Source organism: Eriocheir sinensis, chromosome 4 (assembly GCF_024679095.1).
Source record: "Eriocheir sinensis breed Jianghai 21 chromosome 4, ASM2467909v1, whole genome shotgun sequence".
Lineage (NCBI taxonomy): Eukaryota > Metazoa > Arthropoda > Malacostraca > Decapoda > Varunidae > Eriocheir > Eriocheir sinensis.
In genome coordinates, this window is record NC_066512.1 from 15,509,008 (window position 1) to 15,561,216 (window position 52,209).

At 41.3% G+C, this 52,209-nt stretch overlaps 7 non-coding genes and 5 pseudogenes across 7 annotated transcripts; all 12 read right to left on the reverse strand.

Annotated features, from left to right (window-relative positions):
* Positions 1-13,717: 13,717 nt before the first annotated feature.
* Positions 13,718-13,834, reverse strand: LOC126982399 (5S ribosomal RNA; annotated as a pseudogene).
* Positions 13,835-15,155: 1,321 nt separating this feature from the next.
* On the reverse strand, positions 15,156-15,257 carry LOC126982405 (5S ribosomal RNA; annotated as a pseudogene).
* Positions 15,258-17,059: 1,802 nt separating this feature from the next.
* Positions 17,060-17,178, reverse strand: LOC126982394 (5S ribosomal RNA; annotated as a pseudogene).
* Positions 17,179-18,232: 1,054 nt separating this feature from the next.
* Positions 18,233-18,351, reverse strand: LOC126982384 (5S ribosomal RNA). Its single transcript, XR_007735157.1, has one exon. It is a non-coding gene; the product is annotated as a 5S ribosomal RNA (ribosomal RNA).
* Positions 18,352-18,793: 442 nt separating this feature from the next.
* Positions 18,794-18,901, reverse strand: LOC126982414 (5S ribosomal RNA; annotated as a pseudogene).
* Positions 18,902-19,711: 810 nt separating this feature from the next.
* Positions 19,712-19,830, reverse strand: LOC126982450 (5S ribosomal RNA). The gene has a single exon (XR_007735184.1). It is a non-coding gene; the product is annotated as a 5S ribosomal RNA (ribosomal RNA).
* Positions 19,831-20,862: 1,032 nt separating this feature from the next.
* Positions 20,863-20,981, reverse strand: LOC126982393 (5S ribosomal RNA). Its single transcript, XR_007735162.1, has one exon. It is a non-coding gene; the product is annotated as a 5S ribosomal RNA (ribosomal RNA).
* Positions 20,982-21,893: 912 nt separating this feature from the next.
* LOC126982421 (5S ribosomal RNA) lies at positions 21,894-22,012 on the reverse strand. The gene has a single exon (XR_007735174.1). It is a non-coding gene; the product is annotated as a 5S ribosomal RNA (ribosomal RNA).
* Positions 22,013-23,964: 1,952 nt separating this feature from the next.
* LOC126982436 (5S ribosomal RNA) lies at positions 23,965-24,083 on the reverse strand. The gene has a single exon (XR_007735176.1). It is a non-coding gene; the product is annotated as a 5S ribosomal RNA (ribosomal RNA).
* A 915-nt stretch (positions 24,084-24,998) lies between these two features.
* On the reverse strand, positions 24,999-25,117 carry LOC126982442 (5S ribosomal RNA). Its single transcript, XR_007735180.1, has one exon. It is a non-coding gene; the product is annotated as a 5S ribosomal RNA (ribosomal RNA).
* Positions 25,118-25,927: 810 nt separating this feature from the next.
* Positions 25,928-26,046, reverse strand: LOC126982392 (5S ribosomal RNA). The gene has a single exon (XR_007735161.1). It is a non-coding gene; the product is annotated as a 5S ribosomal RNA (ribosomal RNA).
* A 2,047-nt stretch (positions 26,047-28,093) lies between these two features.
* Positions 28,094-28,217, reverse strand: LOC126982400 (5S ribosomal RNA; annotated as a pseudogene).
* Positions 28,218-52,209: the final 23,992 nt, after the last annotated feature.

Genomic DNA, 52,209 nt, shown 5'->3' on the forward strand with positions numbered 1-52,209 from the left:
AAGTTGATGACGCAAGATCTCCCTATCCTGAATCCAAACTGGCAATCCGAGATCATTTTCTCACTCTCTAAGAAATCTGACCACCTGGTTTTAACCAGTCTATCACATATCTTCGCAACCACACTAGTGAGTGATGCCGGTCTGTATTTCAATGGGTCCTCTCTCTTGCCTCCCTTAAAAATCGGTGCTATGCTTGCTCTCTTCCAATCTTGTGGTACCTTTCTTTCACTCAGGGAGGCACTCATTATGGAGTGCAGTTTCTCCGCAAGTTGTTCACTACATTATTTCAAAATCCACCCTGATACTCCATCCGGCCCCGTCATCTTTCTCACATCCAGCTTGTTCAAACTTTCCTTGACCTCCAGCACCGTTAACTGTATCTCTTGCATAACCCTTCCTCTTTACTGGCCCGGGGGTTGTAAAAATTCTCCTTCTCTTGTGAAAACTCTGTGGAAGCTGTTGTTCATCACCTCTGCCATCTCTGCTGGTCTTCGTATGTGGTTCCATCCATTTTCAGTTTATCGATTTTTACTCTAATCTTCAATTTGCCGTTCAAATGTCTAAAGAATAGTTTGGGTTGGTCTTTGCACTTATCGATTATATCTTTTTCATACTTCCTTTTTTCCTTTCTTCTAACCTTGGTATATTCATTCCGTGCTTGTTTGAGATCGTTCCACGAGCTGATTTTTCTTCGTGTCCTCCATCCCTTCCAAGCTTCCTTTTTTCTCTTTCTAGCTGTCTCGCATTTCTTGTTAAACCACTCCTTTTTATCAACATCCTTTCTCGTTACCTTGGAGACATATCTATTTTCGGCTTCCTTGTATAGCTTTAAAAACTCCTCCCACATCCTGTCAACTCTTGGCCTTGTACAGCTCACTTCAATTTGCATTTTAAAAAGAAGTTCTCATGCTAACAAAGTCTGCCTTTCCAATTTTGTGATCCTCCTTTCGGTCGATCGTTCTCTTTTCTGATATTCCAAATTCCACAACCGCATGGTCACTCTTCGCTATTGGACAATCTATTTTTATATTTTCTATTACTTCCGGCTCCTTACTAAATACCAGTCTAGTCTTGATGCCTTGCCTTCGTTCCCGAATCTGGTATGTTCCTTGATCCACTGAGCCAGCACATGTTCCATTGCCAGTTGAAGGAGTCTTCCCTCCCCACGACTCGTCTGCTCCCTGCGTCTGCCAATCCTCCCATTCCACCTCCTTGCAGTTGAAATCACCCATTATAATCAATCTCTCACACTCCCTCAACATTCCATCCAGGCAACTCACCGTGTCTTGTAACATTTGTTCGTATTCTCGCAACTCCCAGGTATTTATTCTTGAAAGCACATACCCTACTACATAATGCCTCCTTCCTTCAGCACCCACAATTTTCACTTTCAACAACTCTGCAAAGCCTTCACCCCCATCACTTCCTCCACCCTAATGCTTTTTTACCATCAACATCACTCCTCCTCCCTTTTTTATCTTTGTCTCTCCTCCATATGTTGTATGCACTTTCTCCATTCCCCACCACCTCAATTGGTTCACACAACTGAGTTTCAGTTAGCTCCACAATATCAGGTTATTTGTCTCTCAAATAGTCATTAAACTCTATCCACGATGAAACTATTCCATTAATATTCGTATATGTCACTCTCCACCCTTCCTCCTTTTCTGGTAGATTCTTTCTCTCCTTCCTCGTGTGTGTGTGTGTGTGTGTGTGTGTGTGTGTGTGTGTGTGTGTGTTTACAACAAAGGAGGCAGCTCAAGGGCACAAAAAAAAAGAAAACTAATAAAAAAAGCCCGCTACTCGCTGCTCCTAAAAAAGAATTAAAAGAGGTGGCCGAAAGAAAGATCAATTTCGGGAGGAGAGGTGTCCTGATACCCTCCTCTTGAAAGAGTTCAAGTCGTAGGCAGGAGGAAATACAGATGAAGGAAGATTGTTCCAGAGTTTACCAGCGTGAGGGATGAGAGAGTGAAGATGCTGGTTGACTCTTGCATAAGGGATTTGGACAGTATAGGGATGAGCATGAGTAGAAAGACGTGTGCAGCGGGGCCGCGGGAGGAGGGGAGGCATGCAGTTAGCAAGTTCAGAAGAGCAGTCAGCATGGAAATATCGATAGAAGATAGAAAGAGAGGCAACATGGCGGCGGAATTTGAGAAGTAGAAGACTATCAGTATGAGGAGGAGAGCTGATGAGACGAAGAGCTTTAGACTCCACTCTGTCAAGGAGAGCTGTGTGAGTGGACCCCCACCCCCCCCACCCACACATGAGATGCATACTCCATACGAGGGCGGACAAGGCCCCTGTAAATGGACAGCAACTGTGAGGGGGAGAAGAACTGGCGGAGACGGTACAGAACGCCCAGCCTCGAGGAAGCTGATTTAGTAAGAGATGAGATATGAAGTTTCCAGTAAGATTTTGAGTTAAGGATAGACCGAGGATGTTTAGTGTTGAGGAAGGTGATAGATGAGTGTTGTCAAAGAATAGGGGATAGTTGTTTGGAAGATTGTGTCGAGTGGATAGGTGGAGTAACTGTGTTTTTGAGGCGTTGAAGGACACCAGGTTCCTCTTGCCCCAATCGGAAATAATAGTAAGGTCTGAGGCTAAGCGTTCTGTTGCCTCCAGCCTTGAGTCGTTAAGTTCCTGTAGGGTGGGTCTTTTATTGAAATAAGTTGAGTAATGCAGAGTGGAATCATCGGCGTAGGAATGGATAGGACAGTTCGTTTTGGAAAGAAGATCCTCAATGAACAACAGAAAGAGAGTGGGAGATAGGACGGAACCCTGTGGGACACCACTGTTAATAGGTTTAGGGGAAGAACAGTGACCGTCTACCACAACGGTCAGAAGGGAAACTGGAGATAAAGGTACAGAGAGAAGGATAGAAACCGTAGGAGGGTAGTTTGGAAAGCAAAGATTTGTGCCAGACCCTATCAAAAGCTTTTGATATGTCCAGCGCGATAGCAAAGGTTTCACCGAAACGGCTAAGAGAGGATGACCAAGAGTCAGTTAGGAAGGCAAGAAGATCGCCAGTAGAACGCCCCTTGCGGAACCCATACTGGCGATCAGATAAAAGGTTAGGAGTGGAAAGGTGCTTTTGAATCTTCCGGTTAAGGATTGATTCAAAAGCTTTAGATAGACATGAAAGTAAAGATATAGGGTGGTAGTTTGAGGGATTGGAACGGTCACCCTTCTTAGGCACAGGCTGTACAAAGGCATACTTCCAGCTGGAAGGAAAGATAGATGTTGATAGGCAGAGACGAAAGAGTTTGACCAGGCAGGGTGTCAGCACAGAAGCACAGTTTTTAAGGACAATAGGAGGCACTCCATCAGGTCCATAAGCCTTCTGAGAGTTGAGGCCAGAGAGGGCATAGAAAACATCATTTGGAAGAATCTTAATAACAGGCATAAAGGAGTCAGAGGGGGGATGAGTAGGAGGAATATGCCTAGAATCGTCCAGGGTGGAGTTCTTACAGAAAGTTTGAGCGAAGGGTTCAGCCTTAGAGACAGATGAGACGGCAGTGCTGCCGTCAGGGTTAAGGAGAGGAGGGAGAGAGGAATAAGTGAAATTGGAAGAGATATTTTTGGCTAGATGCCAGAAGTCACGGGAAGAATTAGAAGAAGCAAGGTGTTGACATTTTCTATTAATAAAAGAAGTTTTCGTAAGTCGGAGAATAGATTTGGCACGATTCCGGGCAGAGATGTAAAGGTCAAAGTTAGTGGGAGTTCGAAGGCTCTGGAACCTTTTGTGAGCTGCCTCTCTATCTTTAATAGCACGAGAACAAGCGTGATTAAACCAAGGCTTTTTAGCATGAGGAGTAGAGAAAGTACGTGGAATATATGCCTCCATTCCAGAGACAATCACCTCTGTGATGCGCTGAGCACACACAGAGGGGTCTCTCTCCTGGAAGCAGGAATCATTCCACGGGAAATCGGAAAAGTACATCCTCAGGTCGTCCCACCGAGCTGAAGCAAAATGCCAGAAGCATCGCCTCTTCGGCGGGTCCAGAGGATGTACAGGAGCGATAGGACAGGATACAGAAATAAGGTTATGATCGGAGGAGCCCAACGGAGAGAACAGTTTGACAGAGTAAGCAGAAGGATTAGAGGTAAGGAAGAGGTCTAGAATGTTGGGCCTGTCTCCAAGACGGTCGGGAATACGAGAAGGGTGCTGAACCAACTGCTCTAGGTCGTTGAGGAGAGCAAAGTTGTAGGTTTGTTCACCATGCTGGTCAGTGAAGGAGGATGAAAGCCAAAGCTGGTGGTGAACAATGAAATCTCCCAAGATGGAGATTTCAGCGAAGGGAGAGTGACTCAAGATGTCCTCCACTTTAGAGTTCAAATAGTCAAAGAATTTTACATAGTTAGTAGAGTTAGGTGAGAGATACACAGCACATATGTATTTAGTAATAGAATGACAATGAAGTCTTAGCCAGATGGTGGAAAATTCAGAAGAGTCAAGGTCGTGGGCACGAGAGCAAGTGATGTCGTTGCGCACGTAGACGCAACATCCAGCTTTGGATTGAAATTTAGGATAGAGATAGTAGGAGGGAACAGAGTAGAGGTTGCTGTCAGTAGCTTCAGAAACCTGTGTTTCGGTGAGGAAGAGAAGATGGGGTTTAGAGGAGAAGAGATGGTGTTCCACAGAATGAAAATTAGAACGAAGACCGCGAATGTTGCAGAAATTGATAAGGAGGAGGTTCGAGGAGTTATCAGGACACCTCCCAAGTCGGCAGCCAGAAGGGGAGTCCTCCCTGGGGGAATTTATGGTCCCCCCCCCAGGTGGGGACTCCGAGGCGGTGTTATCGTTAGCCATTTTAAATTTTGAATTTTGGGAAAAGGCGTGTGTGTTGTGTGAATGTAGTGTGGTGAAGATAGAGAGAGGAACTGTCTTTAGAGAGCATGCTGAGCTGCTCTCTGGTGTTGATGAGACAAAAGGGAAACGGTTAGTGAGGACATGGGAGGGGTCTTTGAAGGGCTTCAGCACCCTCCTCGCTTCCCATATATCCTCACCGGGAGTAGCTCACGCCCGTTCGGTAGGTGTCTTCCTACCTGTGTGTGTGTGTGTGTGTGTGTGTGTGTGTGTGTGTGTGTGTGTGTGTGTGAGAGAGAGAGAGAGAGAGAGAGAGAGAGAGAGAGAGAGAGAGAGGGCAAAGTGGAAAAAAAGGAGAAGAGGAAAAATAAGAGAGGAAGGACGCCGGTAGGGAGGTAACGGAAGCGTGAGGAGAGAGAAGCAGAGAGGAAAATGATAGACCATGGCAGGACTCAGGAGACGGAAGGCGACGAGGGAAGAAAAGGTGAGGAGGGGAACATGGAATAAGGAGACTGGGGAGGAGGAGACGAAGAGAAGGGAGGAAAGGAAGAGAGAGGAAGAGGGACGGCAGTCAGAGGAAGAGGGATGGGAAAAGAAGTATAGAAGCAAGATAAGAACACGGAAGAAAGAATATGAGAAAGAAGGGGAAAAGAGGGAAAAGAAGAATAAAGGAGAATGGGGAGAGGGGAAAAGATAGAGAGGACGGTAGAGGGGAAAGAGCAAGGAAAAGTCGGGTACACACTGCCAACTGGGTACCAGGTGATGATGATTATTGAGTTCTCCTGGCGCCGCAACTGCAGGGTTATATGGCGCCGAGTTTAACGCAAAATAATATATAATATAAAACTATAAAAAAAAAAAACGGTAAAATAATTAAAAACATGATAAAAAAGAACTCAATAAAATGTCAATAAAACCTACAGGATGTTGCGGACGCCAGCCTCCTGTAGGAAGCCATAAGCGTCATGCCCCGGGGAGAAACTCTTTTCTCCCAGCACTTAACCCTGGAACACTGAACCTGTTTCCCTGTTACACGGCCACTGAACGTGGGTAGTTTATACCCGATTTTGGAAAATTAAAGAAAAATAGTAAATATACAAATTTATTAATCCTATCCCGTACACACTAAATATAATCCTCTTACTTAGTAATGAAACTATTAAATTAGAAAACTTACTTTAAGAAACTTAAATTAAAAAGCAAAAAGAAAGGAATGTAAAAAAGTGAAAAATTTTGAATGTTTTGCAAAAAATAAGCAAAAGAAACCCTCCATAAAATCGCTCAGATGCTCCCACACGCTTCCAAGGATGTCAGGCTCTCATCCCAGGGGGTCATCAATGCACAGGCGATGCGGGAACTGTAGGGAAGAGAGTAGGAAAAACACCCTTTTTTTAGTGCACCAGAAATGACAAATTGTGGAATATAATCTGTTTTTTGCTTATAAAACCCATTGAAACTGTGTATAAAAGGCTACTAAGATACAATAAAGGCTTAGCCTGATGATCGCCCACACCAAGCATCTCCACTGGTGTCTATCCCTTGCAACCTCCTGTCATTGATGTTGAAACTTCCCACTTTTTTGAAGTACTTATTGAAATGGCTTATTATATTTTTTTTTACATAACATAAACACTTTATCACACATCCGCACTCAAAATCTTAGTTTTATATTTATTACCTACCTCAGCCTTAGAGGCAATCACAGCAGTAGGGGAAGTAGTGGCTCGGGCAGACAGGTTGGCGGCAGCTGTGACACCTGAAACGTGTCTTCTTGTCTGCCTTGGAGTCACACTTCGTGCAACGGACCATAGGGTTCCTCATCTCGGCTGCCGATGCTCCAGCACCTGCAGCTGTGCCAGAGGGGAGGTTGAGGGAGCACACCTGTCTTATGGCCAGCTTCACCTGGCGATGCTGAGACGGGTTGTTCATCCGTTCCCGCGCTGAGGGCTTGATTAGTTGCAGGGCCAGTCCATGCATGAATTTTCTCCTGTGCAATTCCTTGCGTCCTAGCGTTGGATTATTTGCCTTGTATATAATCCAGGAGTTAATGACACTTGCATTGACCATCCCAAAGAAAACACACAATGGCCACCTATTTGTTTTTCTATATACACTTATCACTGAACGTGGGTAAACGGTACCCGAACACGTCTGTAGCGCAAAATCCAGGCAGAGGAGTGGAGCGACGCGACTTCCCCCTATAAACCCATAGGGTAGAATGAAGCTATACGGAGTCCCAGCGCGCTGGCTTGTGGGGAAGAGGGTGGAACACGAATGACGTCACCTACCCCGGGTAATCTATACCCACGTTCAGTGTTCCAGGGTTAACTAGGGAAAGAGAGAAACTCCCAACCCCACCCCGACATCGGAGAAGATACTGCTCTCGCTGGTCCCGCAAAGTGGGGCACTCGACCAGCAAGTGCCGCACTGTCAGGGGGACCAAGCAGTCATCACAATAGGGCTGAACCCCCCGGGACATAAGAAAGCCATGTGTGTACCGAGTGTGACCCACCCTTATAAGGCGGGCCAGGACAGTCTCCCTCTTACGACTCCTTATAAAGGAATACGACCAGGGACGCACAGCCTTGGTCGTGATTTCCCCCATCTTTGTCGTGGCAATCGCAGCCTCTCACCTGCGCTGCCACACCTTCTAGAGTGCAGACCGCAAGGTAGGATATAAGTCCCTGAGTGGAAGGGTGCACTGTGAGGGAGGACGAGAAGCAGCAGCCCGCGCCACCTCATCGGCCTCCTCATTACCACGCACAGGTACGTGGGTACCAACTGCATTTATTTCAAATTAGCTTAGTTCCTCCACTCGCAAGATGAGGGACGGGAGGAAGAGGAGTAAGAGGGGGAGGAAAAGGAACAAGAGGAGGAGGAGAAACCAAAGGAAGAAGTCTCATGGGATATCAAGCAGAGAGGTCTCATGAAACTCGCCCTCGACGCCTTCTTCCTCCTCCTCCTTCCTCCTCCAACCAGGATGGCATATTAATACCTATAACGCATCCATTTATAAGGCTCTCATTTTCACACTTTCTCCCGTACACACATCAGACACTCCTCTCAGTTACCTTGCCTCTCTCACTTTTCCTCTATGTCCTTCCCTTTCACCTCTCTAGCTTGACCTCCCTCTCACCTCCTCTCTCCCTCACGGTGTTCCCTCTCTTGCCTGACCCCCCCCCCCCCCCTTCCCACTCTCTTACCTCTAATTAAAAACAACTTCTCCCATCCATCGTGACCCCACTTTGTGCTACTAATTTGTCGCACATAATCAGCTTACATTCTCTCTCTCTCTCTCTCTCTCTCTCTCTCTCTCTCTCTCTCTCTCTCTCTCTCTCTCTCTCTCTCTCACACACACACACACACACACACACACACAGCTTAGCCACACCATGTCCTTATTAACACGTGCTTCCCTTTCTCCCATTCTTCATTCCTCAAACTCCTTTTCACCCTCCTTTTCTACCCATAGTCATACCTATTTTCCTCCTCTCTCCCTTCTCCTCCTCAGAGAACTCCCCTTCCACACCTTCTGGTTCCTTCTCTTTCCCCTCTCCCTGCCTCCTCCTAATGTAGCACACCACCCGCTCGCTCCCTTCCCATCCTTCTCCAGTCCCTCCCTCGCCCTTGTCCAGGCTCCCTTCTCTCCTCTCCCTCTGGGAAAATGGAGATGACCAAAGCTCACGCTTTCTGTGTGTGTGTGTGTGTGTGTGTGTGTGTGTGTGTGTGTGTGTGTGTGTGTGTGTGTGTGTGTGTGTGTGTGTGTGTCAAAAATCAAATAAATTCGCAAAAAACTACTCGGAAAAAAACTTTTTGATTTCCCAACCTTGAAACCCACTCATAATTTGAGAATTTCAAAAAACATATTTAACAAATGATTTAGCCCTGCCAATGTGCTTTTCAATATGGTGCACAACATTTCCCTACTCACAGTAGTTTCGTCGCTACAGCTCGAAACGTAAACCCTGTCGAGAGCGATTTTGACGAACTCCAGACACTTTGACGTTTTCGTCTAGTGGGCCCTTGCTATTTCCTCTAGAAGGTTGTAATTTGGCATGTAGCCCCTCTTGGCAATGTAGTTTGACCAACTCGAAGGATTTTTCGATAGCTCGATTTCAAGTTCATCGTCGAGCCGTCACAAAATATCCTGTTTTTCGGCCCTTTTGCGGCGATTTGGACACGTCCTAGTTCTTTGCTTATAACTTTTTTTTTATTAATTTAAGGCTTTACAATTTTTGTTCTTATGATTATTAATCTGTATTAAAAGAGCTTTCATTTCCCACCAAGCACGCCTTCCTAGCTGTAGTAGTTTTTGCTCGACCTCAACCAGAAGTCGAGACGAACATTCGCCGAATCTGACTCATTTCACGCGCCGCGACGGAAAACCATATCTGCATAAAAAAAAACATATATGAACACTTCAATATGTTGATTATCTTATATTAAAACAATTTTAAGATATCTATATAAAAAGTTACTATTTTTATATAATCATTTCACTATATAAATCAACCTATATTAAGCGCCTTATTATACATGTTATTTCTTTTTTTTTCAGTATTCAACCATATTTCTTCCCATTTATTAATAATACAATATGTGATTACATAAAAACTAATAATATATGAAACATGAACAGAATAATACTATAAAGTTAATATATATTGTGCGCTATAAAGTGTTTGTAGTATGTTGATATGTGTCATTTTAATGAAATAATTGTGTATAAATTACTTCCAGTATATGTTATATTATATTTAATTTTAAAAGTACATGTATAAACTTTATAAACTTTTATTGTTAAGTTATAAAAAAAGGGTGGGAATGATAACAGACTCGCTTAATAGCAGCTGCCGCGGCAGACTTATATTGGGACTAGCGACAAAAGTACACAACAAGTTATATATATATATATATATATATATATATATATATATATATATATATCTATATATATATATATATATATATATATATATAGTATCAAAAGAAAGCAAATTAAATGTATTGTTCACAAATGGGAAGAAATATGGTTGAATACTAAAAAAAAAAAAAAGAAATGACATATAAAGCGCTTAATATAGGTTGATTTATATTGTGAAATGATAATATAAAAATAGTAACTTTAAAAATAGATATCTTAAAATGGTATATCATATTAAACTACATTGCCAAGAGGGACCACAAGCCAAATTACAGCCTTCTAGAGGCAATAGCAAGGCCACACTAGACGAAAACGTCAAGGTGTCTGGAGTTCGTCAAAATCGCTCTCGACAGGGTTTACGTTTCGAGCTGTAGCGACGAAACTACTGGGAGTAGGGAAATGTTATGCACCATAATGGAAAGCACATCGGCAGGGCTAAATCATTTGTTAAATAAGTTGTTTTGAAATTCTCAAAAAATGAGCGAGTTTTAAGGTTGGGAACTAAAAAATAGGTTTTTTTCAGTCGGGTTTTTTTTGCGAATTTATTCGATTTTTGACCCTTTCGAGTCGGGTTTCGAGCCCGGTCGCTGATTAAAAAAAAAAAATATATATATATATATATAGAGAGAGAGAGAGAGAGAGAGAGAGAGAGAGAGAGAGAGAGAGAGAGAGAGAGAGAGAGAGAGAGAGAGAGAGAGAGAGAGAGAGAGAGAGAGAGAGAGAGAGAGAGAGAGAGAGAGAGAGAGAGAGAGAGAGAGAGAGAGAGAGAGAGAGAGAGAGAGAGAGCCCTTGCATTCTGCCGTCGATTGATACCAAAAACATTTCTGTAGCCCCAGATATAAGGTGGTTATGGCGATTCGCACCAAAGCGGTTGATTTTTCACAAATTCGCGGCTTAATGACAAGGGCGCCGCAAAATCAAAAGAGTAAGCCGTCCATTACTTGAGATGTCACTGGTCTCGGACACCCACACCCAAACATACACAGCTTGAAAAACACCACCGCCAGGCCATCTAGAGTACGAGACCCAAATAATATTGATCCGTGTGCCAACTTTCACGCCGATAGCCTGATGTCAGGCTACGGTGTGAAAGTTTGCACACGGATCGATATTATTCCTGTCCAGGAATTAATTTGGAAAGTTTGAACGCTATAAATTCCTGACGAGCTCTGGACGAGGGGGGAGTTCAGAAGGTGTATGCCTGTATGGGATCAGGCCCGTAATTTTGGCAGATTTGGTGTAAGGGCTAGAGGCCAGCATAGGCTCATGAGGTGGGGGCGAGGGGGGAGAGCGAAGCGAACATGTGCAGGTGGTGGAATTGTTTTGAAATATAAGCATTTTAGGAGCATTTTGAGGCCGATGTAGAAAACACTGGGGGATATACCTACCCCCCAAGTAATTACGGCCCTGATGACAGAACATTTCTACAACTATAGACGAGAGGTTGACAGTACATTCACACTGCCGTTCACGTTTACACCAATTATAAATAAAAAGAAGTAAAAGTATACATCTGAAGAAATACAACTCATATATTTTTTTCTCAATTTTATAAGTTTCCAACAGCCTCGAGGTGACGCTTGGGGCTCCCTACAATATTCATCGGCTTATCAACAATACAGGGGCCGTGTGGGCTTACTACGGAGCCATACCGAGGCCGTTTAATCCCAGTGTGAAAAGTAAAAATAAACGAATATACCGTTACGTCACACTCACAGATCCCCCTTCCCCACTCTTCTTTACTCAGTGAGTTTCTGATTGAGGCAAGTTTTCGATTTCCGAGTAAACACTGAACCAAGAACTTGTGTTCCCCCATGAAGCCAGTTTCTCTGCTGCCGGACATCAGAGAGCGAAATTGACGGCAAACAACGGAGACTTTTTTAAATCATCGCTCCCCGTTCCGCTGAATCATTCACCGCTGGTTGCAACACATGTAATTAAGATAAGAAACACAGGGTCGGCGCACATGACACTTCACACTGCAGCTTTACTAACCTTGGTTGAAGCTGAAAACTAGTTGTGATACCTCACTAATGATGGCAATTATCACCTGCCCTGATTTCAGCATTAAGTAGGTCAGGTGGGCGAGATCTGCCCTGCTAATGAGTACATTTTTAAGTTAATGAATGGATTATTTCAGAGAAATTCTTAATTCCCATCCCACTAGATATGTCGGAAGAGAGAGAGAGAGAGAGAGAGAGAGAGAGAGAGAGAGAGAGAGAGAGAGAGAGAGAGAGAGAGAGAGAGAGAGAGAGAGAGAGAGAGAGAGAATTTGAACATTTATTCATAGCTTACTGTTGGGCCAAAATTATGGGTGTGGTGCGGGTGAGAATTCTCATAAAGTTTACAGGTGTGGGCACAGACACTGTGGGAGTGGTGTGGGTGTGGGTTCTCAGTAAAAAGTTCACAGGTCTGGGCACAGATACTGCGGGTGAGGTGCGGGTGCTCCATACAATTTCTATTCTCTTTCCAATTTTCTTTTACTTGGTCTGGGTTTCGATCGACTAACTATCTGTCATTGTTTTGTGCACAGAAGTCCCTTCATAATCCATATGCACTTAAAAATAATAAATAAATAAATAAATAAATAAATAAATAAATATATATATATATATATATATATATATATATATATATATATATATATATATATATATATATATATAACGGTTTCGGTTATGCACGGTCGAACATGGAAAAAGTTAAATATAAAACTAAAAAAAAATTAAATGAATTGGAAATATATATTACATTAGGCTTTCATTATTTATATTAAGCGTATATTTACAAATAAACGAAAGCCCCTCCCCCATACTGACTAAGCTCCGCTTCCCTTTCAACTGGTTGGCTGTTTATGACAACATGCATTGTTTCAACGACACGTACAAATATATGATTGAAATAATCAAGCTAGTTCCATGATTAGAAAATAACCGTAATTTAATTGAATAACGTCACTTTAACAATCAATGACATCACCTAAGAAACAAAGTACAATGATAATACTGCCAGTTTTCAAGGGAGAACGGGCTCTTCAAAACAAGCAATGTAGTAGCATTGACGGAGATAGTAGGCTCCCTATAAAGTAATGCACAATTTACATTGACGAGGGAACTTAGTACTGATATTTGATGCAACTCTCACCACGGAATCTATGACACTGCTTTAAACTTCCTTTTGTTACTTAAGAGAATTAACGTTCCTTGGGGAACGCCGACTAACGTGTAGAACGCCGTAATTTGTGTGTTGTGATATCATAACACCACGAATATATGAGTGGCTTTGTAAATAGAATTTCCCAAATTGGTGTTTCATATATGAGTAGGATATCTGAGCAGCGTTAATTTACAGAACTGAGTTTATAATACACCGCCCATCCGCCTCGGAAACTGATTCATACCGAATATAATATACCCGCAACACTAATTAGATCAGAGGGATGAAATAATCCACAAATAATACTATACGAAAAAAAATACTGACAAAACGCCTAAAAACGATCGAGGCAGACTTTCATACCAAATGTTAAAAACTTAAACTCCGATGGAAAGAATTAGTCAACCATGGTTTGTTAGTGGAAAGGCTGGTGAATATTCTCTGTTATGGATGGCCCGGTAGAAAAAAAAACAGAAGTGAGTGAAAAGTGTGGAAGGGGGGCTAATATTCCCAAGTGCATTAAAAACAAAAAATCAGAAAATGCTCATCACCGAAGTGACATCAGTATGAATCAGCAATGTCCAAAGTTATATTACTGTTTTCTATTTAGCTGTGAAAAAACAGATTAAAATTAACGTCCCTTCCAGGATATTTCATGCCCAGTCCCGCTCCGGAGCCCTCCATGGTGTCTGTTGGACTTTTTCATTGATGTATCGCTCACATACATACCTGATTATATTTGAAAGCTTTCATTGTTGAATTTTATGTCAATAACTAACTCATTCAGAGCAAAAAAGTTTTAAAAAAGCTAATTGAAAAGAAAATTTGAATGCCAACAGCATCTGGTGTTCCCAAGCGGTCACCCATCCGAGCAATCCAGACCCAACGTCGCTTAACTTCGCTGATCGGAAGAGAAGCGGTGTTTTCAACGTGGTGTGGCAATTAACGAGGGGTGATGAGTTGGTGTTGATATTTGAGGCAAATGTCACAACGGAATCTATGCCCCTGCTTTGTCACTAATTCATTTTGTTATTTGAAAATTAAAGTTCCTTGTGGAGAGCCGACTTCCGCGTAGAACGCAAACGCCGACTGAAATTTCGACGGGGGCAATATAACTGGGTCGATCTCAATAAGAAGGCAGATGACTCTGCATCGTGAGGCACTCTGGGGAATTCTTCGAAGTCGTAGGATTCCTGCAAGACTTATTGACTTGGTGACTGGCCTTTACTCTGGGACTGAGAGTGCATGCAGTGAAATGTGGAGATCAAGGCGTTTCCGCTCCGCCCCTTCAGGGGTGCCTGCGCTCCATCACTATTCAAGACTTGAATGAACTGGACATTGGGCAAAGTTGTTCATCAAAGTCTTTGCGGAGCATCTCTTGCCAACACCAAGATCACAGGCCTTGAGTTCGCCGATGATGCTGTACTAAATTTGTCGCGGAATCCCTGGAGCCCCTGCCGATGGCTCTCAGACTGCTACATGAGGAGGCGACGCCACTATAGTCTGTTCGGAGCATGAAGTCGGTTCAAGATGTGTCAGATTCCAGAATTCCCATGAGTGCAGCTCTGCCAGTTCGACCGCCAATTATCAGATTAGCACTCTCTCCCGGCCTACCCACCCACAACCCACCTGTTTCTCTCTCTCTCTCTCCCTCTCTCTCCCTCTCGACCCGGGGGAGGGACCTAGGGGGACACACCGACCACCACCACCACCACCACTACCAACACCACAACGTGGCAACATGGGAAAAAATCGCTGCCACATGTCATAGAATGCGCACTGGGAAATACACATGATGAAAACATATTAATATGCCTGGTTTTGTTCTAGTTTGTCCAATTGTAATCTTTGTGATCTTTGATATTGCCCACAAGGCAACAGCACCCGAGACCAACAGACAAAACAAGCAAGAACTGATTGAACATTTACGAGGAGTGATCCTTACTAAAATCTGCCCTATTCGTTTGTTTTAAAGCATTAATTTCTCTAGAATAAAATTGATTGTCTGATGCCTATGCCATGTACTGAAACTAAAGAAGGAGAAGGTGAGTGATATTTAGAATAACTAAGCGAGTTGGACCTCTTCTCGAACTATTTTGCAGTTACAAGATAATTCTTACAAAACAGGTCCCGCTCCGGAGTTTTTCATTGATGTCTTGCTCCCATATATATACCTCATTATTTGAAAACTTTCAGTGTTCAATTTTATGTCAATAACTATAATCTTCCGAAGCAAAAAATGAAAGCTAATCGAAAAGCAAATTGGAATGCCAACAGCATCTGGTGTTCTAAGTACTATCCAGACCCAACGTCGCTTAACTTCGCTGATCGGACGAGAAGCGGTGTTTTCAACGTGGTGTGGCCGTTGACGAGGGTTAAAAACTTAGTACTGATATTTGAGGCAACTCACACCACGAAATATATGCCAGTGCTTTGCCACTATATGCTTCCTTTTGTTACTTAGAGAATTAACGTTCCTTGGGGAACGCCGACAAACGTGTAGAACGCCGTAATTTGTGTTGTGACATCTTCACACCACGAATATATGAGTGCCTTTGTAAAGAGAATTTCCCAAATTAATGTTTCATATATCTGTAGGATATCTGAGCAGCGTTAATTAACAGAACTGAATTTATCATACACCGCCCCTCCGCCTTAGAAAATGAGGCCTCCTGAATATAATATACCCGCAATACTAATTTGATCAGCGGGATGAAAAAAATACACATATAATAGGAAATAAAAAAAAATATTGACAAAACACCTAAAAACGATCGATACAGACTTTTATACCAAAATGTTAAAAACTTAAACTCCGATGGAAAGAATTAGTCAACTCTGGTTTGTTAGTGGAAAGGCTGCTGAATATTCTCTATTATGGATGGCCCGTTAAAAAATAGAAGTGAGTGAAAAGCGTGGAGGGTTGTTAAGGTATCGGAGTTAATATTTCCAAGTATATTAAATACAAGAAATCAGAAAATGCTCATCACCGAATAGACATCAGTATGAATCAGCAATGTACAAAATTATATTATTGTTTTCTATTTACCTGTGAAAAAACAGATTAAAATTAACGTCCCTTCCAGAATATTTCACGCCCAGTCCCGCTCGGGAGCCCTCCATGGTGTTTGTTGGAGTTTTTCATTGATGTCTCGCTCCCATACATACCTGATTATATTTGAAAGCTTTCATTGTTTTATTTTATGTCTAAACTCATCCAATGCAAAAGTTTTATAAAAGCTAATCGAAAAGAAAAAATGGAACGACAAAAACATCTGGTCCAAGTACTATCCAGACCCAACGTCGCTTAACTTCGCTGATCGGACGAGAAGCGGTGTTTTCAACGTGATGCGGCCGTCGACGACGGGTGGTGAGTTGGTGCTGATATTTGAGGCAAATGTCACAACGGAATCTATACCCATGCTTTATCACCAATTCATTTTGTTACTTGAAAATTAACGTTCCTTGTGGAGGGCCGACTTCCGCGTAGAACGCCAACGCCGACTGAAATTTCGACGGGGGCAATATAACTGGGTCGATCTCAATAAGAAGGCAGATGACTGCATCGTGAGGCACTCTGGGGAATTCTTCGTAGTCGTGGGATTCCTTCAAGACTTATTAACTTGGTGACTAGCCTTTACTCTGGGATTGAGAGTGCATGCAGTGAAGTGTGGGGATCAAGGCGTTTCCGCCCCGCCCCTTCAGGAGTGCCTGCGCTTCATCACTATTCAAGACTTGCATGGACTGGACATTGGGCAAAGTTGTTCATCAAAGTCTTTCCAGAGCATCTCTTGCCAACACCGAGATCACAGGCCTTGAGTTTGCCGATGATACTGTACTTGATTTGTCGCAGAATCGCTGGAGCCCCTGCCGATGGCTCTCGGAGTACTACATGAGGAGGCCACGCCACTAGCTGAGACTGACCGAAGGTCTCCTGGGCCAGAATCAAGGTCCAATCGTTTAGAAGTTTGCTGGAGGGCACGGAGTTTGTGTTACACGTTAAAGTAGTGAAGATTGTGTTAGTAGCTTCCCTTCTAACTCTCAGTAAATGCATATCAAATGAAAAACGATATTTAAGAGTTATTTGTTGTAGCGGATGTGCTAGACGTAGCAATACTGTAGGAACCATTATAAAGATTATTCGGAAGAAGTAAAAAGTGTTCAAAACAACATGCCAACAGCATCTGGTGTTCCCAGGCGGTCACCCATCCAAGTACTAACCAGACCCAACGTCGCTTAACTGCGCTGATCGGACAAGAAGCGGTGTTTTTAAAGTGGTGTGGCCGTTGAAGAGGCCGCTGACGAGAGTTAACCAGCTGATATTGATGTTTGACGCAGCTAACACCACGAAATCTAAGCCAGTGCTACGCCATTACTTCCTTTTCTTATAGAGAACGTTCATTGTGGAACGCCGACTTCCTTGTAGAACGGAAAGGCCTCCGCTATGACCGGACAGTCAGACTGGCTTTGTGGTTTTCATGATGGATGGAATGGTTTCTTGCGTTTTCGGGCTTGTCTGTCAATGTCACGCATACCAGTGGCATGTACAGGTTATGTTTTTGAAAGTGTCGTGTGTGACAGTGACTTCCCCCGCCAGCTCCCTAATGACATTTGGCAATGCACTGGAGGCGAGCCCGGCCCATTACTAGGAAAGAGCCGCGTACGTATGATGGTTTTCACTTTATGTGTCATTTGTTCTCCTGCCATAGCAAAGGCGGCTTCTCGATCCCTGAGTGGGTGTTTCTCATCGTCTCCACATTGGAGCACCAGCCCGTCCTTTCCAGGATCTTCTCGCCCGGTGTTTAGAGAAATACCTACTTGCAGAAATAATTGCTCTGCTGTCCACTACGCATACGCACTGAGGGATACACATGATGAAAACATATTAATATGCCTGGTTTTGTTCTAGTATGTCCAATGGTGATCTTTGTGACGGTTGATATTGACAGCAAAACAACAACACCCGAAACCAACAGACAAAACAAGCAAGAACTGAGTGAACATTTACGAGGGGTGATCCTCACTAAAATCTGCCCCATTCGTTTGTTTTAAACCCTTCTCTTGATTAAAATTGGTTTCCTGATGCGTGTGCCATGTACTGGAACTGAAGAAGGAGGTGAGTGAAATTTAGAATGGTAAAAGCCAGTTGGACCTCTTCCTGCGAACTATTTTGCAGATACGAGATAATTCTTACAAAACAGGTCCCGCTCCGGAGTTTTTCATTGATGTCTCGCTCCCATATATATCTCATTATTTGTAAACTTTCAGTGTTCAATTTTATGTCAATAGCTAAAATCTTCCGAAGCAAACAATCAATGCAAAGCTAATCGAAATGCAAAAAGGGATGCCAACAGCATCTGGTGTTCCCAGGCGGTCACCCATCCAAGTACTATCCAGACCCAACGTCGCTTAACTTCGCTGATCGGACGAGAAGCGGTGTTTTCAACGTGGTGTGGCCGTTGACGTAGGTTGAAAACTTGGTACTGATATCTGAGGCAACTCTCACCACAGAATCTATGAAAGTGCTTTGCCACTATATACTTCCTTTTGTTACTCAAGAGAATTAACGTTCCTTGAGGAACGCCGACTTACGTGTAGAAGCCGTAATTTGTGGGTTGTGACATCTTAACACCACGAATATGTGAATGGCTTTGTAAAGAGAATTTCACAAACTAGTGTTTCATATATGAGTAGATATCTGAGCAGCGTTAATTTACAGAACTGAATTTATCATACACCGCCCCTGCGCCTCCGAAAATGAGGCCTACTGAATATAATATACCCGCAACACTAATTAGATCGGAGGGATATATTTGAAAGCTTTCATTCTTGAATTTTATGTCAATAGCTAGACTCATCCAAAGCAAAAAAAGTTTTATAAAAGCTAATCGAGAAGAAAAATGGAATGCCAACAGCATCTGGTGTTCCCAGGCGGTCACCCATCCAAGTACTATCCAGACCCAACGTCGCTTCGCTGATCGGACGAGAAGCGGTGTTTTCAACGTGGTGTTGACGAGGAGTGATGAGTTGGTGCTGATATTTGAGGCAAATGTCACAACGGAATCTATGCCCCTGCTTTGCCACCAATTCATTTTGTTAATTGAGAATTAACGTTGCTTTTGGAGAGCCGACTTTCGCGTAGAACGCCAACGCCGACTGAAATTTCGACGGAGGCAATATAACTGGGTCGATCTCAATAAGAAGGCAGATAACTCTGCATCGTGAGGCACTCTGGGGAATTCTTCGAAGTCGTGGGATTCCTGCAAGACGTATTGACTTGGTGACTGGCCTTTACTCTGGGACTGAGAGTTCATGCAGTGAAGTGTGGGGATCAAGGCGTTTCCGCCCCGCACCTTCAGGGGTGCCTGCGCTCCATCACTATTCAAGACTTGCATGGACTGGACATTGGGCAAAGTTGTTCATCAAAGTCTTTGCGGAGCATCTCTTGTCAACACCGAGATCACAGGCCTTGAGTTTGCGATGATGCTGCAATTGATTTATCGCAGAATCGCTGGAGCCCCTGCCAATGGCTCTCGGAGTGATACATGAGGAATCGACGCCACTAGCTAACACTGATTGAAGGTCTCCTGGGCCAGAAGCAAGGTCCAATCGTTTAGAAGTTTGCTGGAGGGCACGGAGTTTGTGTTACACGTTAAAGTAGTGAAGATTGTGTTAGTAACTTCCCTTCTAACTCTCAGTAAATGCATATCAAATGAAAAAGGATAGTTTAGAGTTAATTGTTGTAGCGGATGTGCTAGATGTAGCAATACTGTAGGAAATATTATAAAGATTATTCGGAAGAAGTAAAAGTGTTCAAAACAACATGCCAACAGCATCTGGTGTTCCCAGGCGGTCACCCATCCAAGTACTAACCAGACCCAACGTCGCTTAACTGCGCTGATCGGACGAGAAGCGGTGTTTTCAACGTGGTGTGGCCGTTGACGAGAGTTAACCAGCTAGTATTGATGTTTGACGCAGCTAACATCACGGAATCTATGCCAGTGCTACGCCATTACTTCCTTTTCTTATAGACAACGTTCATTGTGGAACGCCGACTTCCTTGTAGAACGGAAAGGCCTCCGCTATGACCGGACAGTCAGACTGGCTTTGTGGTTTTCATGATGGATGGAGTGGTTTCTTGCGTTTAGGGGCTTGTCTGTCAATGTCACGCATACCAGTGGCAAGTACAGGTTATGTTTTTGAAAGTGTCGTGTGTGACAGTGACTTCCCCCGCCAGCTCCCTGATGACATTTGGCAATGCATTGAAGAGGCGAGCCCGGCCCATTACTAGGAAAGAGCCGCGTACGTATGGTGGTTTTCACTTTATGTGTCATTTGTTCTCCTGCCATAGCAAAGGCGGCTTCTCGATCCCTGGGTGGGTGTTTCTCATCGTCTCCACATTGGAGCACCAGCCCTTCGCTTCCAGGATCTTCTCGCCCGGTGTTTAGAGGAATACCTCTTTGCAGAAATAAATCGCTCTGCTGTCCACTACGCATACGCACTGAGGGATACACATGATGAAAACATATTAATATGCCTGGTTTTGTTCTAGTATGTCCAATGGTGATCTTTGTGACGGTTGATATTGCCCGCAAGACAACAACACCTGAGACCAACAGACAAAACAAGAAAGAACTGAGTGAACATTTACGAGGGGTGATCCTCACTAAAATCTGCCCCATTCGTTTGTTTTAAAGCCTTCTCTTGATTAAAATTGGTTTCCTGATGCGTGTGCTATGTACTGGAACTGAAGAAGGTGGTGAGTGAAATTTAGAATAGGTAAAAGCCAGATGGACCTCTTCCTGCGAACTATTTTGCAGATACGAGATAATTCTAACAAAACCGGTCCCGCTCCGGAGTTTTTCATTGATGTCTCGCTCCCATATATATCTCATTATTTGTAAATTTTCAGTGTTGAATTTTAAGTCAATAGCTAAAATCTTCCGAAGCAAGCTAATCCAAACCCAAAATGGGATGCCAACAGCATCTGGTGTTCCCAGGCGGTCACCCATCCAAGTACAATCCAGACCCAACGTCGCTTAACTTCGCTGATCGGACGAGAAGCGGTGTTTTCAACGTGGTGTGGCCGTTGACGAGGGTTGAAAGCTTGGTACTGATAATAAATTATTTGAGGCAACTCTCACCACGGAATCTATGAAAGTGCTTTGCCAATATATACATCCTTTTGTTACTCAAGAGAATTAACGTTCCTTGAGGAAAGCCGACTAACGTGTAGAGCGCCGTAATTTGTGGGTTATGACATCTTAACACCACGAATATGTGAATGGCTTTGTAAAGAGAATTTCACAAACTAGTGTTTCATATATGAGTAGATATCTGAGCAGCGTTAATTTACAGAACTGAATTCATCATACACCGCCCCTCCGCCTCCGAAAATGAGGCCTACTGAATATAATATACCCGCAACACTAATTAGATCAGAGGGATGAAAGAATCCACATATAATAGTAAATAAAAAAAAATGACAAAACGCCTAAAAACGATCGAGGCAGACTTTTATACTAAAATGTTAAAAACTTAAACTCCGATGGAAAGAATTAGTCAACCCTGGTTTGTTAGTGGAGAGGCTGGTGAATATTCTGTTATGAATAGCCCGGAAAAAAAAAAAATAAATAAAAAAAAAAAAAAAGTGAGTGAAAAGCGTGGAGTGTTGTTGAGGTATCGGAGCTAATATTTCCAAGTGCATTAAAAATAAGAAAGCTGAAAATGCTCATCACCGAAGTGACATCAGTATGAATCAGCAATGTCCAAAATTATATTATTGTTTTCTATTTATCTGTGAAAAAACAGATTAAAATTAACGTCCCTTCCAGGATATTTCACTCCGGAGTCTCCATGGTGTCTGTTGGAGTTTTTCATTGATGTCTCGCTCCCATACATACCTGATTATATTTGAAAGCTTTCATTCTTGAATTTTATGTCAATAGCTAGACTCATCCAAAGCAAAAAAAGTTTTATAATAGCTAATCGAGAAGAAAAATGGAATGCCAACAGCATCTGGTGTTCCCAGGCGGTCACCCATCCAAGTACTATCCAGACCCAACGTCGCTTAACTTCGCTGATCGGACGAGAAGCGGTGTTTTCAACGTGGTGTGGCCGTTGACGAGGAGTGATGAGTTGGTGCTGATATTTGAGGCAAATGTCACAACGGAATCTATGCCCATGCTTTGCCACCAATTCATTTTGTTAATTGAGAATTAACGTTACTTTTGGAGAGCCGACTTTCGCGTAGAACGCCAACGCCGACCGAAATTTCGACGGAGGCAATATAACTGGGTCGATTTCAATAAGAAGGCAGATAACTCTGCATCGTGAGGCACTCTGGGGAATTCTTCGAAGTCGTGGGATTCCAGCAAGACTTATTGACTTGGTGACTGGCCTTTACTCTGGGACTGAGAGTGCATGCAGTGAAATGTGGGGATCGAGGCGTTTCCGCCCCGCACCTTCAGGGGTGCCTGCGCTCCATCACTATTCAAGACTTGCATGGACTGGACATTGGGCAAAGTTGTTCATCAAAGTCTTTGCAGAGCATCTCTTGCCAACACCGAGATCACAGGCCTTGAGTTTGCGATGATGCTGCACTTGATTTGTCGCAGAATCCCTGGAGCCCCTGCCAATGGCTCTCGGAGTGCTACATGAGGAATCGACGCCACTAGCTAACACTGATTGAAGGTCTCCTGGGCCAGAATCAAGGTCCAATCGTTTAGAAGTTTGCTGGAGGGCACGGAGTTTGTGTTACCCGTTAAAGTAGTGAAGATTGTGTTAGTAACTTCCCTTCTAACTCTCAGTAAATGCATATCAAATGAAAAACGATAGTTTAGAGTTAATTGTTGTAGCAGATGTGCTTGATGTAGCAATACTGTAGGAAACATTATAAAGATTATTCGGAAGAAGTAAAAGTGTTCAAAACAACATGCCAACAGCATCTGGTGTTCCCAGGCGGTCACCCATCCAAGTACGTACGTCGCTTAACTGCGCTGATCCGACGAGAAGCGGTGTTTTCAACGTGGTGTGGCCGTTGACGAGTTAACCAGCTAGTATTGATGTTTGACGCAGCTAACATCACGGAATCTATGCCAGTGCTACGCCATTACTTCCTTTTTTTATAGAGAACGTTCATTGTGGAACGCCGACTTCCATGTAGAACGGAAAGGCCTCCGCTATGACCGGACAGTCAGACTGGCTTTGTGGTTTTCATGATGGATGGAGTGGTTTCTTGCGTTTAGGGGCTTGTCTGTCAATGTCACGCATACCAGTGGCAAGTACAGGTTATGTTTTTGAAAGTGTCGTGTGTGACAGTGACTTCCCCCGCCAGCTCCCTGATGACATTTGGCAATGCATTGAAGAGGCGAGCCCGGCCCATTACTAGGAAAGAGCCGCGTACGTATGGTGGTTTTCACTTTATGTGTCATTTGTTCTCCTGCCAAAGCAAAGGCGGCTTCTCGATCCCTGGGTGGGTGTTTCTCATCGTCTCCACATTGGAGCACCAGCCCTTCGCTTCCAGGATCTTCTCGCCCGGTGTTTAGAGGAATACCTACTTGCAGAAATAAATCGCTCTGCTGTCCACAACGCATACGCACTGAGGGATACACATGATGAAAACATATTAATATGCCTGGTTTTGTTCTAGTATGTCCAATGGTGATCTTTGTGACGGTTGATATTGCCCGCAAGACAACAACACCTGAGACCAACAGACAAAACAAGAAAGAACTGAGTGAACATTTACGCGGGGTGATCCTCAATAAAATCTGCCCCATTCGTTTGTTTTAAAGCCTTCTCTTGATTAAAATTGGTTTCCTGATGCGTGTGCTATGTACTGGAACTGAAGAAGGTGGTGAGTGAAATTTAGAATAAGTAAAAAAAGCCAGATGGACCTCTTCCTGCGAACTATTTTGCAGATACGAGATAATTCTAACAAAACCGGTCCCGCTCCGGAGTTTTTCATTGATGTCTCGCTCCCATATATACCTCATTATTTGTAAATTTTCAGTGTTGAATTTTAAGTCAATAGCTAAAATCTTCCGAAACAAGCTAATCCAAACCCAAAATGGGATGCCAACAGCATCTGGTGTTCCCAGGCGGTCACCCATCCAAGTACTATCCAGACCCAACGTCGCTTAACTTCGCTGATCGGACGAGAAGCGGTGTTTTCAACGTGGTGTGGCCGTTGACGAGGGTTGAAAATTGGTACTGATATTTGAGGCAACTCTCACCACAGAATCTATGAAAGTGCTTTGCCAATATATACTTCATTTTGTTACTCAAGAGAATTAACGTTCCTTGAGGAAAGCCGACTAACGTGTAGAGCGCCGTAATTTGTGGGTTGTGACATCTTAACACCACGAATATGTGAATGGCTTTGTAAAGAGAATTTCACAAACTAGTGTTTCATATAAGAGTAGATATCAGAGCAGCGTTAATTTACAGAACTGAATTTATCATACACCGCCCCTCCGCCTCCGAAAATGAGGCCTACTGAATATAATATACCCGCAACACTAATTAGATCAGAGGGATGAAAGAATCCACATATAATAGTAAATAAAAAAAAAATGACAAAACACCTAAAAACGATCGAGGCAGACTTTTATACTAATATGTTAAAAACTTAAACTCCGATGGAAAGAATTCGTCAACCCTGGTTTGTTAGTGGAGAGGCTGGTGAATATTCTGTTATCAATAGCCCGGTAAAAAAATAAAAATATAAAAATAAATAAAAAATAAATAAAAAGTGAGTGAAAAGCGTGGAGTGTTGTTGAGGTATCGGAGCTAATATTTCCAAGTGCATTAAAAATAAGAAAGCTGAAAATGCTCATCACCGAAGTGACATCAGTATGAATCAGCAATGTCCAAAATTATATTATTGTTTTCTATTTATCTGTGAAAAAACAGATTAAAATTAACGTCCCTTCCAGGATATTTCACTCCGGAGTCTCCATGGTGTCTGTTGGAGTTTTTCATTGATGTCTCGCTCCCATACATACCTGATTATATTTGAAAGCTTTCATTCTTGAATTTTATGTCAATAGCTAGACTCATCCAAAGCAAAAAAAGTTTTATAATAGCTAATCGAGAAGAAAAATGGAATGCCAACAGCATCTGGTGTTCCCAGGCGGTCACCCATCCAAGTACTATCCAGACCCAACGTCGCTTAACTTCGCTGATCGGACGAGAAGCGGTGTTTTCAACGTGGTGTGGCCGTTGACGAGGAGATTTGAGTTGGTGCTGATATTTGAGGCAAATGTCACAACGGAATCTATGCCCATGCTTTGCCACCAATTCATTTTGTTAATTGAGAATTAACGTTACTTTTGGAGAGCCGACTTCCGCGTAGAACGCCGACGCCGACCGAAATTTCGACGGAGGCAATATAACTGGGTCGATTTCAATAAGAAGGCAGATAACTCTGCATCGTGAGGCACTCTGGGGAATTCTTCGAAGTCGTGGGATTCCAGCAAGACTTATTGACTTGGTGACTGGCCTTTACTCTGGGACTGAGAGTGCATGCAGTGAAGTGTGGGGATCAAGGCGTTTCCGCCCTGCACCTTCAGGGGTGCCTGCGCTCCATCACTATTCAAGACTTGCATGGACTGGACATTGGGCAAAGTTGTTCATCAAAGTCTTTGCGGAGCATCTCTTGCCAACACCGAGATCACAGGCCTTGAGTTTGCGATGATGCTGCACTTGATTTGTCGCAGAATCCCTGGAGCCCCTGCCAATGGCTCTCGGAGTGCTACATGAGGAATCGACGCCACTAGCTAACACTGATTGAAGGTCTCCTGGGCCAGAAGCAAGGTCCAATCGTTTAGAAGTTTGCTGGAGGGCACGGAGTTTGTGTTACCCGTTAAAGTAGTGAAGATTGTGTTAGTAACTTCCCTTCTAACTCTCAGTAAATGCATATCAAATGAAAAAGGATAGTTTAGAGTTAATTGTTGTAGCAGATGTGCTTGATGTAGCAATACTGTAGGAAACATTATAAAGATTATTCGGAAGAAGTAAAAGTGTTCAAAACAACATGCCAACAGCATCTGGTGTTCCCAGGCGGTCACCCATCCAAGTACTAACCAGACCCAACGTCGCTTAACTGCGCTGATCGGACGAGAAGCGGTGTTTTCAACGTGGTGTGGCCGTTGACGAGAGTTAACCAGCTAGTATTGATGTTTGACGCAGCTAACATCACGGAATCTATGCCAGTGCTACGCCATTACTTCCTTTTCTTATAGAGAACGTTCATTGTGGAACGCCGACTTCCTTGTAGAACGGAAAGGCCTCCGCTATGACCGGACAGTCAGACTGGCTTTGTGGTTTTCATGATGGATGGAGTGGTTTCTTGCGTTTAGGGGCTTGTCTGTCAATGTCACGCATACCAGTGGCAAGTACAGGTTATGTTTTTGAAAGTGTCGTGTGTGACAGTGACTTCCCCCGCCAGCTCCCTGATGACATTTGGCAATGCATTGAAGAGGCGAGCCCGGCCCATACTAGGGAAGAGCCGCGTACGTATGGTGGTTTTCACTTTATGTGTCATTTGTTCTCCTGCCATAGCAAAGGCGGCTTCTCGATCCCTGGGTGGGTGTTTCTCATCGTCTCCACATTGGAGCACCAGCCCTTCGCTTCCAGGATCTTCTCGCCCGGTGTTTAGAGGAATACCTACTTGCAGAAATAAATCGCTCTGCTGTCCACTACGCATACGCACTGAGGGATACACATGATGAAAACATATTAATATGCCTGGTTTTGTTCTAGTATGTCCAATGGTGATCTTTGTGACGGTTGATATTGCCCGCAAGACAACAACACCTGAGACCAACAGACAAAACAAGAAAGAACTGAGTGAACATTTACGAGGGGTGATCCTCAATAAAATCTGCCCCATTCGTTTGTTTTAAAGCCTTCTCTTGATTAAAATTGGTTTCCTGATGCGTGTGCTATGTACTGGAACTGAAGAAGGAGGTGAGTGAAATTTAGAATAGGTAAAAGCCAGTTGGACCTCTTCCTGGAACTATTTTGCAGATACGAGATAATTCTTACAAAACCGGTCCCGCTCCGGAGTTTTTCATTGATGTCTCGCTCCCATATATACCTCATTATTTGTAAACTTTCAGTGTTGAATTTTATGTCAATAACTAAAATCTTCCGAAGCAAACAATCAAGCTAATCGAAACGCAAAATGGGATGCCAACAGCATCTGGTGTTCCCAGGCGGTCACCCATCCAATTACTATCCAGACCCAACGTCGCTTAACTTCGCTGATCGGACGAAGTTAACGTGGTGTGGCCGTTGACGAGGGTTAAAAACTTGGTAGTGATATTTGAGGCAACTCTCACCACGGAATCTATGAAAGTGCTTTGCCACTATATACTTCCTTTAGTTACTCAAGAGAATTAACGTTCCTTGGGGAACCCCGACTAACGTGTAGAACGCCGTAATTTGTGTTGTGACATCTTCACACTACGAATATATGAGTGGCTTTGTAAAGAGAATTTCCCAAATTAGTGTTTCATATATCTGAAGGATATCTGAGCAGCGTTAATTTACAGAACTGAATTTATCATACACCGCCCCTCCACCTCGGAAACTGTGGCCTCCTGAATATAATATACCCGCAATACTAACTAGTTCAGCGGGATGAAAGAATACACAAATAATAGGAAATCAAAAAAATATTGACAAAACGCCTAAAAACGATCAAGGCAGACTTTTATACAAAAATGTTAAAAACTTAAACTCCGATGGAAAGAATTAGTCAACCCTGGTTTGTTAGTGGAGAAGCTGGTGAATATTCTCTATTATGGATGGCCCGTTAAAATATAGAAGTGTGAAAAGCGTGGAGGGTTGTTGAGGTATCAGAGCTAATATTCCCAATTAAGTACATTAAATACAAGAAATCAGAAAGGGCTGATCACCGAAGAGACATCAGTATGAATCAGCAATGTCCAAAATTATATTATTGTTTTCTATTTATCTGTGAAAAAACAGATTAAAATTAACGTCCCTTCCAGGATATTTCATGCCCAGTCCAGCTCGGGAGCCCTCCATGGTGTCTGTTGGAGTTTTTCATTGATGTCTCGCTCCCATACATACCTGATTATATTTGAAAGCTTTCATTCTTGAATTTTATGTCAATAGCTAGACTCATCCAAGGCAAAAGTTTTATAAAAGCTAATCGAAAAGAAAAAATGGAATGCCAACAGCATCTGGTGTTCCCAGGCGAATCCAAATCCCATCCAAGTACTATCCAAACCCAAGGTCGCTTAACTTCGCTGATCGGACGAGAAGCGGTGTTTTCAACGTGGTGTGGCCGTTGACGTGTGCTACAAACTTGGTACTGATATTTGATTCAACTCACACCATATCCTATCAAAGCATTTGTGATCAGATTATGTATCAGCTATTTTGGGGGGGTTATATTATGGCACAAATTTGGCCCGTCGCTGCTACACAGTTAACCCTAGAAAGGTATTCCCTAAAATTTTAACGTTCACTGCAGGAAAAAAATAAAAATAAAATATAAAGACATGTTTTATTGATTATAAATGAAATTGTGGTACAAAAATAACAAAAAAAAATGTGAATTTTAAATCATTGAAAAAAAAGATCAAAAAATAATATTGAGAATTTTTTTTCATTAAAAAAATGAAATTAAGAAGAAAAAAATGTGCCCACACTAAACTAGAATGATGTTGGATGCCCCAGTCTGCCTCTCAACCCTGGGCTGCACAGCAATCACGGTGCCTGGAATGAATAGAAATGGGTGATTCCAATTGGCCTCACTGTAGGAAAAAAATAAAAATAAAATATAAAGACACGTTTTATTGATTTTAAATGGTACTCTGGTACAAAAATAAGTGATCCGGACTACTACTATAGCTATGTTTTATAATAACAAAATATAAAAATCTGACTTTGACTTACCAGTTATTCTTAGAGGGGGAGGGGGGACATCACACACACTCACTGAGGAGTTCCCAGCATCAGTGGCTGATTCCAGTGTGATGTCTGTTGACTGAGACATCACACTGGAGTTCAGTATCTTACATATGTCATCATCAGGAATTGGTCGCGTTCATTTTGTGGCCATGACTCAAACCCGCAAAAAAAAAAAAAAAAATACGTACCTAGATAATATATAAAACTAGGTTTAGTATATGGGTCATGTTTACTGATCAGCAATTTTTACTCACTGAAACACTCGGAAAATTTGCGCCAATTGATCAATCATAACAGAACATACGACTACTTTCCTTTATACTTTTTTTATCCTAAAAACGATTCGAGTATACCTGTGCCAATTGGATACAAAACTACTTACCATACTCAGAAACAAATGCGGAGCACTGACGCACACCCTTCCCCTACGAGAGCAAGTGGAATACAGAGGATATAAACATCAAATGTTGCAAAATACCCATTGCTGTGTGAACAATGCGCGCGAAAATTATAAACACGCAAGTGTGTGATTCCAAATGGCACAGGAATACCCTTCTAGGGTTAAGAGAATTAACGTTCCTTGGGGAACGCCGACTAACGTGTAGAACGGCGTAATTTGTGAGTTGTGGCATTTTCACACCACGAATATATGAGTGGCTTTGAAAAGAGAATTTCCCAAATTAGTGTTTCATATATGAGTAGGATATCTGAGCAGTGTTAATTTACAGAACTGAATTCATCATACACCAACCTGCGCCTCGTAAACTGAGGCCTCCTGAGTATAATATATCCGCAACACTAATTAGTTCAGCGGGATGAAAGAATCCACAAATAATAGTTAATACAGGTTATGTTTTTGAAAGTGTCGTGTGTGACAGTGACTTCCCCCGCCATCTCCCTGATGGCCTTTGGCAATGCACTGAAGAGGCGAGCCCGGCCCATTACTAGGAAAGAGCCGCGTACGTATGGTGGTTTTCACTTTGTGTCATTTGTTCTCCTGCCATAGCAAAGGCGGCTTCTCGATCCCTGGGTGGGTGTTTGTCATCGTCTCCACATTGGGGCACCAGCCCCTCCCTTCCAGGATCTTCTCGCCCGGTGTTAAGAGAAATACCTCCTTGCAGAAATAAATCGCTTTGCTATCCACTAAACATACGCACTGAGGGATACACATGATGAAAACATATTAATATGCCAGGTTTTGTTCTAGTTTGTCCACTTGTGATCTTTGTGACGGTTGATATTGCCCGCAAGACAACACCCGAGACCAACAGACAAAACAAGCAAGAACTGAGTGAACATTTACGAGAGGTGATCCTCACTAAAATCTGCCCTATTCGTTTGTTTTAAAGCCTTCTCTTGTTTAAAATAGATTTCCTGATCCGTGTGCCATGTACTGGAACTGAAGAAGGAGAAGTAAACGAAAGCGGTGAGTGAAATTTGGAATAAGCGAGTTGGACCTCTTCCTGCGAACTATTTTGCAGATGCGTTAATTCTTTCAAAACCGGTCCGGCGCCACAGTTTTCATTGATGTCTTGCTCCCATATATACCTCATTATTTGAAAACTTTCATTGTTGAATTTTATGTGTTTATGTGTCAAACATGCTTTCTCTCTCTTTTTGTTGTGGGAGTAATTTGGCCCGAATATGTATGAAAAGCTAGGTTATTATAATTATACACATGATCATACACATAATTATAGTACGACAACCCTTTCCCATTGAAATTCTCTCAAAGGAAATCCATATAGGATCTTTTTTCCTTGCAACTGCATACATGGTTATTACTAGCACCAGTAATTGCTTGCGATGTCTGCCACCCACTCAACATTATTAATGGGAAAAGTATTTTAGGTAACAAATGAAGATTGAGCATAAAATGTCTTTTTGGGGGCTAAGCCCACAAAAATCATCAGGATGACATATATAGTTCCAGTAGAATCCTTCATTAAATTTACCTCTCTGACATTCTTTCCTGCTCTGCCCTCTGGGACAGGTTCTGTACAAGTCATTCCTCAATAGCCAGGAATAAGATCTGAAATCTCCAGTCACCCAAAGTGCTGTAATTTCACCTATCTGAATTTTTTAAGTCATGCATACAATGAACAATTATATTTGAATGAACACTTATATTACAATGAACACATTATCCTTTAATTTTTAATATAATGTGCATTGTATGCAGTGCATACAATGCTCATTATATTTAAAATTAAAGGAATTTAATTTTAATCAGTGATTTTTTCTGTGATTATAATTATAATTATAATCACATGGTTAAGAATTGGGTATATCTCTACCAGCCGTCTGGGGGGTTGCGCGGCATGCACTGCCTTCCTCCATTGGGGTATATCCCCAACAAAATATATATATATATATATATATATATATATATATATATATATATATATATATATATATATATATATATATATATATATATATATATATATATATATATATATATAACTCTCGATTTACGCGAGTATTGCGTTCTTGGAGAGGTCGCGTAAATCAAAAACAATGTAAATCAAACAAGAGGTAGGTTTCTGTCGAAAAATAAAACCGTATTTTTCAGCGTATAGCGCACCTTTTCACATAAAAAATGCCTGAAAGTTTAGCCCTGCGCCTTGTACGCCGAATGTACAAATTTTTAATTATTTTTTTCTTCTTTGGGGTGTTTTTAAGGGTCTTTTTTGTCTTATCCAATAACAACGGCAAATTTTCCTTTATCATTGTATATAATCCTTCATAGTCCGTAGCTGTCTCATAGTATGTTACCACGGAATACAGGGTGATCTAATAACTACTATACAAAATTGAAATCGATGGAGGATTGCCCCTGCCTTGTTGTTATCCCGTTTTTCCGTCGGGCGCCATTTGTATGATCTTGATCTTGATGTCACAGGTGGCTTGATTGTATGACTAAGGAGCAGTACAAGCTACATAAAAAATCATATTGGAAAAAAATATTCATGTGTTCATTATTAATTATTAATATTAGTGAGAATAATGGGGTAAATATGATATCAGAAACTGTACATCATGAGTCTTGTAAGAGGAGATATTTCGCGCAATACCAGCCAGGCCGCCATTTGCATTGTTTACAAACCACACAACCACACCCATACAACAAACAGCTGCATGGCGCGTGTCACCAGAAACGTGTGAATTGTGTCTTGCCTAGTTCTCTGTCATAATCTACGAGTGATGGTGGGAATAATATGCTTATTTACTTCATTCAGTGGAGAGAGAGAGATTAGATTTACATAGAAAATCAGACCACAGACCCCATGGTCCAGACTTGGTGGTCTGTCCTTAAACCTAAGTGATTTTACATTAATCAGAAGACTCCAAAACGTTGCATTTCTACTCTAGTTGATATTAAGTTGAAGGAAGTGACGGTCGAGCTTATTTTTGAAGGAGTCAATCGTGTTACACTGGACCACTGACGGTGGGAGCTTATTCCATTCTCGCACTACAACGTTGGTGAAGAAAAATTTGGTGCAGTCTGAATTTACTTGTCTACATCTGAGTTTTACGCCATTGTTCCTCGTGCGCAAAGTGTCATCGATCATAAACAATGTTGATCTGTCTACATTCGTGAAACCATTAAGTATTTTAAAACATTCGATCAGTTTTCCTCGGAGGCGACGTTTCTCAAGAGAACATGTTAAGGGTAGAAAGCCTTTCTTCGTAGGATTTGTTGCGCAAGGAAGGGATAATTTTCGTTGCCCGACGCTGAACACCTTCTAATTTAGCAATATCCTTTGCATGGTGGGGAGACCAAAACTGTACCGCATATTCCAAGTGGGGTCTGACTAAACTGTTGTAGAGCAGAGTATTACATCTTTATTCTTAAATAAAAGTTTCTTTTAATGAAGCCCAACATTCTGTTCGCTTTATTTGCTGCATCGATGCATTGCTGTGAGAATTTGAGGTTTGACGCGATTTTGACCCCAAGTCCTTGACGCATTGAACGCTTTTGAGTTTAACGCCGCGCATTTCGTAATCAAACTTTTTATTCCTCGTTCCAACTTGAAGGAACTGGCACTTGTCTACGTTAAAGGGCATCTACCATCTATACGACCAATCTTAAATTTTGTGAAAATCCTCTTGGAGGATTTGCCTTTCTTCGTCAGTGAGAACCGAGTTGCCAATCTTTGTGTCGTCTGCAAATTTACTAATGCGGTTATTGAGTCCAACATCCACGTCGTTGATGTAAATAATGAAGAGCACTGGGCCAAGAACCGAGCCCTGAGGGACGCCACTAGTGACAGGCGCCCACTCTGAGTTAAATCCGTCAATCACTACTCTTTGTTGTCTGTTGCTCAACCAATTCGCGATCCATTGGTTTACCTGACCGTCAATACCTATTTGTTTTAATTTGTAAAGTAATTTATGATGCGGGACTTTATCAAACGCTTTCTGGAAATCAAGATAGACTACGTCCAGTGATTTGGTTACGTCATAAACAGTGAAGAGGTCGTTATAAAGGTTAATAGATTTGATAGGCAGGATCTTTTGTTTCGGAAGCCATGTTGTGAGTCCCCAATTAATGAGTGGCTTTCAAGGTAACTCACAATTTTGTCTCTAATTATGCCCTCAAGTAGCTTACCTACAACCGAAGTTAGACTAATGGGCCTGTAATTACCTGGTACTTTTTGTCTCCTTTCTTAAAATTGGTTTCACGTTAGCCTTTTTCCAATCTTTAGGGACTATGCGTTGTCGCTAGGACATATTGAATACGGTTGTGAGGAGGAGAGTATTTCGCTCTTTGTTTCTTTCAGCAGAGTTGGATATACTTTATCAGGTCCAGGACTCTTATTTGTTTTAAGTGATTTGAGGGCTTTAAGGACTTCATCGGGTTTTATTTCAAAGTTAGACAATGCATGCTCGGGATTTACATTAGTACTGGTGTTGGTGGTGGTGGTGGGAGGACTGTTATTATTAAACACCGAGGAAAAGTAATTATTTAATAGGTTTGCAACGTGTTGGCTGTCAGTCACTAGTGCACCGTCGCTGTTTATTAAAGGTCCAATTCACTTCTGATCGCCTTTCTGTTGTTTATGTAACTGAAGAAGGATTTCGGATTATTTTACAGTTGGCTGCAATATTTTCTTCATATCTACGCTTTGCCTGATGCACTAATCTTTTACTCGTCGCCTTGCATCATTGTAAAGTCTAATGTTTTCGGGCGTGCTTTGGAGAGAGAGAGAGAGATTTACCTAGAAAATCAGACCACACAGACCCCATGGTCCAGACTTGGTGGTCTGTCCTTAAACCTAAGTGATTTTACATTAATCAGAAGACTCCAAAACGTTGCATTTCTACTCTAGTTGATATTAAGTTGAAGGAAGTGACGGTCGAGCTTATTTTTGAAGGAGTCAATCGTGTTACACTGGACCACTGATGATGGAGCTTATTCCATTCTCACTACAACGTTGGTGAAGAAAAATCTGGTGCAGTCTGAGTTTACTTGTCTACATCTGAGTTTTACGCCATTGTTCCTCGTGCGCAAAGTGTCATCGATCATAAACAATGTTGATCTGTCTACATTCGTGAAACCATTAAGTATTTTAAAACATTCGATCAGTTTTCCTCGGAGGCGACGTTTCTCAAGAGAACATGTTAGGGTAGAAAGCCTTTCTTCGTAGGATTTGTTGCGCAAGGAAGGGATAATTTTCGTTGCCCGACGCTGAACACCTTCTAATTTAGCAATATCCTTTGCATGGTGGGGAGACCAAAACTGTACCGCATATTCCAAGTGGGGTCTGACTAAACTGTTGTCGAGCGGGAGTATTACATCTGTAGTCTTAAATAAAAGTTTCTTTTAATGAAGCCCAACATTCTGTTCGCTTTATTTGCTGCATCGATGCATTGCTGTGAGAATTTGAGGTTTGACGCGATTTTGACCCCAAGTCCTTGACGCATTGAACGCTTTTGAGTTTAACGCCGCGCATTTCGTAATCAAACTTTTATTCCTCGTTCCAACTTGAAGGACCTGGCACTTGTCTACGTTAAAGGGCATCTCCATCTATCCGACCAAGCTGAAATTTTGTGCAAATCCTCTTGGGCTTTGCCTGTCTTCGTCAGTGAGAACCGAGTTACCAATCTTTGTGTCGTCTGCAAATTTACTAATGCGGTTATTGAGTCCAACATCCACGTCGTTGATGTAAATAATGAAGAGCACTGGGCCAAGAACCGAGCCCTGAGGGACGCCACTAGTGACAGGCGCCCACTCTGAGTTAAATCCGTCAATCACTACTCTTTGTTGTCTGTTGCTCAACCAATTCGCGATCCATTGGTTTACCTGACCGTCAATACCTATTTGCTTTAATTTGTAAAGTAATTTATGATGCGGGACTTTATCAAACGCTTTCTGGAAATCAAGATAGACTACGTCCAGTGATTTGGTTACGTCATAAACAGTGAAGAGGTCGTTATAAAAGGTTAATAGATTTGATAGGCAGGATCTTTTGTTTCGGAAGCCATGTTGTGAGTCCCCAATTAATGAGTGGCTTTCAAGGTAACTCACAATTTTGTCTCTAATTATGCCCTCAAGTAGCTTACCTACAACCGAAGTTAGACTAATGGGCCTGTAATTACCTGGTACTTTTTGTCTCCTTTCTTAAAATCGGTGTCACGTTAGCCTTTTTCCAATCTGAAGGACAATGCCTTGTCGCAAGGACATATTGAATACGGTTGTGAGGGAGGAGAGTATTTCGCTCTTTGTTTCTTTCAGCAGAGTTGGATATACTTTATCAGGTCCAGGACTTTTATTTGTTTTAAGTGATTTGAGGGCTTTAAGGACTTCATCGGGTTTTATTTCAAAGTTAGACAATGCATGCTCGGGATTTACATTAGTACTGGTGTTGGTGGTGATGGTGGGAGGACTATTATTAAACACCGAGGAAAAGTAATTATTTAATAGGTTTGCAACGTGTTGGCTGTCAGTCACTAGTGCACCGTCGCTGTTTGTTAAAGGTCCAATTCCACTTCTGATCGCCTTTCTGTTGTTTATGTAACTGAAGAAGGATTTCGGATTATTTTTACAGTTGGCTGCAATATTTTCTTCATATCTACGCTTTGCCTGATGCACTAATCTTTTACTCGTCGCCTTGCATCATTGTAAAGTCTAATGTTTTCGGGCGTGCTTTGGTCTTTCTTTAACCTGTAAGACAATTTTCTCTCCTTGACTGAGTGTTTAATTTCGCTATTAAACCAAGGTGGACTTTATTAGTGTTAATTCGCTTCTCGCACAAGGGGACAAATGTGTCCTGCTGAGTGAGTAAGTGATTTTAAAGTTTAGCCAGGCGTCCTCTGCATTGCCGTCATCTGATAGTTGCATATCTATTAGTTTTCGTCGGATTTCTACGAAGTTGGCTCTTTTGAAATTGGGCACCTTAACTTTATTTTCAGTCACCGATGTTTGAGCTCTAATGTCAACGCGCACTAGTTTATGATCGCAGGAACCGAGGTGTTCTCCTACCGTGACATTACTGACTAGGTTATCTTGGGTCGCTATAACAAGGTCAAGTATGTTATTTTGTCGAGTTGGGTCAGAAACCATTTGGCTTAGATAATTTTCCTCTAGAAATTCGATCATTCTATGGGACTCAACTTCTGTACCCGACAGTGTCCCAGTCGATATGGGGAGGTTAAAGTCTCCTAGTATCAGTGAGTCGCTGTTATTAAGTGACTGCCTTAAGACGCTGTACATTTCAAGATCGCCATCAAGTGATTGCCCCGGAGGCCTGTAAGTGACAGATATATTTAAATTGACTTTTGCAATGTTTACTCGCACGCACAAATGTTCAACGTTACTGTTTCTTGGTGTTTTGTCAGTAGATTGCAAGTAGCTTTTGACAAAAAGGGCGACACCACCCCCTCTACGGTTTACACGATCATTGTTGAAGAATCTGTAGCCATCTATGTTGTATTCGGAACTTAAATCAATATTAGTGGTGTCGATAAATGTTTCGGTTATAGCAATTACGTCAAAGTTTTCTGTCAGAGCAAGACATCGCAGTTCATCAAATTTGTTTCTTAGGCTACGCGCATTGAAACTAAGGACTCTTAGGTTATCTTGAAGCTTGGTAATAGAGGTACTGGAGGGTTCAATGTTACGAGTCTGTTGCGGTGTGAGGTGTCTATTTACACGGGCGGGATGGAAGGACGTGGCTGAGAGTCGTTTTTTGTTGTTCGGGCGTTACGTACGGCAGAGAGAGAGAGAGAGAGAAAGAGAGAGAGAGAGAGAGAGAGAGAGAGAGAGAGAGAGAGAGAGAGAGAGAGAGAGAGAGAGAGAGAGAGAGAGAGAGAGAGAATATCCATATCACCGATATATCCACTCAGGCACTCAGTCTCAGCCTCACTCGTGTGAGGAAGAAATGAGGGACACCATGAGTGGCTAGCTAGTATTGGTACCGGTACCGAGCAGTCTGGTACCGGTACTGTACCATATAGCTAGTACCGTTAGTACCGGTACCTGCCCACCCCTGTTGTTAAGTAGCGTGGCAGCGTGGGTACTGTATTGTTGTTCAAGTGGCGCGCGGGAAGAACTGAGCTCTGCTGTGTGGCCGCGGCGCCGTGTGAGTCCAGTTGCGTGAGACATCTGGTGGCCACTCCATAAAATATCGCGTATAAGTGGAAAAAACGTGTAAATAAATTTTGGGGGGGGATTTTGGACCCCGAGTTATTTCAAAAACGTAAACCAAACTCGTAAATCGAGAGTTATATATATATATATATATATATATATAAATTATATATATATATATATATATATATATATATATATATATATATACATATATATATAACTTAAATCATTAGATATTTTACCCTTGATATAACACTTAAATCATTTGAAATACAGTATATTTAATTTTGATTTAAATCATGATTTTCTTTACTCTGATTTAAATTGATTAAAATCAAACCAACCCTGTTAAAATCATTTTGTTTTAATCATGCCAAGCCTGTCCATGGGACAGGATCACCTCAGTGGACTTGAAATAATCAACATCAATCAGGATATTGGCAAGCTGCTACGTACCATACAAAGATATCATCAACAACTTTGCTTCTAAAAAAAAGCTAGAAAGCAGAAGTTTGAGAATGATGATGAAGACATGAGACTGTGATTATGCACATCTCTGCTACTGAGGGGATACCAGCCTCCACCTGCACACAAAAGATGACCCAAAATAGTCATGAATGGGCTTAGCATTACATGCATATAATTCTACATTAATTGTAGTATATATTATTGGTTTATGTTTTTTTTTATTTTTTTATCATTTGCACTTTTGTTTGAATGCAAGTGTCATTTATGTTCATTCATGGCAATGACCCAACATATTTTATGTTCATGCTGTGTAAAGGCATTCTGTGTAAAGGCCTAATATATATTAATTCTGTGTAATGGATTACTATTTTGGGGGAGGGAAAGGTGTATTTTCAGTTGCAATGATTACCTAAATTTTGATTCCTTGAAAAGTTGAACATTTCTTAACATTTAAGATCAGTATTTTAGGAAAAATGAAGAATTTGTCTTATTTATGTGCATAGGGGAGATGGTATAATGCAGATCTGGTCAAACCTGGAGGGAAGCCCCCAGTGCGTCTCATTTATTATCATTCTCTGTAGGTTTAAATTCCTGTGGCCAACTGAAGATGTTTGATATGAATCTTAGAGAAAAAAAGTTGAGAGTTTTTGACAGATCTGACCTCTTTTTCATTTCAAGTGCACCAGATTGGTGCATTTAAAGGTGTGACCTTGGACCACCTTAGAAGGTTTGGAGTTCCCTCACCATAGTTTTAAAACCCTAAACCCTAAACAGAATCTTGAATTGTGCCCCAGAAATGCTAGAAGCAACCCTAACTCTGGCAATGTCTTCACTCAAAATTAAGTTCATTCATCTTTGATGCCTGCTCCTAGGAGCTCCCACCTGGGGCCGCTGGCCATGGCAGAAGAGTTTCCATCTCTCTCTATCCAGACACTCCCTCCCTGCCTGCTCAAAGTTTCTCAAGGATCTTTCGCCCCTCTCCCCGACATACCCATGCACCCATCTCTCCATTTCATTGGAAGTCGTCCTATAACATTCCCTCCCTCTATCTCACACACATACCCCCTCCTGGTCATATTGCTCTCCTCCATTTGCTCCATGTGCCCAAACCACTTTAAAGTATGTCGCTTCACTTCTTGCACCACTCCACACTTCTTCCCTTCACCCACGTGACACATTCCAAAACGCTCATACACACTTTCATTACTCATTCCATCCATTCTACTCACACCACATGCACTCCTCAAATAACTCATTTCCACTGCCTGCACTCCAGACCTCTGACTTTCATTCCAGGCCCATGTTTTGCTTGCATATGTGAGGGTTGGTACTATTACTGTATGTATTTCTCAAATCCCTCTTTTCCTCCATGCTCACACTTCTGCCATTCATGATACATCCCAAAGACCTTACCACCTTTCTTCCTTGCAATGCCCTTTCTCTTGTTTCTCCTTCTGTACCACCATGCTTACACATAACTGATCCAAGGTACTTAAACTCATTGACCTCCTCCATTTCTTCACCATTCAAAATTATTTTGCATTCTTTTTCACATTCAATTCCCACTCTATATGGGCATACAAACTCCACAACCTCACTTCTACTCCGCTCACAAACCATCACTTTACTTTTGTTGACATTTACTTTCAGCTTTCTCCTTTTACATATACTATCAAAAACACTGACCAAATTTTGTATGTCACTTTCATTTTCTGCAATGAACACTGTGTCATCACCAAAAATAAGATTGAATTCAACACCCACTTCCTTCCCTCAGCATACATTTTTACTCCAACTTCCCCAACTTTGCCCTTCATTTCTCGCATAACACCATCCATATAAATATTAAACAACCATGGTGACATGACACGTACACCTCTGCCACAAGCCCACTTTTATCTAAAAAGGTTCACTTGTTTCTCCACTAATTTTGACACATGCATATGCATCCTCATAGAAAGACTCTATTGCATTAAGCAGTTTTCCTCCCACACCATATATCTTTAAAACGTCCCACAATGCCAGCCAATCTACTCTATTATAAACTTTTTCTAGATCCATGAAGGCAGCATAAAGTTTTTTTTCCTTTTGAAAAAAAAATTTCTACTACCATCCTGAAGGAAAATATCTGATCCACACATCCCCTTCCCTTCCTGAAGCCTCCTTGTTCTTCACTTATTTTCTCTTCTGTAAGTCTCTGCACCCTCTCTATTATGACTAGCTCCCACACTCCCCTCTCCTGCCCTTCCCCTTATAAACTGGGACAATGATGGCTTTTTTTGGCACCACCACCCCCTCCCATGCCACTTCACATATCTTGACTATCCATTTAGTAACTACATCTCCTTCATATTTCAACATTTATGTTGTAATTCTATCAATTCCTGCTGCCTTTTCATTTATTTTTATTTTTTTATTGCTCAATTTACTTCATATGTTATACTTTCTTCTTTATGTACTCTTCCTCTCCCTCCACTCACAATTACTGCTGTTACAACCGCTGAACCTCCATCTTCAAATTCATTAAGTTTTTTTTAAATATTCTCTCCATCTCTCTTTCACAGCTCCCTCGTCTTTCAACATCTTTCCATTCTCATCCATAACTTCATTTATTTTACTTGGGGAGATATTTTCTGCATTTCTTTCGTTCTTTACTTCTGTTCCTTTATATTTTTCACTTAGTCTTTTTCCAAAGTTTTCATCAGCTGTCTTCATACTTTCTTTTATTGCTTGTTTTAATTTCATTTTGCATTCTCTATATTTCTTTTTCCTTTCCCTTTATACTTGCTCAGCCACAGAAGAAAATGCACACATTTTTATGGCAAAAAAACTATAGGTAGTTTGAGAATAAGAAGGTAAATTCAAATTTCTGCTGTTACCCAGAGAATACTGTACTTGAAATGTTATACAAGGTTTTCTTTATGCAGGGTCTAATTTGGAACCTAACATTCATATATAAGGAGGGATTACCATATATCCAACCCTTTTTTTACTAATAGGTATGCCAACTTATCAAATGGCTGGACTTTGCTATGCTGACTCAGCAGAATCCATCTGCACATGCAGGCAAAGATGCATGAAGGAATTTCAAGTGTTCTTTTTAAAATGCTCAGGATTTTTTTTTCTCAACCCGAGTTGGTCAAAGCCGCAAATACTAAACCCACCAGATGAGGCGGACAAAGTGTTTATGGTGTTGTTGATACCTGTGCGGAATAACAATGATTTGGATCTTCAGGTTATTTGTACTCCCTCTCTACTCAGAATTATGGGATATCGCTGGAATGACTTTGTGTCAAATCAGAGATTATTAAGTTAGACTGAATCAAACCCTATTATCTCTGCTTTTTTTTTTTTTTTAGGTGCTGCCTGTAGTGCCGGTAGGCTCTCTCAAAGGGCCTCTTGGACGACCCCAGACCATTTGTGGCCCATGCAAATTTTATTCATAGTGGCTGCCATGATGTATGACTCTTGCTTGGCTCATGCTGCCCCCTTAGTGCTCCACTTGAATGAAGTTGCTGAAGTTAGGGTTGATTGAAGATTTGGACAGCATGAGGGTAATCTTCCACCACTCAGCAATGGTTTGAAAAATTAGGGTGTTTCAGTGGGACTCAAACCTAGATCCACGGGCTCACCAAGCCACCACCACTGACCACTCGGCCACCCCCTCACCAGTCTGTGAAACATAGTCATGTGTGACACAGACATGCATAGTCTGAGAAACTCAACTCTGGTTGTATGGCCATGTATAGCATGCTACCAAGAAGTTGACCCTGCTCACCAGGTTTTTGTGAGACAATCACAAGCAAAGAAGACCAAGGGGATTCCAACAAACCTTGTGGCTTGAGCAAGTAAATGGATCCTGACATGAAGACTTTAGTAAGAGAAGGTGGCCTGCATGAAGACTTTCTTAGAGGAATTGCCAGGGTTGATATCACAGCATGGGCAAGGTGACTCACCTCTCAGTATATACCAAAACTGATTGATTAGATTGACTGATTTATTGATTGATTGATGACCGAAGCTGGTGTACGTGCAGGAAATGCATGAATAGAAACGTTTCTAATTGAATTCCATTCCCACAGTGCTAGTCTCATTGCATGACTTCATTTCCTGTTAAAACTGAAACCAAATAATACTTCTACTGTGGCTACCCTGCGTGAGAGGAGTTCACGTCCAGCAGGAACAGGGTGTAGGAAATAAGTATAGATAGATATTAATTAATTGTACACTGAATAACCTTTGATACATTCTGGATAACAATGGGGCTTACCAAGCTTGTATCAATGCCCCCTAATGTTGATGTAGGGAGCCTTTACAAAATATTTACTAAAGGGTTATACTATATTGACAATGAAAAAATTTCCCAATCTTTAAAAAAATACACTCAGTAGTCTAACCAAGACTTCTGATATTGACCATGGCATAGTTCTGTAAAACTATCTATGGTATTTATCTAGTCCATCAGCCCTGCACTGACTAATAACTTCAGGTTACAATGATGGCCAATACATCATAAACAAGATCCATATTCCAGAACAGGTTTTATGGGAGATTTAAACAAAGCTACCATGCAATCCTGGGAGAAACATTGGATAGATTCCAGGTTACTTGATAGACCAGCAGTTCTGTAGACAGTTGATCAGCCAAGTGTGTGAAATCTTAAAAGCATTGTCAATATAAATGTCTAGATCCTTTTGACAATCAGGCATGAGAGCCAATATTGTCCTAAGGTGTATTACTTCTTTGAGAGTAAAGAATTACACATCTTGTCTGATTTATGTGTAATTCACATGACATTTCAACATTATAAACGGTGTCAATATCTCTGACACTGACTGACATTACTATCAATGGAAACAAATGAATCATAACGAGTGATTAGGTAGAATTTCATACCTACAAAAAGTTTTGAGTTGCAATGCAAGTAATCATCATTACTAAACCAGCAGGGTTATTGTGGAGAATCAGTCTGCACCTCCTAAAGACAATATTTCACATATGTACCGGTATTATGGTTCAAAGATGAAATTCATGTCCCTGGATCATAATATGGCTGGCACCACAGCTATTTTAAAAGTTTAAACTAAAAGGGATTTATCATACCATGTTGGATAATAACCAACTGCATCTACTGTGTGTTTAATAATAATCTATCTGCCTCATTGACACTAATTCTATACTACTAAAAGCCTACAAATAACCTAACATATAGTAACCTATTACATGTTGGATAGTAGGTAATCAATCTGCCTCGTTGAAACTATTTTCATGAACCAACAAAACCCCACCTATAATCTAAGGATCAGTAACCTATGACTATAAAATAGTGACGGCAAGACCAAGACTCCATGTTGTCAAACAGACAGTCACCATTAAAGCCGAATTAATTACATTTCAATTTCACAAAAAAATATTGCACAGAATCACTTCATTTCAGCTAGACAACATCAGTGCAATGCACTTGTAGTGCGGCGGCTATGCCTGATGAACGAGCCTCCCATAACCCACTTAGCCAGTGAGGTACCTCTTTGGCCGACTCAGTAAGGAGTGGCTCTCCTGTCATGCTGGTCCATGTTCAATCCCAGGCAGCCGGCGAATACCCTCTCATGGTCTTGATTAATTTCTCGTGTGTTTTGATACACGCAGAGGTCATGTAGGAAATGGGAAATAGAAAAATAAGCTCCCGGGGCATGACAGTGGTGGCATAGCGGTGGGCATCCTCTCCTGCAGTTCTGTTGAGTTTCCCCGAAGGGGTAACAGGTAGGATGGCCCATGCTCCGAGGGTAATAGAAAATGGGAAGTGTTGGAGGTATGTCTCTACGGGGACATTGTGAAATAGTGCACCAAAATTGGTCACAGTCTAAAGGTTTCAACACACAGAAATTAATCTACATAGAGGGGAAAGTCATGTAGTGTGGCGACTATGCCTGATGAACGAGCCTCCCATAACCCACTTAGCCAGTGGGGTACCTCTTTGGCCAACTCGGTAAGGAGTGGCTCTCCCGTCACGCTGTTTGCGGGTTCAATCCCAGGCAGCCGGCGAATACCCTCTCATGGTCTTGATTAATTTCTCGTGTGTTTCGATACACACAGAGGTCGTGTAGGAAATAGGAAATAGAAAAATAAGCTCCCGGGGCATGACACATGCTTTTACTCCATAATTTCCCTGGTCCTCATAGCCCCCTCCACTACTGGGTGTAAGTGAATTGGAACGGAGGGAAACTATCTTAATTATGTTATAACATCATTTGTAGGTGCAGTATCTTTTATACATCAGTATAACCTGAGAAGTAAAGCAATATGAGACATTAGTAAGGAAATTATTCTCATGGAGGTAATGATGGAGGTTCATAGTGATTATCCAAAATTACCAACAGCAGTCTCCCAATACAAAGCCTCGACAGATTCTACTCTTAACCCAGTAGCAGCGGGAATCATATTTCTAAATGGTCCCTCCAAGCGAGAAAAATGAGAAAAAATCACCCCTCACACAAACCATTTCATAATATATATCAAAACATTTGTGATCAGATTATGTATCATCTTTTTTGGGGGGTAAATATCATGGCACAAATTTGGCCCGTTGCTGCTACACGGCGAAGCCACAAATTTGGCCCATCGCTGCTACCGGGTTAACTTTTCGGTATTTATATCCTTCATTGCTGCTTCCTACTTTTGGGACATTTTTCCATCTGATAGATTTTTAATTCAATTGAATGTTTTGAGGCATCATTTCTTGTGCAAATGAGCAATAACCATAACATGACCAATGTCTAATGTAATGAAATGTGGAAACACAGGGGGGTCAAGGAGAGCAAAGCCCCCAGATAGGAGGTTAGGCAGTATTTATTTAGGTGCCTTTGTGACTCTATACAAACATTGATGGATTAATGGATGACACGAGTTTGAATCCCCACGCTACCACCTCGGATTTTTCAGTCACCACCGAGTGGCTTAAAATTACCCACATGCTGTCCTGAAGACCACCCATTAACCCGGACTCTAGAGGAAGCCATCCAAGAATCAACAACGAGTTCCAGGGGGCAGCATGAGCCAAGAGAAGATGGCACCACTATAAACACTTGCCTGCGCCATGACGGACTGGGGCCGAATACCATTCAGGCCCCTCAAGCAAGCCTACCAGCGCAATAGGTGGAGACAAAAAAAAAAAAAATATATCAAAAAGATTAGAGTTGGGACATTATTTAATTAAGGAAAATCTAGATACATATATATAATGTGTATAAAAGAATCAAAATTAATGGAAAATACTGAAACACAACTGGATATATATTTAACTATAAGGTATACCGGAAAAGAAATAACAGTAGGAAAAGGAGGAGGGGTAATGATATTGACTAAATCGGAGTTGCAAATTCTTCTAGAAAAAATAGATCCACAAACCACCAAAATCATCAATATACAAGTCCCATGTAGCAACATGGGGAGGCGGTGGCTGAGTCGTCAAAAAAACTTGGCCTCGTGTTGGAGGAGGCCTTGAGTTCAATCCCCCCCGGTGCCACCCAATTTGGATTTTTCAGCGCCGCCAAAAGTAAACAAAAAACCACATGACCAGAAGACCACCCCCGGACCTGGACTCCTAAGATAGGATCATGAGGAGATGAGCTCTGGGAGGGCAGCATGAGCCAAGCCAATGCAACCTGGCCCTGCACTATCGCCACTAAACGGGTACCATGAGGACCGCCGGAAGGACCTACCTGACCTTGGATCACCCATCCACCTCCAAGCCACCGGGAAGAAGCCTAAATGTAAAAAAAAAAAAAAAAAAAATTTAAAGATAAAAAAAATAGTAGCTTAAGTACTTAAGGTGTACTGGAAAGAAAGAACAGTAGGAAAAAGGTAGAGGGGTAATGATATTGACTAAATTGGAGTTAAAAGTTTTCAAGTTGAAATAGATCCACAAACCACCAAAATCATCAATATACAAGTCCCACACAGCAACAATTAAAGATAAAAATAAGAGTAACTTACGTTCCTCCACACACAGCACATGGACAAAGGAAAGATACATAAGGATGATGGAGGATACAGTGCATATGTTTGATAAAGAAATATATGATACCAAAAATGTAATGCTTAGGGGAGATTTTAATTGCAAGAGAGTAAACTGGGAGTTGTTTGAAGCAGAAGATGAAAATACACGAGGGCAAAGTTACTGGAACTGATAGAGAGCAACCTCATGACTCAATGGGTAAAAGAGGAAACTAGACAAAGGCAGAGATGAGCCAGCAAGATTGGATTTGACATTTAAGAAAGGGACTAAGATATCAGGAGAGGTGAAACATGAATGCCCATTTGGAGAAAGTGACCATGAAATCCTGGAAGTCAAACTGGATGAGGAATGTCAATATTACATTTAAGAAGAACATGAAAATAAGAGGAGAAATTATAACAAGGCAAAGTATAAGGAATTAAAAGCTTTTTAGAAGTAGAAACTGGATGGCAAATAGCGAAAAACCAATTTAAGTGTGTGCAGTATAATAAAGAAGTAAATGAATGTGTGCCACTCTATGTAGTAACGAAGAAAGGAAGAAAGGAATGGTTTGATGCAAGATGTTTGAGGTCAAACAAAACAGATAGAGCATGGAGAATTTGAAAGAGAAGAAGACAAGAGCATAAAATTAAGAGAGAAAGATATAAACATCTTAGAAATTAATATACAAGAGTGAGAAGTGAGGAAGAAAAAATTACGAAAAGAACATAACTAGTGGATAAATGTAAGGACAAACCAAAATTGTTCAAAAAATACCTAAAGAATAAACTAAAAAAGAAGAAGGGTGTAATAAGGACAAGAGATGTTGAACAGGTATATGATGAGGAGAAAAAGATTACAAAAGTTTTCAAGAGGTATTCAATAAGATCTGAATTTGAACCAATGACGACAGAAGGAAGAACAGTTAAAAAATTAGAAAACATAGATGTGGACAGAAATGATTTATTAAACCTCATGAAGTTACTGGATGGCAGAAAGGCAATGGAACCAGATGATATAATGGGCAAAGTACTAAAGGAATGTAGTGATGAACTGATAGATCCAATTTACGACATAATAAATTGCTCAATTAGGACTGGCGAAGTACCAAGAGAATGGAAAAGGGCCAATGTGATACCCATACATATAAATGGAGACAAGAGAAGAACCACTAGATTATAGACCAGTCTCACTCACAAATGTTGTTTGTAAATTATGCAAAAAAATATTAAAAGAGAAATGGGATGACTGTCTGGAAAATGAAAAGATAACAGCCAGTTTGGGATTTGACAAGGAAGATCATGTTACAAACTTGGTCTGTGTTCACTCAAGAGTAATTGACATAGGAGAGAGATGGATGGGGCCATTGCGAATATCTGGATTTAAAAAAGCATTTGACAAAGTACCACACAACTGCATACTAAGGAAACTGGAACATAGAGGAGGAGTGGGGGGAAGTATAAGGAACTGGATGAGGGATTACTTGATGAACAGAGAAATAAGAACGGTGGTGAGGAATGAAAAGTCAGAGTGGGGAACAGTGACAAGTGGAGTGCCACAGGGCTCAGTGCTGGAACTAATAATGTTTTAATGTATATTAATGAAATGCCAAAGGAAGTGTCAAGTTATATGAGTATGTTTGCAGATGATGCCAAACTCCTGAGAAGGACAAAGGAAAAAGAAGATTGTGAGAATCTTCAAAATTACTTAAATGAGGTACCTGAATGGAATTCAACACAAAGAAATGACATACGAAAATGTGAAAGAGTAAGAACAGATCCATGGTAACATATAAGATGGGTGAGATAGTAATAGATGCAGTAAAAAACATAAGGGACCTTGGAGTAGGTTTGTCGATTTTTTTTTTTTTCTTTTTTTTTTACCCTAAGTCGGAATTTTTTTATTTTTTTATTTATGACTATAATTAAATAAATGTAAGCCTCTATATTCTCTACATTATTTTAAAACACATGTTGGAGTATTTTTGCATCATATTCCATCATCATAACTAACCTGGATGGCTGTTTGAGCCAGTTCTAAGACTGACCAGCTGCAGCCAGTCAGCCAGCACTACACACCACAACTCTGTCTAGTCTTTTAACAGTCTAACCAGATCATGTCATGTTTTGGACATATCCCGATTGAAACTGCACAAAGAAAATGACAGCAGCTTCAAATGGAAGTATCAGAAAAGGTTGTGGATAATCCATATAATTATGTACAGTATATGTGGTGATTCTTTGAAAAATAGAGGTATATATTCCAAATATTTCCACTTCCTATTTTTTCCCTTTAATAGCTTTTCTTTATTTCATCTGAGTGTTTGGAGGTGCCCAAAGACTTCCCACATGCTGTCCTGATGACTGACTATTCAACTCAAGACTCCAGCAAAACTCTCTAAAAAGGATCAAGTGAAGCTCAGGAGGGCAGGATTAGCCAAGTAAGATGGCGGCACAATAAAACACTTGCCTGCCCCACTAATTGGCTGGGACAAACCACCGGCTCCATCAAAAAAGGTTTACTGGCACTATATAGGTTGAACATAACAAAAAAGAATATATATATATATATATATATATATATATATATATATATATATATATATATATATATATATATATATATATATATATATATATATATATATATATATATATATATATATATATATATATATATATATATATATATATATATATATCCCAATATATGGGGGCATACATTATAGCTGAGCGTAGCCGCAGTGCTCATCTCTGTAGCACTGGCCCTTTAGCCTGTAGCGAAAAGAACCAATTAACCTGGGACAGGGTCAATGTGACATTCAGGTTACCACAGTTTGCCTTCCCCATACCCATTTATCGACCTGCCCAAAAGGGAGGATGAACAGCTGGGTGAGCTGCAAGCTGACTGCCCGGACCAGGATTTGAGCCCAGGCCCGCGGATTCATAGCTAGGCACACTAACCACTGACTAGACCATGGAGGCACGAAAAAAAAAAAATTCAAGGGGTGAGAAACTTTCTATATGAGAACAGACTTAACCCATACAGCGCTGGGGCCATTTCACTGTTATGATCCTCCCCAGTGCTGCGACTTTTCAAAAAAAAATTGTCACTTAATCAACATGAAATGCATAATTATAAAGGGTTTGGGTGAAGAAAATGTTCAGATCAACCTATAAAGTGGTTTCCTATAGTGCCACATATATGGCGCCTTATTGGTAAGTACACATTTCTAATTGTAAAAATAAATCCCACATATCACACATATATTCCAAATCTGTATATCACGAGCATAATCTGATATATAATCTTGCATTCTGGCAATACTAAGTGGAGGTCGACAAATATATTTTTGTATGATTGGCTCATGGCAGTGGGGTGGTAGCTCTTACTACATAGCTTAGCCTATTTGCCAAATTTTCTCATATACTATGACGTTGATATATCATCTTTATGTATCAAAAGTGCATCGGGGGGATAGCTAGAGTTCCTGTCTTCCAGTTGCATGGTACCAAGTGAAGGTAAGATGTATTTGCACAAATTTGACTAGTTTCCAACTTTTGTTCTACATACGACTTTGAATATGTGGCACCGTGGCAGCTTAGGTATACAAATTAGTGATTCCTGAGCCTGGAAATTATTCAGCTGACACGTGGAAGTGATACCATCTTCAAATAAGAGGGCGGAAAAGTCCTGGAAATTTGCTGGTAAGAGCGAAATATCACGGAATATGATGTATGCTGCCAGCGCTGGTGAGGGGTAAAACACAGCAGCGTACGACGTACACCGCCAGTGCTGCTGGGTTTAAGCATTTCATGCAGCCAATGTCAACAAGATGAGAAAACAATTACAACAAGCAAATGAACTAAGGTTGCTAACCCATGATTGCACTGCACACATTCTAAATGTTTTGGTTCATAATTTGGAAATAGGTAACATAAAAGAACACATGTGGTTTATGTTGTAAAATTCTTTTGAAACCATCACTCTGCCTTACCAAGACACCGTCAGAAAGGCAGTCAATGTCGTGTTCCACTCCAGGACACTAGACAGACCATGTGTGGCTAATTGAGATATATATATATATATATATATATATATATATATATATATATATATATATATATATATATATATATATATATATATATATACATACATATATATATATATATATATATATATATATATATATATATATATATATATATATATATATATTTATGTATGTATATATCTATATATATATATATATATATATATATATATATATATATATATATATATATAAATATATATATAGATATATATATAAGTTGATGATAGGGAAAATATTGATATCAAAGTTAGAGAATGTTTTCTTTGTTTATTTTTCCATTCTATATTGTTGCCCTGCAGCAAGATCAAGATTTATATAAATGACATTTGGAAAAAGATCATAATTTAAATCTTGATTTTTTAAATCATTTGATTCAAATCAGTGATTTAAATCAACTTGATTTAAATCAAACAACCCTGCCTTGGAGTGATTGTTCAAGATACCCTGACCCCTGATAAGCACATAAATAGAATATTTGGAGACCCATATAATTTGTTGCAAAACATTAGAATGTCATTTCATTTTACAGAAAAGGATATGATGTAAAAATCATAATGGCAATAACAAGACCAAAATTGGAATTGGTGTCGTTCCCCGGGCCCCCCCAGAAAAAGATAAAAGGAAGCTGGAAAGGATACAGAGGATAGCGACCAAAATGGTACTGGAGTTATCGAGTCTGCCATATGAGAACAGATGGGAGGAAATGAAAATGATGACGCTTGAGTTCCCATACAGCAGAAGTGTCGATCGATGAGTGGGATGGTCTAAGGGAGGAGATTGTGGTGGCGGGGAGTGTCCATCAAGTAATGGAAAGGTTGGACAAATATCGACAAGGAGACAGGACTGTCCGAGCTTAGCTCAGGCCCTCTAAATCACAAATAGGTAAATACACACACCTGCCGCCGCCTCATGGCACCTCACCTGCTGCTGGAGGGCGGCGCCTCGTGTTGGCAGATATATAGATACAATCTTCTAAGGTTAGCACTCCCTTCTTCCTTTGGTGTATGATGAGTTATGTCAGGGAGGGGCAGAAAAAATGCACTTGGCTTTAAATATCGCACTGACTCCACGACACCAGCACACCTGTGGCGCGGCGGCCCCAGGAGGACGTGGCGACACACGCGGTGTTCCTGCAGGAGGCGGCGACAGGGCGACGCACTGGGAGAAGGCTGAGTGTACTTACCCTAGTGTTGGCGCCTACAGGTGGTCTTCACGGCGCCTCGAGACCCCGAAACACGATCACACTCCCCGCGCCACCTGGCACACGCCGCCATGAAATCACTGACAAAGGTGCTGACGTCATCTCGACTCGACATACGATGATAAAGATTAACCTAACTAGATGAAAATACTGAATGAACTGCATGTATTATTTAAAGAACAAATATAAAATGAATTACGTATATATCATTACCAACTAGCCTTAAAAAAAATGATGCAACCCGTTCATCCTGCATTTGCCCCTAGAAATTGTAGTTCATATGTCCAGTCCCTTATATTTGCTGAGACTGCTCCCTTGACTAAATCAAGGCCTTTATTTTTTTTAGCACTTGTCCCCTACCATTGCATCTTTTTAGTTTCCTGGTGCTACTTCCACATGTATCTTTATAGTTGTATAATCACACTCTGTAGGCTACTGCCTGGAGGCTGGGATGGCATGCTCTTCCCTTCTCATTTGTTGTTTACTTGCAACAATAAACTATCAATCAATCAGTCAATGACTAACGGTTCTATATAAATGAGTTCATGTCCTTTATATTTGTACCGCTGAAACATGACAAAACGAGTGAGTCACGAATTAAGTGGAGTCATCAACACGAGTCACTCTATCGGTTAGAGTTTCGACTATATACGTATATAGATATTGATTACTATAATTCCTTGGCCTCATTATATAAAGTTAGAAATTTGTTTACCATTGTACGTACGTAGAAATTCATAGAGAGGCTTTTTTGTGTTCGTTTTGTTATACTTAATTTTGGCCTTTTGATGTCTCTTATATACAGTTTATACCATCGTGAGCGCTGGTACGTGGAGACGTTCAAAGTGGTGGCTGCAAACTTGCAAAGTGTAAAGGAAGCAGGAGCGACCATCTTGGGAAACTGACGTGATCCCAAAAAACTCCTGTGTTCCTCACCCTATCTGACACCGCCTGCACCAGCACACGGCCCCATGCACATGCTACCCCGGCCCTTCTGCCACCACCCCAGCA